The sequence below is a fragment of the Clytia hemisphaerica genome, unplaced genomic scaffold (assembly GCF_902728285.1).
Source record: "Clytia hemisphaerica strain Z4C2 unplaced genomic scaffold, Clytia hemisphaerica genome assembly, whole genome shotgun sequence".
Classification (NCBI taxonomy): domain Eukaryota; kingdom Metazoa; phylum Cnidaria; class Hydrozoa; order Leptothecata; family Clytiidae; genus Clytia; species Clytia hemisphaerica.
The window spans coordinates 1-72,089 of record NW_027104295.1 but is presented as its reverse complement, the minus strand read 5'-3'; the positions used below and the strand labels follow the sequence as shown (position 1 = coordinate 72,089).

The 72,089-nt window shown below is 35.0% G+C and overlaps 4 protein-coding genes across 4 annotated transcripts; 3 read left to right on the top strand and 1 right to left on the bottom strand.

The window, feature by feature from the left end:
- Window positions 1-1,969: 1,969 nt before the first annotated feature.
- Window positions 1,970-3,270, bottom strand: LOC136817186 (uncharacterized). Its single transcript, XM_067073523.1, has 2 exons — window positions 3,095-3,270; window positions 1,970-2,934 (listed from the first exon to the last, which is right to left on the bottom strand). Exons 1-2 carry the CDS (start codon window positions 3,216-3,218, stop codon window positions 2,108-2,110), a joined length of 951 nt encoding a protein of 316 aa, XP_066929624.1. The 5' UTR covers window positions 3,219-3,270; the 3' UTR covers window positions 1,970-2,107.
- Window positions 3,271-4,117: 847 nt separating this feature from the next.
- On the top strand, window positions 4,118-5,924 carry LOC136817185 (uncharacterized). The gene is made up of 2 exons (XM_067073522.1): window positions 4,118-4,641; window positions 4,871-5,924. The coding sequence occupies exons 1-2, from the start codon at window positions 4,148-4,150 to the stop codon at window positions 5,796-5,798; spliced, it is 1,422 nt and encodes a 473-aa protein (XP_066929623.1). The 5' UTR covers window positions 4,118-4,147; the 3' UTR covers window positions 5,799-5,924.
- A 21,289-nt stretch (window positions 5,925-27,213) lies between these two features.
- On the top strand, window positions 27,214-29,618 carry LOC136817188 (integrase/recombinase xerD homolog). Its single transcript, XM_067073524.1, has 2 exons — window positions 27,214-27,817; window positions 28,615-29,618. Exons 1-2 carry the CDS (start codon window positions 27,214-27,216, stop codon window positions 29,616-29,618), a joined length of 1,608 nt encoding a protein of 535 aa, XP_066929625.1.
- An 11,535-nt stretch (window positions 29,619-41,153) lies between these two features.
- Window positions 41,154-53,852, top strand: LOC136817190 (uncharacterized; the record flags this gene model as incomplete). The annotated part of the gene is made up of 6 exons (XM_067073525.1): window positions 41,154-41,251; window positions 42,184-45,024; window positions 45,217-45,333; window positions 46,132-46,507; window positions 50,566-51,678; window positions 53,767-53,852. Coding segments are annotated over exons 1-6 (4,606 nt in total), but the record flags the coding sequence as incomplete, so codon positions are not given.
- Between the last annotated feature and the right edge of the window lie 18,237 nt (window positions 53,853-72,089).

The following is a 72,089-nucleotide window of genomic DNA, read 5'->3' as shown; positions in this document are numbered from 1 at the left end:
CATCCCAGTCATCAATTGTACCCAATGAACCGTCACGTATTCGTCTGTGAAGACCACAAGGAAGATCAGCAAAACAAGGACATCCTCAATCGGTTCAAAGTAAGATGTTTGAGGAGTGCACACCTGTCAGACTTCTCAAAACAGATCAAGCTATCATTCTTCACCAACTCCTACTCATCAAAGACTCTACCTTCCTGTGAAGACTCCGTCCCAGACAAGCTTCAAAAAATGACAGCCAATGGCAATCGAATCAATGCTTTCTTCGACGATGGATGTAGCGATATTATCATTTCAGTCAAAGCAGTCACGTTACTTGGCCTTGCAGCAAAACTCGTCAATCAAGAACAGATCACTGTCGGTGGACTTGGAGAATCCGTCACCAAATTAACACGTGGTACCTACCAAGTCAATCTTCCAATGCGATGGTGAGATCATTTCTTTAATTGGTATCTGCCTCAACAGAATCACCTCTATCTTTCCTTACTATCCATTGATTGACGTTGAGCAAGAGATTCATCAAGACTACAAGAACAACCATCCTCAAGGATCGAGAGAGTTGCCAAATCTCCCTCCTGCAGTTGGTGGCGACACACATCTCATGTTTGGCATCGAGTACCTTCGTACTTTCAAAAGCTCATTTTTCAGATGGAATCAATGTTATCGTTGTTCGAATCACCCTTCCTCAATTCAGATGGTGGTGGACGGGGAGTAGTTGGTGGTCCACACAAGGTCTTCACCCAAATCTATGATGGATACTTCACAACTCAATCATTCTTTATCAATCATATCAACAACGACGTTGTTGGCACTACAGCGACTTTTCTCAATCAATCGACTCCATCAACACTCAAGCTCATCTGACATCACGCCACCGTCTCTTCGAGCTAGCATAGACAACCTGCAGTGAAATCACCTACCGTTGCCCAGTCTGCAGAACCTCCTACCAATGCAAGAACCACGATGAATACGAAACAATCAGCTTGAGAGAAAAAGTTGAACAACACATCATTGATTTGTCAATCACTCAATGACGACGAGATGGATGACCGCAATTCTACCGTTCATATTAGATCCAAAGAGACTTGCAAACAAGTAAATCAAAGTAATAAAAGTCCACAACCAACAGCTACTAAAGCTAAATCCAGTCAATGTTAAGGACAAACATGATATCTTGGATTCTGAGTCTAGACTCCAAAGACTTGGGTATGTCGATTACCTAAGGAATCTTCAAAGGGCCGGCGATTTACACAAAAACTTCGGCGCTGCGCATAGGCTTCGCAAGGCAACATTTAAATCTTATTCAAGTTCTTACTTTCGCAGCTTCGGCGCAGCGGCGAAAATCGTCGCGCAGCGCAACCTTTCGCAAGAAAATATTTAATCTTATTTAAGTTTTTTACCTTCGCAGCTTCGGCGCAGCGGCGAAAATCGTCGCGCAGCGCAACCTTTCGCAAGAAAATATTTAATCTTATTTAAGTTTTTTACCTTCGCGGCTTCGACGCAGCGGCGAAAATCGTCGCGCAGCGCAACCTTTCGCAAGAAAATATTTAATCTTATTTAAGTTTTTACCTTCGCGGCTTCGACGCAGCGGCGAAAATCGTCGCGCAGCGCAACCTTTCGCAAGAAAATATTTAATCTTATTTAAGTTTTTACCTTCGCGGCTTCGACGCAGCAGCGAAAATCGTCGCGCAGCGCAACCTTTCGCAAGAAAATATTTAATCTTATTTAAGTTTTTACCTTCGCGGCTTCGACGCAGCAGCGAAAATCGTCGCGCAGTGCAACCTTTTGTGAAATATTGACATATCTAATTTTTTATTCACAGATTAGAAACAATTTTTTCAAATTTATTGAGACCTTTAATATTTACCACGATTAATGAGTAAAAACATTTATCTTAAATTTTTATATACATCCCTATTCATAAATTTAAAAATATAGTTATAAATATCCCAATATTGTAATTTTTAACTCTTACAACATCTTCATTAATTCTTTATACCAAAAAAATTAAACAATTTATAATTAAAACACACCTGCAACTAAAAGTGAACGAAACACTCGTGAAAATTTTGAATTATACAGCTTTAATTTAACATCTTTTTTAACCATCTCAATAACTTAACTTTTTAGAAAGCCTGGTGTTATAATTGTCATCCAGTAATTTCAATAAACATAACCTCTTTGCATATGTCATATTCCTTGTGATGTTTTTGTAACAATTCAGTACATGAAATGTTTGCTCACAGACTTCCGTATTCATCTTACGCACATCCTTAAATTTAGGAAGATCGGGATGGTATTTACAGTCGTCACTACTGAGCACGCATTTCGACTGCGTGTGTTTCTCAGCATGAAAAACGTCCACAATAAACATTAATTCTTCAATTTCCTTGGCAAAAACATTCCCTTCCCTTGCTAATCTACAGACGTACGGGTGTAGATCACAGGATCTATCATAAACTATACCTTTCAAGTTTCCATTAAGATTTCCTTGAAATATATCAATTAACCCTGTAAACACCATTGATAGACTTTCAGCAGTATACATTTCAAAATGGGACAATCGAATGCCGCATGATCTAAAAACATACAACATACCAGCAGTCCGTGTCTCGTACTTGTTGCAATTCTCTTCTTTCTTGCAACCTTCTCCACTTGTAATAACATTCTCCAATAGCTTTACTCTTTGTCTAGTCATAGGATAAAGGTCTAATCTTTCATTTTTGATTTCATTTTTCATCTCTCCTGACTCGTTAGAGTGGATGTGGCATAATTTGGATCCTTTTAAAGATTGATTTCCTCTAACCGGATTATTTATACAACGAACAACTTTGTTAACTTCTCCTATCTCATGAGGCAACTTAGTTATCGGTTTAGCGCAACAATATCGATACAATTTTTCGTTTCCGTCGATTACAACCATCTTATTCTTGCAACCTATAATTTAGAAAAGTCATTATTTTGATTAATTTTGAAAAACCCCACTGGGAAACAATTTAACCGGGATGCTGAGACAGGGGTGTAATAGTCATTTTTTCAATTTAAGCCTACACATATAATGATAAAATGAATCAAGTTCAAAATGTATCCGAATTACCTGTCTCGTTACATTCGTGTGAAAACCATTTTTGATCGATTACTTTTTTCAAGGTTGGATACACATCTTCACATATCTTTTCAATATCGAAATGTTTATTGTGGTCCTTTCTGTGCCATAACATTGTGGGGCAAATGCTTATTAGTCGTTTTATGAGCCAATGATTTTCGATGACTTCGGCAATCAGCTTTCTTTGTAGAGTCATCAATTCCAAATTCAACATTGTACATTTCGGAAATCTTATCAAAACTTGTAGCACCAATACAAATCTGTAGAGAAATCCTCTCTAGATATCGTGTCGTAAAAGCTATGGATGACGTGATCATAAAGTAGTCATCTCCATCTGTTAGATACGTTCGATATCCATCTTTATTTTCTGTCCAGTGTCTGTAAAACTTCGTCTTACACGTCTTACACAAACCATGGTAATTCAATCCATCAATAATGCCATTTTCAGTGTAAATCCTTACTTGGGATGCTCTAGGGTTAATCCTGATCTTCTTCGAGCAACAAGTAGTGGTAATTGGGATAAATGCTGGCTGCTCCATGTATTCGCTGTTCCCTGTTTTATACCTAACCATACAGGTGCTGCAGTGTAGGATATGACTTTCGATTGGACGAAAATAAACTTCACCATTTGGTAGGTCAAGGTCTACTAATACCTGTAGATTACTGTCACTTAATGTGGTTACATACGATTGCAAAGTCTTCGTTATGTATTCGATTCGGTGTGGAGTGCGTAATGAAACATTACTAAGTAAATTCTGTAACACTTTCAATACATCAATCCGAATAATCATCTTCGCGCCTCTTAACTTTTCTCCGTATCTGCTTCCAGAAGGTTTGTACTCAAACAAATTTTTTCTTTTGTACATAATTTGTTTCATAAAAAACTGACGTTACAATAAATTTTTCAAGAAGACAATGCAATGGCTTTTTTTAGTTGTGACGTCGGATTTTGATTTTGGGAGAACATTGCATTGCCATCTTTAAAAATTAGAAACTTAACGGTCATAAATTCATTTCACCTCAATCAACACTCGAGGAACAATCATGTCGAAACCTTTGAAAGAAATCTCAGACGATGTTTACCGGCGCGCACTGGAAAAATGTTGGGCGGTAAAGTTGGACACACAGAAAACCTTCCCTACACTAATCGATGAATGGATAACAGTGGAGATGAAAAAACTTGGAGTTCCGTATTCTTACCTTGCATACCCACTTCTAACGAGTATATCATACTGTCTCGGTGTGAGCAGAGTAAAACTGGCTGAATCGTACCAAGAACCCGTCATCCTTTACTCGTTGGTATCAGGCAGAAGTGGTACAAATAAATCAAGCTGTGTATCACTTTTCCGAAATATCATCAACAAGATTGAAACAAATGAGCGAGATGATAAACAGCACATCTTTGACAGTGGCACTATCGAGGGTCTCATGACCACACTTCATGAGAACAACGGCTCCGTTTTATGCGCTGTAGACGAGTTTTCCACATTCTTAGATGCAATGGATAAAAACTCAAATGGAAATGTCGAACGCTCAAGGTAACTTTTTACTTAGTTTTGTAATTTTAAGATCCCATATACCTCACCGTCAAATATAGGTAATACGCACTCCAATGGAGAACCTAAAATCTTAATTGTGTTCGCACGGGTTTTCGCATAATCTCAGTTAGTATTAGACCTGACATCCGTATGTTCAATTTTAACGTTTATCTTTTGAAAATAGCTCTTCATGTAATGGTATATGAACATAAGATACTTTTATCTTTAGATATCTATCTCTTTGGTCCGGTTCATCATGGTCAAAAAAGACAAAGCACGGCGGAAAGGTGGAAATTGAAGACCCACGATTCAGTTTTTATGGGTTTAACCAAAACTACTTTCTTATTAACATGATCGTTAACAGCAATCATTTTGATGGATTCCTGCCAAGATTTTTGGTCGCTACTTCTGAAGAGGAGTATGTTCCAATAACGGAAAAAATTGCAGCTTCGAAAACAAAAGTTCCACTCTGTATCCAGAATTTGTTTGACAAAATTTTCAAACACTTTTACTATAAAGGTCATGTTTTTGAGCTAGACACTGAAGCATTTACTTTGTTTGCATCATATGATCAAAAAGTTTTGGACTTCAGAAAGGCAGATGTGTTCGAAGACATGAAATCAATGATTATGTCCAAAAGTATCGGTAATGTGCTGAGAGTAGCTGCTCTCCAGTGCGCACTACGCGTTGTTACCTCAAACCTCGATGCCGATGACTTATCAAATCTGGATTTCACAATTGGGATGGTCGACATGGAACGAGCCATCACGTTGGTAACGTATTCGGTTAACTGTTTAATTGCATTGATAGACAGCACGAAAAATACTTCACGAAATGGAAGGAAACGACATAGCGAAATGCCTTTACCTGAAGTAATGGATGAGGAGTTTCTATTGGTCCACAAGGCGAAAATCAAAAAGATCTTCACGCAAAATTCAAAGATCGTACCGGTTTCATCCATCACAAGAAATCACATGTGTCCTCAAATAGGTGGGAAAAATGGTTCAGAAGAAGCTAAACGTTTTCTAAAGGGGTTAGAGTTGAATGGTCTTGGTAAGCTGTCAGTGGAGAATGATAAATCAGTATTTATTGTAACCGATAAAGAAAACATTGAAAATCAGATAGTCTCAGATTTGATGACTAAACTCGATCTTTGAGTCTTATACATTATCACACTTAATATTTATGGTTTGAATAATTAAATTTTTACGTGTTTGGATGATTTTTAAATTTGGCAGTTAATGATGTTTTAAACATTATCTTGTATTCTGCCTTAATTTCAAATTTTGGGTTTTAAGGTTAAGGTTAGGTTGACCAGATGGAAAATTTCAGTTTTTTCTCCACACATTTATTTTCCATTTCAACATCATAATTTATTCAATTATCAAAATCAAATATATATTTATTTATTCTTCAGATGTTGAATTCTAATTATTATTTGTATATTTTCCAATAACTTATTAATCACATCCTTACTTTTTTCAACGAATTACTCTATCCACCATTTAAAAAAACTCATATAAACCGTTTTTTTGGGTCACATCTATATATCATTTGATTTTAAGTTTTGATTTGACTTTAAAATTACAAGAACAAGTAGGTTTTATTGACTTAACCTTTACCTAACACATGTATTATTGACACCACCAGGCCATTTCAGACTTTATAGTATAATAGCTCCTATCACACGCGAAAGGCTTAAGCAGTGCAAACACTGACCTTTATATACCCTGGACCAAGCTTCTCAATCCTGGCCAAGCAAAGTCTTTGATCGGAGTTTTTTGAAAATTGATACCCTAATGGCGGCACTACTCGATAGCGGTGTAAATGCATCGAGAGCGCTAGGTCTACTTTTCCTCGAATTTATTTTATGATGTAGCGGCGTTAGATGTTAATTTTTAACATTGCAATGGCTTTTCCTCGGGTACCAATTCCAAAAAAACTCCAATCAAAGATGGCAGATATTTTTTTTTTCGGTCAAAAAATCAAAGATGGCAGATATTGCTTGGTCCAGGGTTATATAAAGGTCAGTGAGTGCAACATTCTTTACCGCTACGCCGAAGTCGCGAAGGCCATTTCAGACTTATAATAGCTCTTATCACACGCGAAAGGCTTGCGCAGCGCAACGTTCTTCGCCGCTACGCCGAAGCCGGGAAGGCCATTTCAGACTTATAAAACCTCCCATCACACGCGAAAGGCTTGCGCAGCACAGCATCCTTCGCCGCTACGCCGAAGTCGCGAAGGCCATTTCAGACTTATAAAAGCTCCCATCACACGCGAAAGGCTTGCGCAGCGCAACGTTCTTCGCCGCTACGCCGAAGTTGCGAAGGCCATTTCAGACTTATAAAAGCTCCCATCACACGCGAAAGGCTTGCGCAGCGCAACGTTCTTCGCCGCTACGCCGAAGTCGCGAAGGCCATTTCAGACTTATAATAGCTCCTATTACACGCGAAAGGCTTGCGCAGCGCAACGTTCTTCGCCGCTACGCCGAAGTCGCGAAGGCCATTTCAGACTTATAAAAGCTCCTATCACACGCGAAAGGCTTGCGCAGCGCAACGTTCTTCGCCGCTACGCCGAAGTCGCGAAGGCCATTTCAGACTTATAAAAAAGCTCCCATCACACGCGAAAGGCTTGCGCAGCGCAACGGTTTTCGCCGCTACGCCGAAGTCGCGAAGGCCATTTCAGACTTATAAAAGCTCCCATCACACGCGAAAGGCTTGCGCAGCGCAACGGTTTTCGCCGCTACGCCGAAGTCGCGAAGGCCATTTCAGACTTATAAAAGCTCCTATCACACGCGAAAGGCTTGCGCACGTCAAATACGTGCGCTAACTGCGTATACCACGCGCAGCGCCGAAGTAAGTGTGCAAATCGTCGCCCCACTCGGAATCTTCCTGAAGCAACACAACAATATCTTCGTGACCATACCACTCATTACTACATCCCTTTTCGTGCCGTATGGAAAGGGAACTCGTTGAGCACACCGTGCAGGGTGGTGTTTGATGCATCTCAACCCACGTCATTAGGATACAGCTTAAATGATCTCCTCGCCAAAGGACGAAATAATCTCAACAAATTGCAAGAAGTAGTAGTTATTCGCTGGTTCACACCTCAAGTTGCAATACACACCGACATCAGTAAGATGTACAATACCATCAAACTCGACGAATCAAATTGGTGTTTCCAAAGATACATCTGGGAACCTAACCTTGACCCAACAAAGCTTCCAGAAGAGAAGATAATCAAAACCCTGATTATGGAGTTCGTTCGTCAGGGAATCAAGCTGAACATGCACTTCGCAAGATCGCCGACCTGTCAAAGGAGGATTATCCAAAAGTTAATGATGTTGTTCATAATGACGTGTACGTAGACGATTGCCTGTCTGGGGAGACGGGACGCACTCCAGCTCATTCACTTGCTGACAATATCGAAGTCGTTCTCAGCAAAGGAAACTTTCGACTCAAAGGTGTTTCATTTTCTGGAGAAGAACCAAACGAAAGCTTTACTGACGATTGAGAGACGATCCATATAGCAGGTATGAAGTGGTTAACAAAGGAGGACACAATGTCACTCAACCTTGGAGAATTAAATTTCACCAAGAAAACTCGTGGAAAGAAACCCACCAATACAGAAAAAAATCATACCATCAAGACTAACCAGACGTCATTGCTGCTCAAAAGTTGGCGAAATCTTCCACTTGACGGGCAAAATCACACCAATCGTCGCCTCAATGAAGATCGACACATCCAAGATCTCACATTCAGAAAGTTGGATTGGGACTACAAAATTCCAGACGAGCTACGACCACTATGGGAGTCTAATTTCGAGATGATCAAAGAACTTGGAAACTTACGTTACAATCTTTCTATCATTCCCATCGATGCAACCAGCATATTCAAACACTTGACTATGGAGATGCAAGCAAACGAATGATCTGTGTTTGTATCTACGTTCGTTTCAAACGTCGAAAAGGAACATACTCCTGCCTACTGGTTGTGGGAAGATCAAAAGTAGTTCCAAAAGAAATGACATTACCTAGAGCTGAACTCTTCACTTCATTGACCAGCACATACACAGGAGAAATCGTCCGTCGCTCGTTCAAGAATCTCAACATTCAACAGAAATTTAAATTCACCGACAGTCAAATCTCTCTCTTCTGGATAACCAATCCAGAAAAATCACTTACTTAATGGGTAAGAAATCGTGTGATCGAAATCCTGAGGTTAACAAAGATCGAAGAATGGTTCGTTGTTGAAAGTCATGACATGGTTGCTGACCAGTCATACAGATTCAGCTGTGATCAAGAAAGAAATGGACGTCTTCTACGTGGGAAGAACGTCTCAAGCATCATCACAAATCAAGGATCATTATGCTTCCTCGTCATACCTAATCGATCCAAACCGATTCTGGTTCACCACGGTCGTTCGAATCCTGGCGTATGTTCATCGATTTTTAAAAATCATTCGTGCCAGAAGGGACCTCCGAAAATCCTTGGAAGCTACTAATCAAGATGTCAGTGTCCATCTACTTATGCAATCCGCTAAAATCATAAGTTTCAACGTTATTCCAATCCTCACTGAAGACGAGATAATCAATTCAGAATCGTACTTCTACAGAATTGCCACAAAAGAAGTCTATCAGTTGGCAAAGCCAAAAAAGTACGAAGAGTTCTCCAAATCGACCGATGATATTTTAATTTATACTGGACGAATCCTACCATCTGATCAAATCAGCATAGTTGGGAAGTTCACTTCAACCATGAAAGACCTCGCCCAAGATACATTTTGTATGCCAGTTGTTACCAAGGATAAAATTGGAATACACATTGGAATCATCCTTCATGTCGTCATTCTGGTGTCGAGACTACACTCAGGCACACTTGAAAAAGGTATACATCATTGAGGGTCGTTCATTGGTGAAACACATCAGGAAGAATTGTCAACGGTGCAGATATCTACGAAGAAGGAAATCCAAGTTGTAATGGGACCAATGTCAACAGCAAACCTCACAATCTCCTCTCAACACAGACTTATCTGGACCTTATTTGTCTTTCTCACCTCAAAACAAAAGAAAGACATCAGCAGTTTCAATCAAGGTCATGGATAACTGCTCCACCGATGCATTCCTAAAGTCATTCATTCGTTTTGCATCCAATAATGGTTATCCAAAAAAGTTGTTCTGTGACAGAGTTAGCCAAATCGTCAGTGGTTGTGAGAATATGAAATTGGACTTCCAAGATCTTCAATCCAAGATTCATCGTCAAGCCAAGGTTGAGTTTTCGATTTGTCCTGTCGGAGGACACAACGGACATGGAAAAGTAGAAAGGAAAATCAAAGAAATCAACCGATCAATCGAAAAGAATGTACATTAAGAAAAATTATCATTGCTTCAGTGGGAGAAACTCTCTGCAGTCATTGCCCACACCATCAATGATCTACCCATTGGAGTCAACAACAAAGTCGAAAATGACATTCTCGTTCTCATCACTCCCAATCGTCTGCTACTTGGAAGAAATAATGATCGTAGTCCTGTCGGAGATATGATGGTAATTACAAAACCTGCAAGAATGATTCAAGGAAACCAACAAATCTACGATGCATGGTTCGAATCGTGGCTCTTTAATCATGTACCGAACCTCATGGACCAGCAGAAGTGGTTTACCATTGACCATAAAATTCAAATAGGATATATCGTGCTATTTAAAAAGTGGGATTCGTCTATCTCAAATACGTACCAATACGGTACAATCGCGAGCATCCAACCCGGAAAAGATGGTATAATTCGGAAAGTCTCAGTTTGTTACTGCAATGCCCGTGAGAATACAAGTCGTGAAACGTTTCGTTCCATTCGAGATCTCGTTTTGATCAAGTCTATCGACGAAAGTGATGTCTTCGAGGTATTGTCTGGAATGATGTGATTCTTTATGTTTGTCGTTTATTGGTATTGTTCTTGAAATTTTATATCCCTCCTGGGGGGAGTGTAATCTTACGAACTGTTCTTATAACGGACAATATAAAATTCCCATCTGCTTCTTAATTTGACGCTCCTTCGTATATTAATTTTCTTTGTTTGTATATATAGCATATTCCCAAATGACATTTTCTCTACGTTTTCTTTATACTAAGATAATTAATTTTAATTATTAGACAAATTCAGTAGAAATTTATCGTTTTCGTTATGGCAAAGCACCTTCGTATCCAGTTTCTTGTTGTAGTGATTATTCACCTTTAGTAGTATTCACTACCTTTCTGGTCAGCATCAAACACAAATATTTATGAATTTTTCGTTTTTCTTTCTTCATTCAGTTTGAATATATCTATTCTCGCATTCGATCCTCTTGCGTCAAAAGATTATTTCGGACACACCCCAGGTGCGATGCACTAGGCCCACAACAGCAGACCTTGAAAATTTCTGAAGGGGCCAAAAATCTACCAAATTCCGAAAATTTTACTTAACAGGATAGACATTTGGTCATTCATCACTTTCAAGCATGGTTTTTAGAAAAATAACAGATTTATAATTTTAGGATCCAATTTCTTCTTTCAGGGTCGAATCTTTGACTGACAAGGTAGACAATTTTGTCGGTCGCCAAGGTAAGTTACCCCCTTCTGTTCACTTCATTATATTCTTGTCGTAATTAAGATGCGTCTAAGGCATTACTGCCCCAAATGCAGGGATACCCAAGTTCGAAATTCCCGCTCTTTCAAATGATCCGTCCAGTTCATAGATGTCCGAGCCGGCTGGTTGTGGACTTCGTGAAAACAATCGAAAAACTTCCTAGATTGCTGGGTTATCTATATCAGCTGGAGCACTTAATGCAGAGTTAAAACCTTCGTTTTCCTGCTTACAAGTTTTCTTCTTTCCGGTAGAATAGAACAAATAGGAAAAGAGATATAATCTCCTTCAACCAATAAGCAAGGAAGAAAAAACAAAAATACCCTGGGCCTAGTTTAAGCTGAAATGCGTGGTCAAAAATTACAGGCTAAAGGTTTTTGTCATTACGTAAGACCATGGAGGTATAAAGAAAGACAGGAGAAGTATGCTATTGTAACCAAGCTCGCCCTACGATTAAAAAAGTTACGATGTATGCATGCTCATAATCTCATATATCGTGCATTTTTAATGAGCTCTTTTATCCATAGGTTAAATCTTATTGGCTCATTTAAGCTTTAGAAATTAGATGAGACGAGATTCGTTGTTTCTGACATCAGTGTAAGAAAATATTTGGACTAAAAAAAGGCCTGTAAACTTGGCAATCCTTCATCAAATGATAAGATTTTTCGATCAATGTTTTCTTTCAGGTGAACTCTATTGCTTGATACTTTCCTCCAAAATTCTCCAGCGACTTATGTCTACAAATTGAGTCTGAAATCGTGTGTGCTTATAAAGAACTTTTCATTTCTGGCTTGAGAAAATATCTTTTCAAAACAAAATTGAACGGATAGCGAAATGGAACATAAATTTGTTTCGTGGACGAAGTTTTATCTAATTTTCGTATATTAAAAGGCTAGAATCTTCAATACTGATTATTAGAATGTTCAGAGCAAACTTGAGTTCTACTAAAAAGTCTTATTTCATCGGGCGAGCTTAGAATTTCTTTTGATACATTTTATAAAAGAAATCAAAAGACTTTAACGACCAATTACCGACACATTCAACTCCTGTTTTCTTTATACCTCTATGGTAAGACAGGCACTTTTCTTCTCTGGAAAGAGGAGAAATTTTGGTTAAATTAACAACACAATATCACTAATTACTGTTTTCAATTTCGGCTGAATCACTTTGATTATTGGTAAAAAATTATGGGCGCGTTCACACTGGAAAGTTTACCTAATTAAATCTATCAAAGTTAAACAAAGAGATTTATGATGGATGAATACACTGGTTTATTACAGCTCTTTATAGGTTCACGAGATCTATTATAACACGGTAATTGATTTTGCTTAAGGCTTCTCATTGGTTGATTTTTTATTGAGAGTTTCGATTTCACCTGTGATTGGTTGATATTGGTATCCATACATCACTTGAAATCCGCAAACATATTTGTTCTCATGGTTTTACTCATTAACTGCATTCATCTTACACATCAACAACACCGTTTGCACTATTTCTATTTTTTTCCTCAGTTCATTCGTTTTTGAAATCGTAAAACGTTTTGCTCACTGCACAGCATTCTTTGTTTATGCTTCCTTAATAAAATCTTTTGTTTTAAGGGAAGCCTCTACCCTACCCTTAAGACAATAGAGCTTACGACTGTTAATTAAGGAAGATCGATTAAAAATTACAATACTACGCGTTCGACTCTTTGTTAAATGCACGTTCTGTATTGTAGTCAACAAAAGATTCTCCTAACTACATTTTTATTAAGGAAGGTATGTAGTGTGAACACGACCTATGTTTAGTTAGGCTAGTTTTGCAATGGCAGGTTATAATGTTGAATCCTTTATAAGACTGGCTTGGTACGTTTTTTAGATGTCTTAAGGATGTCAGGAAAGGCGAAGACTAAATAGCTAATGATCTTTAATAAAAGCTAATGAAAAGAAAATTGATTTGTGTACGGTATAAAATTTAGGGTTATGTAAGGCAGCATATCCGGCTATTATAGTTTCAACGAAAATTTTGGACAAGAAATCGCTTGATACCTTGTAAAAAAGCTATAGTGTGGAGGGTCTGAGCACCCATTTCTATTCACCAGTTTTTCCAAATTTGCACTTCTCCTTTGAGAGCTTACTGAATGACTGGGAGTTTTACTTTGGATCCCCTATACCTTATCATATAATGCCGATTCTATTTCTGAGTTCAAGGAAAAAAACAAGGAGAAAATCTTAACTGATCTTCTTAAAGATTATTTTGAAGGATTTTGTAACTTTATATGTGGTCCAGTGGGTCGAAACATACCTGCAAAATCGACAGGCGGTTTTTAGTTGAAGCGTCTTACATCGATTTTATATTTTTGGTTTAATTTTTATGACTATTTTCTGTGGTGTACTGTTATTAATGAGATGAAATCGGTTCATTAATTAGAATTGCTTTTTGATAGCTCGTCTGTTGAATTTCAGTTTTTACACAAACCATACTCTCTATGGTACACGAATCATAGATTTCTTGTTTGAATATTATCTTGTACACCCGCTTCTCATACAAACCAACCATCATCAATATCAATATCAGTAATTGATTGATCAAATGTTAAATTGGTGTTTATTAAATCACATTACTTTCAAATTTAATGTTACAAACTAGAATTGACTGGTTAAAGATACACGCTTTTTTTTCATAAGAATGGTGTAAATCCATTTCATCATGGATATTCTTAACTTTTTTGGGAGAATTATCCTAAAATATTCTTACAGCATTCTTTAGGTTATTAATTTAGACTAGATTTAACATTAAGTAAGAAAAGTGAGCCCACCTTTTGACCGTAGTCGCGCGGGCATTTTTAGTCCGCTTTATCACACTAAAACCATCTCAATCCTTTTTTGAAGCATTTTTCTATTGTCTATTGGTGCGAAAAAAGGACTGGGACGGTTTCAGTGGGATAAAGTAAACAAAAAAAGTCCCGCACGACTACGGTCGAAAAGGAGTATAATTTCTAAACGCGACAATTTATCCCACGCAACGACAAATTCTTTACATTCATTCAAAATTCAGTATTGGTCTCTGTGTTTCAAAATTGAATTGAAAGAACGCTATTTATTATAATTGAAAATTGTTTTTTTATTGGTCAATTTTTGTGGTTCTAGAAACTCATTTTATGGAAATTAACTTTTTTTTGCATAACTTGAGGTAATAGTGGACTTTTTACAAGGTTCTCTAAAAAACAATTACAGTCTAGTCTTCATATCTTGAACGCCAGTAATCAGTTGATAGGAAGATATAGATTTATAGAAATGCAAAATACTGTTGTGGAAGATATTTGGGACTTGAAAACCTTTCAAACATTTCATTTATGTAGGTTCAAGGATTCGACCCCCGGTGTGGACTGGTTGACGACCGACTGGGAAGTGCCACTGGAGTTAGAAAAGTAATGGCCTGTCAAAAATAAATTTTTGGTAAATTTGGGACCCTTTCAGAACAAAAAATCGTTTTCCCATTTTGACCCTGAAAAGTGGCAAAAATGACCTAAAGTAGACGAAAAATTCAAATATTTTTTATTTCCGGCCTGAAAATTGTCATAAAAAATCGACCCTGTCAGGTCCACATCTTGAAAATTAGTAAATTTGGGACCCTGTCAGATATCTCTAGAGTCTGAAAAAGGGACCCTGATCAGTGGCACGTCTCTTTACCTAATCCCCCCGGGAATCCACTTGAATTCAAATAAAGAAGTGAGCAGTGAATTTGACATGAAAATAAGTTGAGGCTTGTGCACGGATTTTATAATATGTTTAGGAATTGAAATGCGGTACGAGTTTTGACCATGTTACATCTACTTTTAAAACGAAAACGTTCATCTAACGTTATATCTAACGGATGTTCTGAACGTTAGATAAACGTCAAAAAAATGTTGTGTGCCAGCTGGGTTGTTTTTCGAATCAAAACAGTAATTTTACTTTCTAAGGAAGAACTAGAGTTATATGTAGAATTTCGTTCGTTAAGTTTATTAGGGCCGTAGCTTATCATGGTAATTGCAACCATCGCATCTCATAGTTCCGGATACCTATTACAGTACGTGTGCCGCCTTAAACACTGGCAGGATGTCAACAGTTTAAAAGGACAAGCCCCATCCATGGGCACGCTCCGTGTTGTCAACATGATAGAATATTAAGTAATTTGTAAACAGGATATCGCATTAGAGGATATCAAAATCATGAAATTAATAATAATGATATTAGTAATGGTTGTATTTTGCCTCTGCAAATGATATAAAAGTAGGTTTTAATTTGAATGCCATCATCAATGCGCACACGAGGCAAGCTTATTTTTTCTCTAGAGCTTATTTTTTAAATCGATATTCTAGATATGTAATCTTTATTTTACCGGTAGCCCTAGGCTGCTTGCATCCTCCAACGAATTCGTGCTTCTTTTATTCGTGCTTTTATGCTACCTGCGGTTTTGTAGAGGTCTGCGATTCAGACTACGGTATCTCTTGCTAAGTTGAAGGGTATTTAAATAAATAGTCTCCGGGGGATGCTTGGGCAAAAGAGGTACGGGGAAGTGTCGCTGGTTAGGGTACCTTTTTCACTTTTATGAGTCCCAGGTAGGGTAGCTAAAACATAAGAATAGAAAATCAGTCCCTCATTTTGAGGTTTAATTGTGCCTACCTACTGAGGGTAGCGTATGATTTTGTAGGCTCAGTAAAATATATCCCAAGTTAGAGCCGTTGACAGTACTTGGAAAATCTTATGTCACCTCCTGGCTAGAATAATATGAGATTTGTTGGAGAACAGCTTGTGATCATTTGTGAATTCTTTCTTTAGTTTTACAATGTATAGCAATGTGCCCTCCCGGTTATTACCATAATGGCTTTATGGCAACTCCTGAACTTGGGCACAGGATGTACGTTTTCTTTAGTTTTAGTGTCTTTTTAACCTAGCTGAGGTTAATAGCCTTTTATCGTCAACTTGAAAACATAAAGAAGGTTATTATATACTTTAAAAACTATTTAGTTGTTTGAATTGTTTTCTGTGGTGTTGGCTTTTACTGTTGATTTTACAATTTTTGATTTTGAGAAACTTTAACCCTTTTTTTGAGAGACCTATCATTAGGGAAGTCAATTGGCTATATTTTTTTTTGCAGTTCATTATTTCTTTGTTTTTGTGAGAGGTCACTTCTAGAAAAAATTACTTTAGGGCTAATAATACACTCCTTTTGAAAGCAAATTCAACACTATGTGTTCGCTCTGTTGCGGTGGCACTTTTAACGGCAGTTATGGCTAGTTAAGTAATATCTGTTATTTTGAATTTCTAATTTTGGTAAAGACAACCTCTTTTTCGTAGGTCATCCTTGCTGACTAACGGAATTTAGTTTTCTTTCTATTGACAACCCTTTGTCAAAAATGCACCTTGCTACAATCAGGGACAAAATACTTGGCACAAAAGGGAAATTCACCGGGGTGTTTTGAAACCACAATCGATTTGTAAGTGCTCTAAATTAGGTTCGAAGGGTAGAATTTTAATTCTGAGTTTTATCGCTAGACTTAAGACTTAGGACCTTAGGATCTGAGGATCCAAAAGTTTAAAAATGGTCCAGTAGGGCTTGAAATATAGCCTAGAAACCAACAAATCCCTCTCAGATCGAAATAATCGATGAAATCAGGTTTAGGGACTTCAATTTTCGAAAAATGGTAAATTAGCCAAAAGTGCAAATATATTATGGCGCGGATTGTAGTATTCTGGCCAACTTTTATTGGTGGAGAAACGTCTCTTCAGATTATGTCTCTTTTTCATGCCGCAAAGCATTACTACAAAGCATTTCTCAAACAATTATCATCCCAGCTGGCACACAACGTTGTTTCAACGTTAATCTAACGTTAAATGGACTTTATGGACGTTAGATAAACGTTGAAACAACATTGTGTGCCAGCTGGGATAAAAATTTCACGTCGAATGTGTCTAATGTGTTTTCTCGGAAAAAGAAAACTTGAATTCCGTCATTTATGAGGTTTCTTACTTAAATCAAAACCAAAGACCATTCTTATATCGCGATTTTATTTTTTCCTTATCTATACTGTTTTTCAAACTTATAAACGTGAAGAAACCACTTCACCGTATGTCGGAAAAATGTAGTAAGTTCTTGATAAGTTCTATCGATTTACTAAAAATCGATTCACTCGAAAAGTGCAGGAAATTCAAAGGGAAAATTTTTTTTGTCAATTCTACACCCTATTAGGAACATAATATCAAAAATTTGCCCTGATCTAAGGGGTGCCCTACGAAAACCTGTTTTAAGGCGTTTTCTGAATCTCGGACGCTGGTCGGAAAAGTTGACTACCCGAAGGCTTCAAAAATTTTCAATGTCCTTATAAAAGAAATGTTTATGAACAGTAAAAAAGACGTTTATCAAAGTACGTGATGATACCCTGAAATTGTTTATTCAAAGAATTTTTATTATCTACAACTTGTCCTTTAATTTCATGAGCTGGAGACATAGTAGCTCGTTCTGTTGAAAAATTGTAAACATTACTGTTGACAAAAGATAGGATGTTGAAGAATCTGAAAAATTTGAAAATGAGTTTCAGTTAGTTTTTTTCGAACAGGAAAAAATTATTCTTTGTTATATATCACATAAGATTTTATTGACGTATGTTTACCGAAAATTGAGGACAAATATGTTGTTTTTAGGCTGAGCTGTGCATCTTTTTTTATTTTCGTGCAAAAGTTATCATGACATCATAAGGAATAAACTCTGACGCTGGTAGCCATTTCATTTGTTTATCGAAAACACCTTTGTAAAAAAGGCCCTGGAAAATGATTAGTCTGATCTAAGTTTTACTTATAATTTATAATAGCCTTTTGCCACTTAGTCCTTCTTAGTCTTATTTTGCTTATTTTGTACCAATTTGGTTCAAGGATAATTGTTACCCGGCTTGCATCTACTCCCGGACAATTAGCCAGCGGAAACTTACTACAGAAGCAGCTGGCAGAGAGATTTTTTAGAAATATGTGTTCTTGTCTTCTAGGAGACCAAATGTTATGACCTTTCCAATTTTTTATGCAAATGATGTGTTCTGGTTTCTAGGAAACCTTTATCGCACTATTTGTCTTCCCTAAACTTGTCACTACATCATGGTTTGATGTGTTCTCAAATATAGGAAAAACAGTTGGCAAGATAGATTTGTTTTTTTCCACGAAAGATGTGTTCTGGAAATTTCTAGGGTTACTAGGCAACAAGATTATATCAATTTTCTCTTGATTATACCCCTGTCTCTTTAAAAGATGTGTTCTGAAGCTATAGCACGTTAGATAAATTTGATTATACCCCTGTCTCGTCAGAACACATCCTTTTTTTTAGCTAATTAATTTTCGAATTTCTGATTCAGAACAGATCAAAATTTCTAGCTGAAGTATGCTCTCAGAACACATGGGAAAAAAAGGTCGCCTCGCCGGCTGCTTTCGTTACTACTGGACGCGAGGGGCGTGAATGACTGGACGATGCCCAGCTTGAACCTTTATAATCTCATAAGCATCTTTATAAACTTTATGATCACGTTTTTCGATTCAACTTCGATTTTTAGATTTTACCATTGCCCTTTGGTATTTTGGCAAAAGAAATTCATGAGATTAAATGATGGGGACATCAATCCATTGTAGGTGTTTTTTATTTATTCTCCTCTTTTTGAGTTTTAATTCGAAAAATGTTCTTAAAATGTTCTTGTTTTCGCCATTTTTGGAAGTATTTTTGTTCAATTCCCTAAGAAATTGGGTTTATTAGAGTCAAATGTGCTTACCTTGTTCTTAATATTTTGGCAATTGAAGCCTATGTATGTTCTTATATATTTTGCTCTTATAATTCATTGCATGTGTTAAAGATCCAAACGTGTCCTCTTTGCGTTGTCCATGTCAACATGAAAAATCTTCTGTAAATATGTTTATCTTACAGAAGAGCTTTGTTTGTTTTGCATTAAAATCTTTGTATTGCGAAAGCCCAATTACTTGAATTTTACATCTGTTTGCTTATTAATTGTTGAAAAACAGGGCTTTAAGGTGTGAAAAAGAATACTTTGAAGGAAGAACTCAAGATTTGGAATTCGGATTGGTTTATTGGATTATCCTTAAACGCAAAGTAATTCATCTGGATGTCTTAGATGCTTGAAAGTAATTAGTTATAGCTGAAGTATATAGACATGATCTTTTTCATAGAGGTCAATAGACCTGCGAAATATATTGCTATAAAATAAAATGAATCTATAACCTTTTTCACCAGCCAAGAGAATTTCATGCCTTAAGAACGAGATTAAACTAATGTTTTTTTCGTGGTACATTACCAAAGTCCTGGCAGAAAATGATAATTGTTTGTTTTAATCTACAATCCTGGTCAAAATCTTGAAAGTTTAGCTTATTTCCTCGCTTTTCGAAATTTGGAGTTCGGGTGAGCAAGTCGGTTTTGGGCCATCTCTTAAATTTAATCGAATATTTCAATTTGGCACGAGTTCATAGACTTCCAGACTATATTCTGAGCCTTATTGGACCATTTTTGAACTTTTGGGATTAGCTATAGCTATCATTTGAGTGTAATGAATGGAAACAAAAGGAGAACCAACGTTTTTCATATTTTATACAAATTATATAAATTATTTGATGAAAATAAAACCTAAGTGTTTCTTTGGGCTAATAGCTTAATGTCAAAAAAAATAACCAGAAGCATTTTTGCTTTTTATTAAAAACTATATATTCGACCTTTATACTCACAAGAGGTCATCATCAGAGTAAAAATCTAATACAGAATGGCTGCGTTTAGACCAGCCTGGCATTTGTAATTGCTTTGAATTCTATTTCGTTGGCATTTGAAATGCCATTTTGAGCAAAGGAACCCCCTTTTCTGGCATTTCAAATCAAACAAAGGAACCAAAACAAAGAGAAAGAATGACATTTTTGATTTCTTTAAAGTATCTGCATGTTTTTTATTCAGTTCTTTCTATAGATTGTAAAATTTGCAAGATTTGCCATAGCCTAGCCCTACGGCAAAAAGTTTCAGTCTTAACGACTGCAGTTTTTGAGAAATTCCATGATTTTCATTATTTGATCTGTCAAAGTTAAACTTGAGGGAATCACCTTTTCAGTAATGACTCTATAAAGACGATTCCTTAAATGCCATTACAGAAAATACAATGGAAAGCTATTAAAATCGAATCCCTCATGAGCATGCCAAATTACAAATACCAGTTGGTCTAATCGCAGCCAATGAGGATTCTTAAATCAAAATTTACAGAAATAAGCTAACGAGCTAATTAAAATGTTATAAAAAGTTTCATTTAAAAACAATGGGTGGTTTTTCACTGAGACTGTCTGGCGAAAATCGATTAGCTGAAACAAAGAAAATTGATAGGAAAGCATTACTGACTCCCAAAACAGTTGTCAAAGCGTTTACAACCCTTTGAATTTGAAGAAAATTTTATTAAAAATCATCAACTCGCATATCAAGGGATTTAAAATTACAGCCTTCTAATGAACATTTTCTGTGACAAGATTCCTCGTCTTTTGTATCAAATCAATACATTTGAAAGTTTGCTCTTCACCTCTATCGGGAAAGAAAACACTTTTCCCATATGACCAATTTTTTACAAAAGAATCCCAATGCACATTCTGCTACTTTTATGGAAACCAATTTATTTAAGCTGTCTTTTTCGCTTAATTGGTCATTAAGCAAAGAGAGGTTTACCCCTCTCTTGGAGAACAAAAGGTTTAATGACCAATTTTCGACGTTAAATCTGGAATGCTGATATGAAGCGATCAAAATCTGATGTTAAGCACGAATCTTCATTGTATATTTTTTACAACCCTTAGAAATTTATGAAAAGGACCGTTGATGAGAACCACTTATCTATCTAGCGTAGTGAAAAAGCACTCAATGTGTAAAAATCTAAAATGATACCCATGGGACGCTAAATTGAGAAAACAATGAGACTAAATCGATAGCACAATAAAAGAGAGTAATTATCAAATGAACTATATGTCAATGTCGTAAAAAGTTGTAAATTTTTTAATTGAATTCGCGCGCGGACGATGCACTACTGGAAAATATTTTTATCGTTCAGGTAAGGCTTAACCACCGTTATTGTCTTTTTCTGAATAATTTTTTGCAGAACATTCATCTTTCACGAAGCTAAGAGGCCCCCTCGTGCCGGCAGGCAACAATAGTGAGGTTAAGTAAATGGTAAAATTACGACGACGAACGAAAATTTAACAGGCTAGTGAGTTTCAACCAATCAAATTTCGTATTTTCACTAGCCTATTACATTTTTCGTCCGTCGTCGTGATTATCCTGGTATGCTTAACCTCTCAGTAATGACAGCGTAGACAAGTGGGCGAAAAATTTGTGTAAAGGCCTGTTTCCATCGATCGCGCGAGCGTGCACGCTAGGCCAAAATTCTTAAAATAGATTTGGCCGCACACTCCGCGCGATCAATGTTTGATTTCCATCAAAAACATACTCAATCTGTATGTTTACATTTTTTTGTTTACTCAGCAGTTTTTCTCTTTCTTGATTGGTTGAAAAATTATCAATTGAGATGTGCGCCCCTGTATGCTCCTGTACGCTCAAGAAAGTTGAAAATTTTCAGCGTAGAAAAGAGCACAAAAGCGTACAAGAGCGTACACTTTTCGTGTACAAGAAAATTTAATTCGTGACGTCAATAGGCTATTTTAGGAAATTTTGCCCTAGCGTGCACGCTCGCGCGATCGATGGAAACAGGCCTTAAGAGAGCAGGTTTTTATGACACGGTAATTATCTTTTTACATTATGAATAGATAATTACTGTGTCATGAAAACCTGCGCTCCAATACGCTACTAATATCTAACATAAAAAACTTTTTGTGAAGGAAAGTAAAGGAGAAATTCCAAAAACCATCTACCAAGAATAAACTAAAAAGTCATAAAAAAAATTATTGGAGTGACAAAAGGGATTCAAAAGTATACACGCAGTTGAAATTCTGCATTTTAGAGTTGAAAATGTTGATAAAATATGTTACAAACTTGTGAAAAAAATTGAAAATAATTTTTTTGTGCATTAGGAGTAATGTTCAAGCTCTATCAATCTTTTACCTAAATAATTCAAAGAAATAAAATTATGACGGAATATTGTCGGATTTTTCATACCAATTTTGAAATACAGGCGGCAACGAAGCTCGCTTCAAAGAGACAATAAAAGGTAGATGTCCAGTCGTTTATATGTTCATGTTTCTATACAGTACTTGACTTTTACTTCATCCTCCCAACGTCAAAATCGCATAATAACACAGAGTTAGCAATTAACTACTTAATTAGTATGGGATGAGTTTGATTTGATAAGGAATTCAATTTGTTGATGAGGAATGTTTTTTAAATGTATGCTATCATTTGAATTATGGAAGTAGGGTGAGCTTTCGATTGGTATTACTAAATTGGCAGGCAATGTGTTCGATTGAATAGTTGGAAAATTAAAATTTTATGCGATGGTATTAGTCTGGGAGCTGTGGGAGGTCAACTATGACAGTCGTAGAGGCACGTGCAAACATATATCATCATGTAGCACTATGTCTTCTCTAAGTTTCCGAATTTACTTGTTTGCTGTCCGAAATTTTCTTGTAGGTGTCTATTTTACGGACCAGAATGCAAAAAAAGTGATATTTTTTGACGTCAATTGTGTTTACTAAATTATATTTAACTTCTAAACAGTTTATGGAATTCAAACGAAATTTTCCCAATCTGTTACTGATAAATAGGGCTAACTTTCAATAGCAAAAATATTGCTGTGTCCCTACCAGTTTTCATTTCCTGGTGATTGTGCAAAAGGTTCACCTTTTTTTTCCACTCCTACCGGCAAACGTTTTCAAAAAGACATGTTTTAAACTAAATTTTTTGACGTATTTTTCCATTGAATTGATCCTTAGCATATAAGTAAACGTTGAAAGTTTTGTTTCAAAAACTTAAATGAAACTCAAGATATTCAATTTTAAAGACAACCATGTATAATCTAGCTTATACTAGACGTCACCTGCGTTTTTTTTACGCCATTAACGTCTATTCCACTTTGCGACTTTTTCGAATGTTTTGAGCCCGGGTTTCCGGGCTCTAAACATTCGATTTTTTGACGTCACTTTTAATTTTCGAAGCTCATGCAGTAGCAAAACAATCGAAATTGCGTCAAAACACTGGAAAGGCTTCTATTTTTCGAAAATCGTCAAAGTGGAACTCGCTAAGAAACGTGATGAAAAATCCCGGTTTTTAGTGAGGTGCTCGCTATGTATAATCAAAAACATAACAAAATGATAAAACTGACGTCGAAAAACGAAAATTAAAAAATACAGACCTAGACGTCCAACTTGTTCAAAAATAGTTCAACAAACCATATTCAGCTTTCGTTTTTTATATTCTAGTATTTGGAGGATACCAAAACGCCGTACAATGTAATGCATTACTAAACAATTATCCCCCAAATATGCTTTTTCACATTAATAAGACAACTTTAGGGAAATTGGGCTATGGATTGAAAGTCTAGTGGTAAGAAATTTTCTAGGAGTAGAAAATCTGCATGAGGTGCAAAAAAGACGTTCAACGTTCAACGCCGTCAAGAGGAGGCTTTGTAGAGCTTTGTTAGATTTTCGAAAACGGTTTACAGAACGTTTTAGCGTATTGATATAGATTAGAGAGACAATTTTAAAGTGAAAGTTTAAAAGGCCCTCTTGCCATAACCTTGAATAAAAAAACTAAATTTACGCATGCCACAGTTGGCTTGCTGGTTCAAAAGAATGTACATTCTTCATAAAGATCAGAGTTCAAACCAGAACAAAGTATAATATATGTTTTGAAAGTTATAATAAGAATTCTTCGAAAGCAAAAATTATATTTGGGAAGAAGGTTAATTTTAACCCATCCAGCTCAAATGTTCCTGTATAGAAATAGTGACTTGGCGTCTCAAAGCTCGTCTAATGGTAGGAGATCTGCATGAGGTGCAAAAAGACGATGGTTCAACGCTGTGAAGGGGAGGCTTTGTAGAGCTTTGTTAGATTTTCGAAAACTGTTTACAGAACGTTGTAAACACACGCGTTTTAGCGTAAAATTTGCTCCTGTTGTATGGTAATTCTGCAACGGAAAAATATGTTGACAGTGCCAACCTTGCTGGGCCTTTACACCGCTTAGGCTTTCTTGTTCTTATTATTAAAAAAGTCTTCATCTAATTGAGGAAAAAGTGCAATAATCTATTGGCATTCCCATGTAATATCCACGAGTTACACGTTTTTTTTATATAAGGAAGACGTTTATAAGGAACTCGAGGCTGAAAATGGTCCAAAAAATAAGGAATTGTTAAGGAACTGCTCGGGCTGAGAATAAGAAAATAAGTTTTAAGGAACAGTAAGAGATGGTTATCCAAACTTAGCAGCTATGTAAATAAGGAACTCGATAAGGAACTTTGAGGCTGAAATTCTCGGTAAAAATAAGGAGCTCCAGGCTCAGAGCAAAGTTAAGGCTCCTTATAAAAAAAAACAACGTGTAATCCAAGAAGAAGAAAAAATAGAGAAGAAAATTCTCTTCAGCTTTTTCAATCATTTTTAATAGTTATTTTTATTCCTCACTTCTGGAGACTTTTAATTGAACATTTAAAAGGATTACTTGCAATTAAGATATATCCAGCCTTGTAGAAGTAGAAGCTAGCTTGATCATATGCGGAATTTCCGGCGGTTTGAAAAATAGCCGGAAAAGTAGATTCTTTTCGGCTCCGGCAGTTTGTTGCGCAATGCATGACGGGTTCAGAAGCGTACAAAAATGGTAGCTCGTAGCTAGCTGTTCCTCTCTCTTGTCAACAAACAGGTTAGGATACTTAACCACAGCTTTTATAACCTGAGAAATTCAAATCACAACATACAGCATGGATGAAAGACAAGTGACAAATCTTTTGAACAAAGTCAAGACTGACATAACAAACACTCTAAAGAATGAGATGAGTGGCCTCAAGTCCACTCTGCAAGAGACAGAAACTAAACTGCAAAGAACAACAGAGAAGCTCTCGAAGAAAAGGAAAGCTGATCAAATGTCTTTTAATAAAAAAGGACATAAAGACCAATTCCTTCATGAAACACAAATAGAAGACTTAATTGACGATTCCTTACACCACCTCCAAAACAACAACATTCCAGCAGCACGAGACAGCCTCAATCAAGGTAAGAAGTTAATTAAAGACAGGATTAAATGTATTTGTATTGCGGACCGAGATGGGTGGTTGACCGTACAACAGTTTAAATCAGATGAACTAGCCTCTGATGACGAGGAGGAGAAAAAGTTAAAAAAGGCCATCAAAGCTGCCTCCACCATCAGAGATAAACTCAAGAAATCAAAATTTGATTCAAAAGGAGACTCTCCTTCATCTTCGTATTCTACCTCGTCGACACATAGACCTAAGACCTATGATGGCACAAAGACCTTCAAAAACAAAATGGACGACATTGTTTGCTACAATTGCAAGATCACTGGTCATTACATTCAACATTGCCCCTTTGAGAGAGAATTTACCACCAAGGAGCTCCCAAAAATACCCCAACTTCAATTAGACAATAAGAAAGCATCTGGCGCAAAAGAAACAGGAAAATAATGAAAGGACAATTATTCTATCTTACTAACTTTTACAGTAACCTTTTCGTGTTTACATTTTGTCATAGTAACATAGACATAATTTGAGTTGAAGCTTAAGCCAAAGGATTTTGAATTTTGTTTTTATTGTTTTTGTGTTATTTTTTCCATATACGAGAAATTGATTTGTTTTTGAACACCTCAGGGGGTTTTCCCCGGAGTGCAGCCACATATTCTCAGTTTTAGAGCTAGCTTTGTTCTTGTTTACTTTCATTTGTTCAGGATACAATCTCAGAGACTGGGAGTCCCAAGAAGGCCAACAAGCCTTTGCAGCCGGTGGGATTAGACACCATGCAGATTTTTGGAAACATGATCTTAAGTCCCCGCCTCATGTTGTAGACATAGTGACAAATGGTTACAAACTTCCTTTTAAAGCCTACCCCCCTCGATTCTATGCTCCTAACAACAGATCGAGCCTCGTACATGATGACTTTGTGACAACCAGCATTGCAGAACTGCTCAAGAACAATTGCATTGAGGAAACCCAGTCAGTCCCTTTCTGTGTGAATCCACTAACAGTAGCAGAAAAACCAAAACTAAGGCTTTGCATTGATCTCAGACACGTAAATCGGTTCATCGATTTGAACAAGTTTAAATATGACAATCTTAGCACTGTAGCAGAGTTTTTAGAGGAAAAAGATTTTTTCATAACTTTTGACTTAAAAAGTGGTTATCATCACGTCCCAATACATGCAGACTTCAAAAAATACTTAGGTTTCTCATGGATCATTGAAGGTCAGATGAAATTTTTCCAGTTCTCTGTCCTCCCCTTTGGGCTCAGCAGTGCTTGTTTCATTTTCACAAAGTTGATGAAACAACTAATCAAGAAGTGGCGTTCAGAAGGGAAAAAATGTGCCATGTATCTTGATGACGGCATCTGTGGAGGGTCTTCCTTCGATGAAACAGTTATCCTTTGCAACGCCATTACAAGAGACTTGTCAGAAGCAGGATTAACAATCAACCTCAAAAAAATCTCAACTAACGCCTACTCGTGAAGGCATTTGGATTGGCTTCATTATAGACACCAACAACATGATGTTTCGAGTTCCTCAAGAAAAAGTAAGTAAGCTGTTACTCAACATCAATCATGTTCTACAACACTCCCATGCAACACCAAGGGCTATATCAAGGATTGCAGGCCACATAGCATCAATGTCTTTAGCCATTGGCCCCCTGACTAGACTCTTCACAAAACAGATGCACATTTTCATTGAGTCCAGGTATTCATGGGACACTCCAAAAATCCTATCTTTTGAGCTCATCAATGAATTGAAATTCTGGCTGTCTAACCTTGAAGACTCGAATGGTCTAAAAATGAGATACACACCTCAGGTAACAAAAATTGTGTATTCTGACGCCAGCAACAGCAGCTATGGAGGATTCCTGATTCAAGAATTAGGCCAAGTCATAGCAAGAGGTGACTTCCACGACCATGAAGTAGAAACAAGCTCTACCAGCAGAGAGTTGTTAGCAGTCAAGTATGTTCTTCAGTCATTTGCTCACCATCTCCAATCTCAATGCGTGCAGTGGCTCACAGATAATAACAACGTTCCCAGAATAATATCAACAGGATCCAGACGACATCATCTTCAAGAATTAGCCCTTGCCATCTACAACTTGTGTATCAGGAACAACATTATTCTCTACCCTATTTGGGTACCACGAGAAGAAAACAAGATCGCCGACGCCATCTCAAAAGAAAAAGACACAGACAACTGGAGTATTGATGATGAGACATTTGAATACATCCAATCGGTTTATGGTCCCTTCACTGTGGACAGATTTGCTGATAACATCAATAGGAAAGTGAGCAACTTCAACTCAAAATACCATTGCCCCGGATCAAATCAGGTCAATGCTTTTTCTATCACTTGGAAAGACGATTTCAACTGGTTGTGCCCACCAATCCGACTTATCGGTAGATCTATCAGATTCCTAAAAATGTGCAGAGGAAAAGGAGTGCTTTTCGTTCCCATGTGGCAGTCATCATATTTTTGGCCACTCCTGACAAGTGATGGCAGATATTTCAAGACTTTTATAAAACACTATCTCGTTTTAGATCCTTACTTCTGGAATTTTGCCAGACTATCTGATTCTGTGTTTGACGGTTTCGCCAAATTTCATTCTCTTGCATTACTGATAGACTTCTCCGGGGAAACCCCATAACAACCTTTCACTATTTATTGTTTATTGTTACTTGTAACTGACTAGTCTTGTAAACATTTTAAACATATAAGAAAAAACAACAGTATGTTGATCTGTCTCAATATTTCTCACCAAGGTTCACTTTACATCACTCTAATTTGCCTGTACCTATTCCAGTGCGTAGTTTTGAAACCTATTAGTGTTCAACCTCATTTTACATTATCTCAAACTGACACACTATAATGTTTTTCTATTCTTTCTTTCATGTGAACATTACATAAATGGAAAAATGATTACAATACATTCGAATGGCGAAGATGTAATTGGACAGAGTATCCTTGCCTAGTTGCAAAATACTCTACCCTTGTTGGTACACCCTCGTTGGTACACCCTCGTTGGTACACGATTATCCTTGCCTGGTTGCAAGACGCTCTACCCTTGTTGGTACACCCTCGTTGGTCTCATTAACGACATGATTATTTGCTCATCCCTCGTTGGTTCGAATTCTGGATCACAAATCACGTTCACTTTCAGGTATTCAAAATCTTTTTATTTATTTTTTCCATTTAGGAGCTGTTGACAATAGCATCTTTGGAGTAACCTCGAGTGATTTCACAGACCCTGAACTAAGGAACCTAGCTTCTACACTACCTGATCTGATTGAGAATGCCTATGCTAAGTCGACACTGAAGAAATATAAGCCAGCTTGGAACAAATGGATCAATTTCACAAACAGTTTTCAGGAGATTAACGCTTGTCCAGCCGACCCCCTTCATGTTGCTTTATATTTAAATCATTTAACTATTCGCAGAGAGAAAGTAGGCGCAGTAACATCAGCTTTTTTAGCAATCCGTTGGGGTCACATCAAGTCTGGGCTCATCCCTCCTACTGACCACCCTTTTGTTCAACTAGCTTTGGAAGGCGCGAAAAGAACTCTTGCCCCTTTTACTGTCAAGAATCGCAAAGACATTTTAGAGAACGAAACCTTAATAGCCATTGCCACGAAGTATTCACAATCTCACAACCTCTTAGAAGTCAGAGCCGTAGTAATGTTTTTGTTGGGTTTTTCGGGATTCATGAGGATCAAAGAATTGTTACCCCTGCAGCTCAAGCATCTTTCTTTCACCCAAGAGGGCATGAAGATCTTCCTAGAGATGTCCAAAACTGATCAGCTTAGGGAAGGGGAAACCATATTCATTAGCGAAACAAAGTCGATTGCCTGTCCGGTCGCTTGGACAAAGAAGTACATAGCTTTGGCGAACATAACAAAAGAGGATTTTGTAATTTGCAGGCTCGCCAAGTGCAAGATAGGCCATAAAGCCTTGGGGAAGTACAGCATAAGTTACTCAAGTGCTCTCGAAAACATCAGAATCCATCTTCCAGAAAACATTGACCCAAAAACGATAGGGACGCATTCCTTGAGGGCAGGCGGCGCTTCTTCTGCCGCAAACGCTGGAGTATCCGATAGAATGATTTCCAAACATGGTCGATGGTCCCTCGGCAATAGTCGAGACAGATACATCAAGGACAGTCACACAAAGCGATTCTCTGTCTCTAGAAAGTTGGGACTATAAACACCAAGGATTTTGGTTTACTGTATTTCGTTTCGATTTCGTGTTTGTCTTTGGTTCCTGCTTTACTTTTTTTGTTACCTCAGCAGACAAAAAGAGATGTTTCATAAGCTCCACATATTTTGTTTCCAATCATTATTTTCCCCCTTTTTATGTGTACAGAGGAATAGATAAGAAGCGGAATTTCCGGCGGTTTGAAAAATAGCCGGAAAAGTAGATTCTTTTCGGCTCCGGCAGTTTGTTGCGCAATGCATGACGGGTTCAGAAGCGTACAAAAATGGTAGCTCGTAGCTAGCTGTTCCTCTCTCTTGTCAACAAACAGGTTAGGATACTTAACCTAATCTTTTCTTTGTTTCTATTTCTTTCATGTCATTGATGCGGAACAATTGTATTAACGTACATGTACATACGCAAATACACACGGAATTGTCGATCAATCATAAACGAACGCACACAGAATTGTCGATCAATCATAAACGAACGTACGCGGAATTCGATCACACGATTAACCTATAGACTTACCTGATGAGACAATTTTCATATATTGAACAATTTTATGACAGACATTTATTCGGTAACTATCAGTCAGTCACACGCAGGACTAAAAACTTCCATGAAAATTTGCGAATTAGCGATACAGTGCCGGAAAAGATGATTCGAGAGGCAATACAGAACTGAACATGGCAGCTTCATTTTTGATTTATATTTTACTTAACGACCCATGGTTTTTTGTCCTGTCAAAAGATCGGTCAGATTGGCACAAAGAACCGACCCCTATTAGCTCGAGGGAGACAGCGTTTTTAGTCCAGGGAAGAGGCTCATTAGCTCAGGAGTCTCTTAAGCTTTATCGTATAATTATATAATTTAATTAAAAGCTGATCCATCTAACGACACCTCTCAGTACACACTACGATGCAAAATATTGATTTCCAACTGACGAAAAGAATTTAATTATTCTATTTGATGTAACTAATATATATTTGTTCTTCTTGTACTAGCAATTTTCACCTAACCTCAGCAGACAAAAAGAGATGTTTCATAAGCTCCACATATTTTGTTTCCAATCATTATTTTCCCCCTTTTTATGTGTACAGAGGAATAGATAAGAATTCCTTAATCCATTCAAGTCTGATTTTCAGAGGATTTTTCATATGCGAGTTACGAGTTACAAGTTACGAGTTACGAGTTGCATTTAGAACCACGAGTTGCGAGTTACTTTTTACAAGTTACGAGTTACGAGTTGCATTTTAACAAAATAAAATCGCGAGTTGCGAGTTACGAATTACATTTTAGCACACAAAATACACTCTTCTCGAGATGCATAAATTTATTGTTGTCCTCGTTTTCAAACAGATTTCATTGCTATGAAATTATACATTTAAACCAATTTAAATTCCCAAAAGGCAAACATTAACTCTAATACAAAAGTACTTGAAATTCAAAATGTCTCATGAGGTGTAAACAACACAATTATCATTGTGAATATGTGATTTTACAGCAATGAAATCTGTTTGAAAACGAGGACAACAATGAATTTATGCATCTCGAGAAGAGTGTATTCGCGAGCTGCAAATTAAAAGTACGAGCTGCAAATTGAAGGTGCAAGTTGCATATTAAAAGTGCCAGTTGAATATTAAAAATGCGAGTTGCAAATCTAAAAGTGTGATTTGCAAATTAAAAGTGCGAGTTGAAAATTAAAATCAAGTCTGAGACTGTTATCTTAAATAATAACAGCACAAAATAAAGCTTAACCTTTAGAAGCCGGAACACGTATACATACGGTTCGCGTATAGCCAGAATACGTATATATACGTTTTTGAACAATATACAATGTGACCCTGTTTCACTGGCACTGGCGAGCCGTATAAGCCGTAAAAATTGAGTCTCCCACACGGCAGTTTCAAAACTCGCATGGAGCGAATCTTTAGAATTTCGCACGTATTTCAAAATGTAAACAACAATGCAATGACTTCATTCGAAAACCGGCGGCTGTCACGCCAATTTACCCTCTACTTTGGTAGAAAAAAGACTATAAATCAAACCAAAATGCAAATCTTTTTGTTTATTTTCATAACTAAAGCCCTTAGCCATGATAATATGCAAAAAAATCTGGAAATTTCCTATTTTCTCCTTTAGAAATTGAGTATTTCCTAACAAGTGACGTAAATGGACGCTAAGCCGATTTTCATCATTTTTCCTGACCGACTAAGAAAAAAGCGAATTTTCCTGGGAAAAGTGTTGACTGTTCCTGAAAGACCATCCTTTTAGCTACATTTTTCAAAAAGAAATAGGGTTGTATCATTTTTTTTCCAAAAGTTATCTCGAAAGTTCTAGACCAACCCAGCCAATTCGATTGACTTCAAAATATGCCATTTTTGCCCTGATTGCCAATTATTTTGCATTCGATTGACAAAAATTTGGCAAATGTGGCAAAATTTGAGTGCCATAAATGCCAAATAAAAAAGATGTGGTGAATCCGGCATTCTTGGCATTTTTGGAACTTACCTCCATACGTCTCCATACAAAACACTGTTCCCACGAGACCTGTGTTCTTTTCGCTCCAATTTTGCCACTTTTGCCAAAGGTTCTGAAAAATAGAAGACCTTCCAATGCTAAAGCAAAACAATGCCGATCAGCAATTTGATAGTAGTTAAATATGGATGGTTCTAATTCATGGGATGGTTCTAATTCAATGCCGAAAGTGAGTGACACTACAGAAGGTGAGTGACACTACAGAAAGTGAGTGACACTCCAGAACGTGAGTGACTCTACGTCATTTTTCCTATCGGAAACACCCGTAAACACCGGAATTTGACCAATGAATGTTACTAAAATTGCAACACATGAGTCAAATTCAACACCTCCAGCACTACCTAAAGTGAGTGACACTACAGAATAAGTTCTAAGTGGTAAATAATTTTCTATAAAGGCCTTTTTAGTCTAATCATTCATAAGTCATAAAAACTGAGTACATTGTTGACAATAACACCATGTAAAGGATTTGATATATAGGTAATTTTATCAGCAACAAGAAACATGTGCAAAATAGCAACAATTCTAATTAAAAAAATAACCTTAATAAGTCTTATTTTTAGTTGTAAAAGATAATTGGAAACGTCTTCAAGGCATTTGATTGAAAATTCTTTAAGCGTTTATTAAGCTTGGACATTTTTTGAGGTAAGCAACACTGCTGCAAGTGTAAAAATCGAGTCAGGTATAAACAACTCGAGGTGTTAAAATAAAATTGCCTGATTTCTAAGCAAATCAAAATGAAATTCTCAAAATGGAAGAACAAACGAACATTAAATTCTGATGTTGAAAACGTTACTTTGATAAAGACAAGGAAGAATTTTTTATCATAACTCAACAACCCAGTGGACAACATTTGAAGTCCAAAGAAAATTCGTGAAGGAGGCTTGGAGGAGTACCCAGTGTCAATTATATTACTATTGTCCTAGCCACTGGAAACGAAGTGTTCGTAGAAGATGGTTTTTCGAACTTCATGAAAGTTGTTAAAGAAAGGGAATAAAAGATATGTAAATATTCAGGATTTTAGAATTGTTTAAATGAATGTAAAGATGCTCATTATTATACAAACGAATGTTTTAAGTTAATTTCTCAATAAATGAAAGAGTAAATGAGAAGAATCTTATTGCGAGACTGTATGTTTTATGCTAGAACTAGTTGAAACTCAAAACTATAATCCAAAAACCCTATGTGACACTACTTTGAGCTAAATTCGTAGAGGCAATAAAAAAGAAATAAGAAAACAAAAATATTTATTGCTCGATGGTAATATATTTCTAGCTTACAAAAACAATGTTATCATTTACAAGGATCAAATCTCATTCTTTCATTGCATCATTTGGAATTTGTCGATTAATTTAATTAGAAAGCGGCGTTTTTCAACAGCGAAATCCAATGCTTCTTCAAAGTCCATATCTTCCTCATCTCTAACCCTTTCCAAAGTTTCCATCACAGATTTATGTGTTTTATCCTTTTTCATTGCTCGAAGAAAAAGGATCTTGCATTTATAAATCTCATGAATTGATAAGTCAGTTTCTTGACATTCGTTCAACATGCTCTCCCAAATATTAAATGTTTCTTCATCACCTTGAGATTCTTCACTATCACTGGGCATGGGACTCGCTGTCTGTAAAGTCCTCATCAGACTCTTCTTCTTCTTCTTCTTCTTCTTCTTCTTCTTCTTCTTCTTCTTCTTCTTCTTCTTCTTCTTCTTCAGATTCTTCAGGGTGGGTCTTTGCAACATGTCGATTGTAATTGCTTTTATTGGAAAAGGTCTTTTCGCAATCGTCACATTCATACATCGTGTTTCTCCCGTTGATTTTAAACTCATTTAAAGAAGTAGCGCCTTTGCTTACGAATTTATATGCAAAACACAAGACTAATCCGATATCGGGTTTCTCTTTAGGATCCTGGTTTCTCTCTAAGATCTTTGTTTCTTCAAGGTTACCTAGACTTTATTGGTCCACGTTCGTTACTTGGTCCGGGACTAGCTTGAGAAATCTAGTCTTACTTGATCCTCTTTTGGGACTCAGTAGTCCTATACCTAGTGTCCTAGTCCTTGTTAGTCCCTTTTTTAGACCAACCAATTCTTATTGGTGCCTGCAAAGTAATCCCTTTTTGTGTTCACATATAGTCCCTTTTAGACTTCTATTGCGACTACTTTAATGGGATAAATTTTAGCGGGGATTAATTTTCGCGGATTTCGCGGATTTGGGTGTCTTCCGCGAAAATAAATCCCATTGGAAATTTGAAAAAGGCCCATCCGCGAAAATTAGTTTCCGCGAAAAATTTGAATTTTTTTGCAATCCGCGAAATTTCTATTTTTATCGTTTTTATTTCAAAAACAGTTTTGACATGAGAAACTAAAACTAAAACTTCAATTTAATTTTCTTATCCCGAATGTCTCTTCCGCTTTTTTACCAAATAGGCTATGAAGATTTAGCTCCGCACCATGGAAGTTCAAATTCAATTTTTGATAGTTGTAATACATATCTCCTCGCCCTATTCCAAAACACCCTCTTTTTTTCCTCTTAACAATTAGCGGGGGGGGCGTCTATTCGGGAGACAGTAACAAGTATATTAAAAGTCGACAAATTCCAAATGATGCATGCAATGAAAGAATGAGATTTGATCCTTGTAAATGATAACATTGTTTTTGTAAGCTAGAAGTATATTACCATCGAGCAATAAATATTTTTGTTTTCTTATTTCTTTTTTATTGCCTCTACGAATTTAGCTCAAAGTAGTGTCACATAGGGTTTTTGGATTATAGTTTTGAGTTTCAACTAGTTCTAGCATAAAACATACAGTCTCGCAATAAGATTCTTCTCATTTACTCTTTCATTTATTGAGAAATTAACTTAAAACATTCGTTTGTATAATAATGAGCATCTTTACATTCATTTAAAAACAATTCTAAATCCTGAATATTACATATCTTTTATTCCCTTTCTTTAACAACTTTCATGAAGTTCGAAAAACCATCTTCTACGAACACTTCGTTTCCAGTGGCTAGGACAATAGTAATATAATTGACACTGGGTACTCCTCCAAGCCTCCTTCACGAATTTTCTTTGGACTTCAAATGTTGTCCACTGGGTTGTTGAGTTATGATAAAAAATTCTTCCTTGTCTTTATCAAAGTAACGTTTTCAACATCAGAATTTAATGTTCGTTTGTTCTTCCATTTTGAGAATTTCATTTTGATTTGCTTAGAAATCAGGCAATTTTATTTTAACACCTCGAGTTGTTTATACCTGACTCGATTTTTACACTTGCAGCAGTGTTGCTTACCTCAAAAAATGTCCAAGCTTAATAAACGCTTAAAGAATTTTCAATCAAATGCCTTGAAGACGTTTCCAAATTCATCTTTTACAATTAAAAATAAGATATATTAAGGTTATTTCTTTAATTAGAATTGTTGCTATTTCGCACATGTTTCTTGTTGCTGATAAAATTACCTATGTATCAAATCCTTTACATGGTGTTATTGTCAACAATGTACTCGCAGTTTTTATGACTTATGAATGATTAGACTAAAAAGGCCTTCATAGAAAATTATTTACCACTTAGAACTTATTCTGTAGTGTCACTCACTTTTGGTAGTGCTGGAGGTGTTGAATTTGACTCATGTGTTGCAATTTTAGTAACATTCATTGGTCAAATTCCGGTGTTTTCGGGTGTTTCCGATAGGAAAAATGACGTAGAGTCACTCACGTTCTGGAGTGTCACTCACTTTCTGTAGTGTCACTCACCTTCTGTAGTGTCACTCACTTTCGGCATTGAATTAGAACCATCCCATGAATTAGAACCATCCATATTTAACTACTTTTGATTGGTTAAAAAATCGTTTGCCTTACAAACGCCGACAGAAAACTGCTGACTAAGCATCACAAAACGGAAATCATAATGGCGGCGTAGCGATGTACAAATTTGCCATGAAGCTGTGATCTTTTGACATTGAAATTGTAGTTTTGGCAAAGTTGGTGAGTATGGCAAATTTGGAAGTCAATCGAATTGGCTGACCATTTCAATAAAAACACGAAAGTTTTGCCAGAAGATTCCACTGTTTATCGCCTTATTTGTTTACATGTAGCATTGCAACGGCTTCTTTGATCCACAACCCGCTCAAATCGCGTTGAAATAGCATTATTCTTTGGTTTAGTCCCCACTATTTATCACAATGACCTATAAGATGAGCTAAAAACTGCTACTTTTGCCCTCAAAATATGAATGTGGAACTTTTAAGGCCTTTTAAGTAGCAGCCAAGGAAGAGCAAATCAGTGAGGGGGGGTTGAGAAACACCTGAAAAAAAAGGTTTACAAGGGAACAATGCACAGATTCATATTTTCAATTACCTACAATCTGGGCCAAAATATATTGAGAATTTAGCTTATTTCCTCGTTTTTCAAAATTTGGAATTCGGGCGAGAAAGTCGTTTTTGGGCTAATTGATAAATCTGATTGAAAAGGGTCTACAGGCGATAACATTTTCAAAAAGGGCAGCATTATCTCAAACTTCTATAGTGAGCCAACCAAACCATGATTTTTTATGAAACTTAAACAATGGACACAGTGGCCTTAATATTCTGTTTCTGGATTAATAATAGGTAAATCTGATTTGTTAGAAAATGAGAAGGTTTTTTTAAATTTGACAAAAGATAAGAATTATCATTTGAACTTTTATATATCCAAAAATATCAGGAAAGTAGACGAATGCAGTAGGGCGTTTGTGGTAAAAGAAAGAAATCAATTTGAGGGTAAGAAGGCAAGTACTGTGACACATAAACAGGACATTATTTTTTCTTCATAAAATTGATACTTCAAATTAGATATATACAGAAAGAACAATAACATGAATAAAAGTTTCGTCAAGATTCAAGTCTGTTTATTGGTCAGCCTAAGCTGAGCATTCAAATAGGTAAAATTTTCTTCCACTTCCAGTTCCATAAGACGGCAAAAAAAAAATCCGATTTCCCAATCTCACTTTGATTTCTAAACTTTCTTCCGATATCGGCTTAACTTTTTGGGTACTTTTAGCGTGCGTTGTTTTTACAGATCATAATGTGGTGTTTCAAGATGGCGGCTCAAGCGATAAGTCAGATGTGATAAGTCAGTGTTGTGCCAAAGTATTTCCAGTGTAAATCTGTTGCAAGCTTCAATTTCTGTCATTTATTTTTTTAACTCGGCAAATCAAACACATGATTTTCATCAAAGGGATTCTTTTTCTACATCTTTTGAAGGTTTAAAGCCTTTTGCTCAAGTTTTTGTTTATGTTGAATTTTCTGATACTTTTTATTGCTGCTTTTTATTAGTTTTTGCAATAATAACATATTTTTCTTGTTTGCCTCTAGGTGGGATTGATGGTGTATAATGACGTTGTATAATGTTATTGGAATTTGATAAAGTTTACAAAAGTACAGCTACTGTCTAAGTTTGATAAAGACTGGATGCAATCGTGCTTTTTTAAACTTGGTTTGGACGTGTTTGATAAGGCGAATCGCAAAAAATTGTTTGGTTCCCGTCATTTCTACTTTAAAAGGTGGGGGTCATTCGGTCGGTCGGTCGAAAATATTTTTCTTTTAAGAAGCAGCTACATCTTGTTGAAAGGGAATCCGTGTGGACTGATCCGAATTAAGAAATTGAGAAACCATGGATAAACTGGTTTTCGGTTTACTCTCCATTAGCATGCGGCTCGCTACTTCGATTTGAAAACTTGTAAACACAGATCGTGCAGAGGTCGACAGTGGAAATCCAGCAAAGCAGCGGAAAAGCTTTCCGACTCTCCAACTCTACCTGCTGACCGTAAATCAGGGTCGGTCAGATGACGGGAACCAAATGATGACATCACATCTCCTATTATTCGACTTGCAAAATTATGACAAATGGTCTTTGGAATTTGATCAATTATATTAATATTAATATATACAGTTCTTGTTGAAATTGATCAAACTATTTTTCACGCAGTTCCGGACGCAGATAGTGTTTTTTTAACCTTTTCTAACCTTGGCGCACGTTTTGACTGAATGATGGAATGGAATAAATGGCGATAACAGTTTATACATATCTCTTATCAGACTTGCAGAAAGCAGACTGCAGAAAGTTATGAAAAATGGTTTCTAGAATTTAATGAATTATACCGTCCAGTTACACAACATGCAAACTCTCATCACAACTTGCACAGCCATAACAAATAGATCCATCTGGTCTTCATTTAACATTGTTTTAAAGTTTGTGGTGGTGTGTGCATGTTGTGTAACTTGACGGTACTATACAAAGTTTATTTATGAAGACTGGATGTAAATCATGTTTTTCTGACCTTGCCAAATTTTGGCTTTGGACTGAATAGCAGTCAGTTTTTACGTACCTCATTGGCCTTGCAGACAACTGACAAATGGTTTCTGTAATTTGACCAAGTCTACCAAAATACAGTTCCTGTTGAAATGTTATAAATATGAACTACGTTTTGCAAAGATTTTGATGCAAATTGTGTTTTTCCGGAGTTTGCGCTTTGTGACTTAAAGTTTGTAGCTTGTTAGTTTAAAGTGTTATTGGAGTTTTATCAAGTAAAACAAAAAGTACAGTTTCTATGTATATGTGATGGATATCTTTATTTTGGTTCTGACGATTTGGCAATTTTCTTATTTTTTTCTAGATAACGCTTTGGTCAGCAGATATGGATATTGTCTACATCCAACAGAAAAAATGTATCATAACTGACTGGAATGAAATTAACAAAAAGTTTAATTACACTGTGTTTATCTTTTATTTTATAGTAATGAATTATAGCTTAATTGTTTGATGTCATAGAAACAGTGCTACAATGCTAAAGAAAAGTATACTTTGATGTTCTCGTGGGGGGGGGGTTGGAGGAGCTCTCAGGCTTGTTTTAAATAATTTCAAATCAAGTTATCAAATGTTTCACATTTTGTACATTATTCAAGTCTACTCTGTTTCAGTACATCTCTTACATCTGTTAACCCACTTATTAAAGCTATCTAGCTAAGCTCTATTGGCTGACCTTCCAGCCTCGGCTGGTTTATTACTATTGCATTCAATTTACAATCGTCGATTAGTTACTTACTACAAACTCCTCTACTGCAGCCCATCCTCTGGGGTTAGATTAATAAATCGACAACATGCTAAGATCCAAAACATTTACAGTAGTCAATTTCTTTTTTGAATGTGCAAAAAGATTCTCTGCGGGAAAACTTGTTACAGAAAAAAAAATTTCAAGGGTGCAATCATGGAAATCCGAAGTGCTAGATAGGAATCTTCAACCTTTACCAAGGGAGAAAAACTTGCCGTGAATATCACGGTGCATGAATTTTACACTGTGATGACAGATCGCCATTATATCGCCATTAGATCACCTTAAGATCTACGCTGTAGTTTGTCGGGATCAACCCAGCCTTTGTCTGAAATCCACGCGGGTTACGCGCTTTAGATTTGAAATTTGTAGCTTCATTTTCCCACCTAAGAGATTTCTTTTTCGCCCTTCCGGTCCTCAAATTCAAGTAAATTAAAGTAATCTTAATTTAGAGCCATTTTCAGCACTTATTAACGACAGACGTTGGTACAATCGTGAGCGCTATCAGAATCACAAAAAGGCAAGCTAAAGGAAATGGCTTCGAGTCTGATATTTCAATTTTGAAGTCAAATTTTTAGCTGGGCTTACGGTAACTTGTAGGTAAATTATTGTGCACATCATAATAAAACGTTTCATTTTACGACTAAGATTTACAGATACCTAAATGATAAGAAGCTCTCACGATCCTAACCCGTGAAATTTTGAAACTTAAAATTTATGATCTGTTCCGTAATCCGTATCTAAAGATGCAAACAAGCTGTTCTTTATAGTCAAAGATTTCAGGAGAATGGAAAAGATGAAATACTGTAAGTAAAAGTAAGAAAAACTTAAAAGAGTCCCCATTTTGGCTATTTTGAGCAACTGATGATGTCATTACAACACAATGACGTCATCAAATAATGACATAGATTTCCCACAAAGTGTAATTGGATGTTATGGACACACTTGGGAATGAAAAAGTGGTATCTGTTATGAAAAAATTAGTAAAAAGTAATATGAACTTAAAATGAGTCCCCTTTGGCCATTTTGAACAACTAATGAGCAGATGATGACACAACGACCTTTTTGACAGTTTAGTAATGCATTGCATCGTACCGCGTTTTGGTATCCTCCAAATACAAGAATATAAAAAACGAAAGCTGGATATGGTTTGTTAAAAAATTGTTGAACAATTTGGACGTCTAGGTCTGTATTCTTTACTTTTCGTTTTTCGACGTCAGTTTTATCATTTTGTTATGTTTTTGATTAAACATGGTTGTCTTTAAAATTGATTATCTTGAGCTTCATTTAGTTTTTTGAAACAAAACTTTCAACAGCGCTTACTTATATACTAAGGAATAATTCGATGCAAAAATGCGTCAAAAAATTAGGTTTAAAACATGTCTTTTTGAAAACGTTTGTCGGTAGGAGTGGAAAAAAAGGTGAAACTTTTGCACAATCACCAGGAAATGAAAAAACTGATAGGGACACAGCAATGTTTTTGCTATTGAAATCTAGCCTATTAATGAGTAACAGACTGGCTAACCTAAATCATAACAAGAAGAAAAAAGTATTTGCCGTCAACATAGATAACGGAGTGTTTTAGTGTGTTCTTATTTTTTACGTAGCATATTTTTGGTGGTTTCATTCCCCATTAATACTCCCAGAGATTCATCTCTAGCTCCTTCGGGGTTATAGGTTCAATGGTAATAACTTTTTCTTGAAGTGAGATTTGGAAATTATGCCGTGTTGGAAACCATACCATAATTCAACCTCCGTTTATTTAGTCTGTTTGACAAATGGCCTTAAAATGTCAGATGAATAATTTGTAAAGTTTATTTTCCGTATTTTTTCAATTAAAATTTGTTCTAAATTGCTCGAATCCGGTCAATGTTCTAGTGACATCACCAATTAATTGTATTTCTATATACCTTTATTCAACTATAGATATATAATATAAAACAAAAACAATGGCTTGTTTTATACTACACTTATTGTTGTTGTTTATGTTAAAAATACCACATCAATTTTCTTTGACAACTGGTAAGTTTCGAACAAAATGTTCAAATTCTTAGGTTCATAGATTGTCTAGATCAGGGTTGATTACTTTATTGTGATAAACATGATATAAAAACCAGCATAAATCGCTTAACTCTCGACATTTTAAAATGCTGATAACTTCTGAAATAATTATCCAATCATATTCCAATTTTGACCAGTGATAAGTATTGACAATAAGAATTTGAAAGTTAAAAAAGAAATTGTTGAAATAAAGACGTCATCAAATATTCAAAATATTACTCATCTTCAGCATGGATCTTAAACAAAAAACCCTCAAAGAAAACACAAAACTGGCAATTATGTTAGAGAGCTGTCTTTTATCTTTCAGAATCTTCAAACAGAATCTTCACACCCGGGGGGGGGGGCACTTTGGCAAAATTGGGCACGGGGACGTGCCGCTGGTCAGGTCCTTTTTTAGGCTCTGAAAATATCTGACTGTGTCCAAAATTTACTACTTTTCAAGATGTGTATCTGAAAGTCGACTTTGGGTAACTTTCGACGATTTTCTGGGTAGAAATTAGTTTTTTCAATTTTTCGTCTACTTTTATTCATTTTGGTCAATATTTTTGAATTTATTTTCTGACAGGGTCCCAAATTTACCAAATTTTCATATCTAACAAGATCCATTATTTAAACTCCAGCAGCACTTTTGTGATGACGTAATCAATTTTGGATGGACCTTATCGATTTTTCTTCCTTCTTGAAATTCGTGTCATGATAGAGAACATCTGTACCAAATTTAATGTCAATAGCTCTTCTAGATCGATAATGAGGATAGTAGATTCTAACCCAGCTGGGGGCTACAAAAATCGAAAAAAACTTGGGGTTGGTACGGTTAAGTGAAAAAAGAACATTATGAATTTCTTTCGATTGACATTCGGATGATCTAAAGTCAATTTATCCTTCTTTTACAGACACGTTCACAAGCTCAACAACAGTGCAAGTTTCACCCAAAGGGAGAGATGAAGAAAATTGCGGCTTGATTCACAAAAAATGTCAAACAATTGATCATGTATTGAAAGAATCTAAAAGTAGCAATTTGAAGTTGGTTTTAGAGAACTCTCAGACTCAAAGTATTGTTTATCACACTCAAGGAATGTTACGTCCTGACAGTGATTATTTTCAGTTACGAATTACAAAAGAAAGCCAAAATGGAACAAACCCGACTATATATGGAAATGGATTACCCTTCATTCAACCCAAAGGTGCTTTCAGTCTATCTATTGATCAGGTCGACCTTCAGAGTCTCGTAATTGTTAACTCTATGAATCAAAACGCAAACATGGCCATATCGTTTCGAAACTTGAATATTAGAACAGAGATAATAGGAGATTTCATATCCACCACCAACACAAATAGCAATCTTAACATCACTGTACAATCTTGTGTTTTGATATCACCGACCAGGAATGCGTGGTTGAATATATCAATGAAAAAAGCGACTTCGTTTAAATCAATCATCAAATTAACCAACAACACCATTCGAGGAGGGCGTTTTGTCATAATAAACGTTGAAGTCATTGATTTTTCACAAACAAAAATACATAATATGGTCACTGATATCTTAAAGGAAAACACTTCTCAATTCTCGTCTTTCATAATATATTTAAAACATATCAAAAAAGCAGTTTTCAGTGGCAAAACTACAATAAAGAATTCAACATTGGAAAATTTCATATATGTATATGATTCGTTTATACAGATGCAAAACTTTAACTTTCATGAAACAAACCTTAAATATGTAATTATTAGTAAAGACTCGTCTTTAACAATTCAAAGATTTGAATTGCAGAATACAACAATAAACAAAGATGTATTCTTAGTAATGAATAGCAATTACAGTATAAATGAAACTCGAGTCGTGGACTGTGTTCTAAAGTCGGGTCTTTTACATGCTCGAACTTCTGTTATTAATACAATTCAAAAGGTTGGATTCCAGAATACAACAATTAACGGAGCTACATTTAACGTAGCAAGAAGTACTTTTAAGTCAATTGAAATTCGGGTTGTTGACTGTGATGTAAAGAGCCAGTTTTTTAAAATTCAAAGCTCGAGCAATATCACAGTTCGAAAGATTGAATTACAGAACACAGCAATTCATGGATCGACATTCCTTGTTTTGAGAAGCATCTTTAACGCAAATGATATCCGAGTCGTTGACTGTATTATGAAGACCCGTCTCATCAATGTTAAAGATTCGAATAATGTTACAATTCAAAGCATTGAATTACAGAATACAACAGTTTATGGATATCTCGTCAATGTTATAGATTCGAATAATGTGACAATTCAAAGCATTGAATTACAGAATACAACAGTTTATGGAGAGGTGGCATTCTACGTATCGAGAAGCATCTTCAAGGCAAATGAAATCCGAATTAGTGACTGTGTTATGAAGGACCGTCTCGTCAATATTCAACACTCGAATAACGTTACAATTCAAAGCATTGAATTACAGAATACAACAGTTCATGGATTGGCATTCTCCGTATGGAGAACCATCTTCAACGCAAATGAAATCCGAGTTGTTGACTGTGTTATAAAGAGCCGTCTCGTCAATGTTCAAGACTCGAATAAAGTAACAATTCAAAGTATTGAATTACAAAATACAACAGTTAATGGATTGGCATTCTTCGTATGGAGAAGCATCTTAAACGCAAAGGAAATCCGAATTGTTGACTGTGTTATGAAGGAGCGTCTTGTCAGTGTTCAAGATTCGAGTAAAGTAACAATTCAAAGCATTGAATTACAGAATACAACAGTTTATGGATTTCCATTCTTCGTATGGAGAAGCATCTTAAACGCAAATGAAATTCGAGTTGTTGACTGTGTTATGAAGGACCGTCTCATCAATGTTAAAGATTCAAATAATGTAACAATTCAAAGCATTGAATTACAGAATACAACAGTTTATGGAGAGGTGGCATTCTTCGTATGGAGAAGCATCTTAAACGCAAGGGAAATCCGAATTGTTGACTGTGTTATGAAGAGCCGTCTCGTCAATGTTCAAGACTCGAATAACGTAACAATTCAAAGCATTGAATTACAGAATACAACAGTTTATGGATTTCCATTCTTCGTATCGAGAGGCATTTTCAACGCAAATGAAATCCGAGTGGTTGACTGTGTTATGAAGACCCGTCTTGTCAATGTTGAAGGTTCGAGTAATGTGACAATTCAAAGCATTGAATTACAGAATACAACAGTTTATGGATTTGCATTCTACGTTTTGAGAAGCATCTTCAACGCAAAGGAAATCCGAATTGTTGACTGTGCTATGAAGGACCGTCTCGTCAATGTTCAAGACTCGAATAAAGTAACAATTCAAAGCATTGAATTACAGAATACAACAGTTTATGGAGACGTGGCATTCTCCGTATGGAGAACCATCTTCAAGGCAAATGAAGTCCGAGTTGTTGACTGTGTTATGAAGAGCCGTCTCATTAATGTTGAAGATATGAATAGTGTAGCAATTGAAAGTATTGAATTACAGAATACAACAGTTTATGAAATAGCATTCTACATATCGACAAGCATATTCAACGCAAATAAAATCCGAGTTGTTGACTGTGTTATGAAATACCCTCTTGTCAATGTTCAAGATTCCAAAAATATGACAATTCAAAGCATTGAATTACAAAATACAACAGTTTATGAAGTGGGATTCTACATATCGAGAAGCACCTTCAATGCAAATGAAATCCGAATTGCTGACTCTACATTCAATAAAGATTTGGCCTATTTAACACGTAAAAGTAATATCACCATAAAATATATATCCGTGAACAAGACCGAAATGGCAGTATTTTTCCTTTTATATGGATTGAGTAAATCCACAATTACAAATGTAACGATTTACGAAAGCAGGATTACAGATACAATGTTTGGCCTTGCTGAAAAAAGTAATCTTATACTTAAAAATGCAACAATATTTCACACTGAAATAGGTCAAGATATTTTTTACATCTATGAAAGCACGCTAACACTAGAGCAATTCATTATTATACGTTGCAATATTTATGACGCTTTCAAAGCAATTGAGAGTGTCAAAGAATTAGGAGGAGGTATTAAGTCGGAGTTTCTCAAAAGTAACCTCACTGTTTTGGATTTCAGGCTTTATGATAGCCATCTGAAGAAAAATGTCTTCAATCTAAAAAATGCATATATTTCTTTGGAAGGGATTGAAATTAAAAACAGTTATATAGATAAAAGCATACTGGATGTTGAAAAATCTACTGTTAAACTTCGAGGATTTAGTTTAATAAACAATACCACTCCAAACTATGCTATTCAAATGAATAGAGTCGAAACTGCTACTTGCGAACATTTCATCACACATGGAAACACTTTTTTAACTTTGATGAGAATTCAATCATCATATTTCAAAATCTCGAACTTCAAATCAGTTCATGATAATACTGAAGGAAAAATAGCTATCTTCGACGTTGAATTTTCAAATTTATTTTTGACGAACAGTATGTATACATTAAATTCCATTGATAAAGGTAGCCAAATAATGAATTCAAAGCGTAGCACCATTTATTTTACAAAAGTTGACATCGTGCTACCGAAATCATTGTCTGAGGAAGTCAAAGTTTGGAAAATGTTTGGAAAACATCGCGGGCAAATCAAAAACTTTTCAACCGTATGCGGAAATCATTTCATCCCTCAAATAAAAATTTTGAAATCATCGACAGAAATTGTTTGCAACAGATGTCCATCAACTCAATACTCACTGTCAAATGGAAGTTTTCTTATAACTTTTTTGGAAAGTATGATAAAATTGGCAAGTAAAAAAAAGGCCATTAAACTCAGCAAAATTGCACAAATCAAAAAAGCAACATGTAAAATCTGCCCAACAGGTTCTCGCTGTCCAGATAACGATTTAATAGCACGTGACAATTTCCATGGCTTCTATGAAAATAAAACAGCGGATTACCAATTCCTTTTATGTCCCGAAAGATACTGTTGTTCATCAACTACAAAACATTGCAAATCTCCAACAACTTGCAATCTACATCGAAAAGGAAGACTTTGTGGCAGATGTGAAGAAGGTTACTTCATCAGTTTCTTCAATAATAAATGTATCAACATTTCTGAATGTACCAATGGAAGCAAACATTCTTTCTGGACGCTATTTTTCATTTCTTTCATCACTTTGGCTGTGCTGTTAACATTTCTTAAAGATCTCATCACTGCTATCAAATGTGCTGGGCCGATCATAATGGCATGTTTAAGGTAAGAAAGGATTAAAAATTTGCGTTCAGTAGAGTTCGAAGGACACGTTAATCACAATATTCCAGCAATTTTGTAATATTTGCGGAGTGTTATGATTTTCCAGTTGCACAGTTTTGCGATCAACAGATTACACACTTTTGTGATTTAAAAAGTGTTTGATCAATTATTACCTTGAGATATTGGATGAAATCAAAAAACAATCAAATTAAATTTTTAGCATTGCGAATGTACATAGCTGAAAAAAATAATTACTTTATTTATCAGCTCACTAACGTAACGATGGAAAGAGACCTCTTTTTTCGTTAATCCAATCTTTATTAAGTATCATGATAAGATATTATCACTCCCGATAATATTAAGAATTTCGAAAAATTAAGCCAGCTCTTTGCAAAGTATGCTTGTTTTGTAACAAATTAGAATAAATTTGCACAGAATTATGTAAGAATAAAGAGTTCCAAGTCAGCATTTCGATTTTTGGTTTTAAAAATATTTGAATTGGATAATTCGGGTAAATTTCGGATTAACTCACAATATTGCGAGCTACTTCATAGGAACATTTCTAGTTATTAAAAAAGGCCAATGAAAAACGTTGGTTGTTCATAAAGAAACATCAAAATCTACTACTGTATTTATTTGGAAAATCTCGGAACAGGTGGCTTTAATACAGCTTGTTTGTAGTCTTATGAACTTGTAAGATAAATCAAACTATATAAGGTCAAATTAAATTATTAATTTCGCCTAGCGAAAGTATTACGATAGCCTTTCGTGTTGGTGTCCTTGGAAAAAAAAATTGAAAACGAAAATACTCGATACGGTGGACAAACCCACTAAATTTAATTTGTTTTTTTACCTTTCCTCGGTCACACTCACCATGCATAAATATTGTGGTCGTTTTTTTCAAAAAGAAAAATAATAAATATAAAACGTACAATTTTGAAACAATTCAAATACCATTAATATCATTTGCTCATCTTCATTGTACTTGAAACAAACACTTTATTCTTTTAATATTTTTCTTATGAATGCTCTACTTGACATGCGTAAATGAAAAACAGAGAGTGGTTATTATGCGTTCAAAATAAAGAGGATTTGGTTGAGAAGCGTGGTCATATGATAAGAACAATATACCTTTTAGATATTAGTTCCTACAGAGTAAACAAAGGGTGGCATTACATCTTATTTATCATCTACCTTATAAGAATCTAATCGATAACTTTTGAAACACGGTGATATACTTTTCGGTAATTAGTTCTTACAAAGTAAACAAGGGACAGTGCACAATATGAGAATGTTTATTTTTCTTATAAGCATTTACTTTATAAGAATCTAATAAATAACTCTTGAAACACGGTGATATACCCTTCGGTAATTAGTTTTTACAAGGTAGACAGGGGACTACTGGTTGCAGCAGTTTTAATATGGCTCAGCCTCGCTTATTCATCATAAAAAATGACCGTGTCCGAATCATTTCTCATGACTCGACCTAAACCTTTTTTTTCTAATCCACCTCGTAATTTTCTTAACAGCTTTTTCAGAGCCAGCATTATAGCATACTTTTTGCAAATATTTGGCGAAATTTTCGACTTCAAGTCGTCTTGTTCTTGTTATAAACCCTTATCAAGAACTCACATTTCCAAAAAAATTAAATTTACAGGTTGTGCGACAAAAAAAAATGTTTTTCATTTAAAAGTACACGTTTTCTTTATTATAACCCAGTTTATAAGAACATTGACGCTGAAATTCGTCGAAAAATTAAGTTATTCTATTATTATTAAGTTATATAATTAAGAACATTGCAAGAACATGCCCAGCCTCAGTTTGAAAAAAATGACAAGAAACTACAATTTTTTCCTCTTTTCAAGCAGTTTTAACCGAACTTAGGGATGGATTTTCTAAAATCGAGATTCAAATGTTGTCCAAATTTTACCAATTTTAGGTGCTCTTTACTTTGTATGATATTTTCGATTTAAAATAGTCTGAAAAATAAAGAACGCATTTAAGAATATTTTAGGCTGAAAATTTCAAAAAAAAAGAAGCACATCCGCAGGCTCAGACAAATTTTAATGAGAAAAACAACGTGTAGCTTTTCTCGAGCTCTATGGCTTTTAACAAACTGAATCCTTCTCTAACGGAAAGAAAAACTTCAACTTGAATTAGTCATTTATTAAACTTGGTCCTTTTTTCGTATCTGTTCGAGTTGTTAGGTATTTATATATTTTATACACAAGCATATATTAAACAATTTGGTCTTTTAAGTTAATCCTTCCTCTTTTGAACGCATTACAGTTTACTCTTCAAGTGTTCGAAACAATTAGGTCAAACTTTTTTGTGGCCCACCCGGTATTGGACAAAAAGTGCTTTAATTATTCCAAAAAATTGCAAAAGTACACAATTCAAGGATTCAATTACTAAAGTACGCATAAGAGAATTACATATTCTATCTTAAGGGCTTTGACTATATGTAGTGAATTTTTCATAATTGCCGTGTTTAAAATGTGTTTTGTGACTGATGTAACCAACAAAACTACAGTATGGCATGTTATACATTTTCTGTTAGACAAACTATTCCTGAATCTGAAAATTCAAAAATTGCATTGAAAAAATTTGATGAAGAAGAAAATGAAGACTTTTGCGAGGAAGAGTATTTCAACTTTGAAGAGCTTAGTTTCGGCGAAGAAAAAACATTTTGAAAACATGTTCGTAGTAAATGGTGTATCTTTTACCGAACAATAAAAGCTTTTGCGGAAATTTTTTGTAAATGCTTCTTTGTCTCGAAATCTTCAAAATAGTGGTTTTTCATCAATTTTTCATCGGGATTTTGCTTAAAAAAAACAGTTATAACTTTTGACACATCTTTTTAGAAAAATTTTCCGCAAAATTTAAAATAATTCAATTTTTTGCAGACAGTTTGAAAAAAGTTCGAAACAAAAAGGTTAATTACCCATTAAAACTTAGCACTTTTTATAGAAGAGTGATGCAACATATTATTAACGTCTTTTTAAAGTTCATAACGTCATTTTTGCAATTAAGTTCTTAATTACTCTTAAGGGGTTTGACTAAAGAGCAATTTATAAAGACAATTCTTTGTTAAAAGTGTTAAAGAATCTAAAACATAACTTTTATGTTCAGATACTAAAATCAATTTTCTGACTATGGTCAGAGCCCTTAACCTTTCAAAGCCGCTAACCTTTTTGAAAAAGGCCGAAAAGTTCATCATTTTTTTCTGGAAATTTATTCTTTCAAAGGTAATTTCTCGGCCAGGACAAACGATTCAGGTATCAACTTTGGTATCATTGGAAAGCTCTTTCTCTCAGCTACAAAAAATAGCGCATTTTTTTCTCTGAATCTCAAGTGGTCAGGAGTTATGACCAAAAGACTGTGTATCGGTAAAATGACCTTTTCAAAACGTATATATACGTCTTTCGCCTCCTAAGGGTATTACATATACATATATAGCAATATATTGCTTAGACGATGTTATCGTCCGTTACAGTGATAGTAAAGGCAGGAGAATATTATACTTTATGGCGATATACGAAAAAAAATCGGCTGTAGAGTTTTGAAGAAAGATTGACAAACTTTACTAGCTGTAAACTCTTTTCGGCAAAAAGTCCGTTTTCGAATTTTCTTTGGCTTTTTAAAGGGACATAAAAGTAGTAAATTGTTAAAATTGCGCGAACCACGTGTCATTAAAGAGAACAATTAAATTCACGTGTCCAAAACAAACTTATAAAACAATCAAAATTAGCCATATTTGGTTTGATTTTTTATTTTGACATGTGACATTTGTTTTGATTTTGTATCCGCTGCATACAGTTTGTTTACAAATTTCGCAAGTAGTGTTATGTTCCTTTAAATAGTGATTTGTCATATATTATAATATAGGTCTATATATTGCGATGACCATGACCTCTATGAAACTTAAGTGCGCGCTAGAAAATTACAAAACTGCGTAGAAATTACAAAAGTCGCACATAGCAGTACCCCTAAACCAAAAGACAATTTCATTCGTGGGACAAAAGCTCTCTAAATATATATTCTTGTGAATTCTATTTTAGGAAAACTTGCACAAAGAAAAGAAAAGAAAATGCAAACGAGGTCGATGAAATGGAAGAACTACAAGCAGGAGACAACCGAAGAAAACGTAAAGAGATTTCCGCTTCATCAATCTTTAATATTTTGGTCTCTTTCTATCAGTTGAAAGCTTTGATAACAGTTCAGAGCAATGAAAAAACGTTAATCGATAAACTTATGAACATGGATATTATGGTTAAAAGCAGTGAAGCTTTAGATGCACTTTGTCCTTTCAGAGGGTTTAATGTTGTATGGCGAGAGGTTTTAAACGGATATACGATCCCATTTTTATTGTTAATGACTATTGCAACTTTACACTTGATTGTAAGATTCGTGAAACACTTTCGACCATCAAGTTTAAGATTAACATGGTTGATAACGAGATTTTGTGTTGGTTATTATATCATCATCGCTTTTTGCTACAAGAATATCTGCAGAACAGTCTTTCAGCTTTTGAACTGCAAAACAATGAATGAAGTAACATTCTTATACATTGACGGTAGTGTTGAATGTTTTTCTATGTGGCAGGTGGCAAATATGTTATTCTTGGTATTTTGGGTTGTTCCTTTCCCATTTGCAGTCGTTTTGGGCTACTACCTGTTTAAAAACAAAAAGATTTCTGTGACCACGTATCTCATATTTTTGATATTCCCAATGTTTTATATTTTGAGAACTTGTTTCTCAAGATGGAAAAGAACTGGCAAGACTAACAGGAGCGATTTCATTGGTAACAGATTCGCAGAAATATTCGAAGAGCCCTACAGAGACAAATTCTTTTGGTGGGAATCTTGGCGACTTATCGAACGTTTTATTGTTTCTGGCATAGCAGTATTTCTGACGAACCCTATCTATCGCATCTTATACCTGACCCCCGTCTTTGCTTCCTTATCGTATTTCCACTTTCGAATGAATCCATATAAACGTTCGATGTATATTCTAAAACGATTAGATACGGTTTCCTGGTTTTGTTTATCCATTCATTTGTTCATCAACGGAATGCGAGCTGTTGTTTACATTTATGATGTACCTAATATCGACTTTATAAGCCATGCACTAGAAGCTGCTAAGATATTGGAGAATTTATTTTCTCCACTCTGGTATCTTATTATTTCATTCATTCTTAAAAAGTTGTACGAAAAATTTTTAAATTTTTAAATATTATATAATGGAAACTTTCTCAGCAGTGCTAGCCTTTAGGTATTTTTAAGACAAATACTGACAAGAGCCTACTCTAAGGTGACTAATAAACGCCCCCCCGCTGGTTTATATTTCGATTTCTTTTCCAACCCGGACCTTATTAGGACCCCTTGTTTATTAGTTTTGAAGATATTCTCAGCTGTCAAAAAAGAGTCCCTCAATTGCTTTTGTTAGCGTAAGTTTAAAATTACCTTATTCAAAGGGGGTATTTAAAAGTATAATTTCCAACCCCCAGTAATTATGTCCCCTGTTTATTAACAAATAAATTTTATACCCCCCTCTTTTTATTCTTCCCCCCTCTATTAAGCACCTGAGAGAACTGACTAATGGGAAAAATGCAGTGACATGTTTTTGTAAGTGTTTTTGTTTTCTAGACTAGGTCTTATACATACAATCATATACACGCTTTCTTTTAAATAAACCAGAGGATTTTGGCTCAAGCTGGGCTATTGTTGATTTCTTCAAAATTCTCAGGGTCAAATGTTCTTAAAATATTCTTATTTTAATAAAATGTTTCAATAATTGTGAGCCTGCATATGTTCTTAACTTTCATTTTGAGCTTCACAATCGATTAAACGATTTTCTGGAAGAATTATACTCTGGTTAGCAGTGTTTACTTCTCTATACTCTTGATTCAGTCTAGGTCTCATTTAGTTGGTTCTCATATATTTATTAGATCTAAGTGTTAGTTTGTTCTTATAAAACTGTTCTCATAAAAAAGTTTGTATTATACCAGGTTTTATATTAGTTCATATATATTTTTTTACCTTAGTATTACTTTTTTTGACATTGTTTTTCTGAAGCTTCTCTCAAGTGTTCTCGAAGATTCTTTTCAATTTGCCATGTTTTGATATTAAAATCTAATAGCTTCGTTTTTTTTGCGTCACCAGGCCTAATGTTAAAGTATGTATATCTTACTCGTTTTTTAAAAAACTGTTTGATAATGTATAGTCTTATTATATGTTAAAATGACTTTTACTTTTAGATATTTTCAAATTAATTCATTGATCTACGCGACCGGCCGACCCTGTCAGAATCGAAAAAATAACAATACTGAATTTTTAAAGCTGGAGGACGGACTTAACCCTATTAGCCCCAAGCTTTTTTGACTTTTGTATCCCCAGGGGGGGGGGGTAGAATCTACCACCCTCGATTATTTTCGATCTAGAAGAGCTATGGCCATGAAATTTGGTACAGATGTTCTCCATCATGATACAATTTTCCAGGAAGAAAAGAAAAATTGATGACGTCATTCAAAAACTGGACAGGACATTTTGATTCCAACCCCCCCCCCCCCCTTGCTTATTAAGTTTTGAGATTTTTTCCAACCCCCCCCAGCTTATTCCAAACCCCCCGGCTATCAGGTACCCAAGAGTATTAAAAAAATTGGTTCATTTAAGTTAATCCTTCCTCTTTTGAACGCATTAGAGTTTACTCTTTAAGTGTTCGAAAAAATGAGGTTAAACCTTTTTGTGGCACACCCGGTAATGGACAAAAAGTGCTTTACTAATTTTGAAAAATTGCAAAAGAACACAAGGACGCAAGGGTTCAATTACTAAAGTACGAATAAGAGAATTACTTATTCTATTTTAATACATATATTTCATAGCAATATATTGTTTAGACGATGTTATCCCTCGTTACATTGATAGTAAAGGCAGGAGAATACTATACATTATGGCGGTATACGGAAAAAAAATCGGTTCGAGAGTTTCGAAGAAACATTGACAAACTGTAAACTCTTTTCGGCAAAAAGCTCTTTTTCGAATTTTCTTTGGCTTTTTTAATTAGTGATTTGTCATAGATTATAATATAGTCTATATATTTTGTTGACCATGACCTCTATGAAACAAGAGTGCGCATTAAAAAATTACAAAACTGCGTAGAAATTAAAAAAGTCGCACATAGCAGTACCCCTAAACCAAAAGACAATTTCATTCATCGGACAAAAGTTCTCTAAATATATATTCTTGTGAATTCCATTTTAGGAAAACTTGCACTAAGAAAAGAGAAGAAGATGCCAACGAGATCGATGAAATGGAAGAACTACAAGCAGGAGACAACCGAAGAAAACGTAAAGAGATTTCAACTTCATCAATCTTCAATATTTTGGTCTCTTTTTTTCAGTTGAAAGCTTTGATAACAGTTCAGAGCAATGAGAAAACGTTAGTCGATAAACTTATGAAAATGGATATTATGGTTAAAAGCAGTGAAGCTTTAGATGCACTTTGTCCTTTCAGGGGGTTTAATGTTGTATGGCGAGAGGTTTTAAACGGATATACGGTCCCATTTTTATTGTTAATGACTATTGCAACTTTACACTTGATTGTAAAACTCTTGAAACACTTTCGACCATCAAGTTTAAGATTAACATGGTTGATAACGAGATTTTGTGTTGGGTATTATATCATCATCGCTTTTTGCTACAAGAATACCTGCAGAACAGTCTTTCAGCTTTTGAACTGCAAAACAATGAATGAAGTAACATTCTTATACATTGACGGTACTGTTGAATGTTTTTCTTTGTGGCAGGTGGCAAATATGTTATTCTTGGTATTTTGGGTTGTTCCTTTCCCATTGGCAGTCGTTTTGGGCTACTACCTGTTTAAAAACAAAAAGATTTCTGTGACCACGTATCTCATATTTTTGATATTCCCAATGTTTTGTATTTTGAGAACTTGTTTCTCAAGATGGAAAAGAACTGGCGAGACTGACAGGAGCGATTTCATTGGCAACAGATTCGCAGAAATATTCGAACAGCCCTACAGAGAAAAATTCTTTTGGTGGGAATCTTGGCGACTTATCGAACGTTTTATTGTTTCTGGCATAGCAGTATTTCTGACGAACCCTATCTATCGCATCTTATACCTGACCCCCGTCTTTGCTTCCTTATCGTATTTCCACTTTCGAATGAATCCATATAAACGTTCGATGTATATTCTAAAACGATTAGATACGGTTTCCTGGTTTTTTTTATCCATTCATTTGTTCATCAACGGAATGCGAGCTGTTGTTTACATTTATGATGTACCTAATATCGACTTTATAAGCCATGCACTAGAAGCTGCTAAGATATTGGAGAATTTATTTTCTCCACTCTGGTATCTTATTATTTCATTCATTCTTAAAAAGTTGTACGAAAAATTTTTAAATTTTTAAATATTATATAATGGAAACTTTCTCAGCAGTGCTAGCCTTTAGGTATTTTTAAGACAAATACTGACAAGAGCCTACTCTAAGGTGACTAATAAACGCCCCCCCGCTGGTTTATATTTCGATTTCTTTTCCAACCCGGACCTTATTAGGACCCCTTGTTTATTAGTTTTGAAGATATTCTCAGCTGTCAAAAAAGAGTCCCTCAATTGCTTTTGTTAGCGTAAGTTTAAAATTACCTTATTCAAAGGGGGTATTTAAAAGTATAATTTCCAACCCCCAGTAATTATGTCCCCTGTTTATTAACAAATAAATTTTATACCCCCCTCTTTTTATTCTTCCCCCCTCTATTAAGCACCTGAGAGAACTGACTAATGGGAAAAATGCAGTGACATGTTTTTGTAAGTGTTTTTGTTTTCTAGACTAGGTCTTATCAAAGATTTATTATACGCTGGATAAACGACTCATAAAACGATGGAGAGCGATCATTGTATTTTCATTGTTTCAGAAAACAATTGATGTTCTAGCTTTGTCCGCAAAGGATAACTGTCATGGCGGCTCGAAGATGTCTGATTTTTGAAAATGTTTATCAGTCTTATTTTTAAAAAGTTCTCTAGCTCTTTCTTTTTGTACATTTGGAGAAAAAAAGTTTGAAAGTAAGGCTAGCATTCCGAGCTGGATACATTTGTGAAATATAATGTGAGAAAAACATCACTAAACAAGAAATTCAGACAAAATGCTTATAGTGACACGAAATTTTCAATTGGAAATATCTTTCCAAGACTGTCCCCAGATGATCTGAAATTAACAAACATAAGACTTGAGTGTCTTGGCTCCACTGTGGTATAAAAATCCTTTGGAGGCATGTGGTGGCAAAGTGGTTTTTTTTAGGTTGAAGTTTGAAAATTTCCGGTGTCAACATTAAATTTCTTATACACAACACGTCTTTTGCATCTTTCTCACAGCTTGAAACGTCATAACGACTTATAATTAGCAATTAAGTGGAAGAATCTGACTCTCACAGGAAAGTTTTAAGTCTCTTTTGGGAATTGGATGAGTGATTTTTAATAAGAAATGCAATAAAAATTCTTCGAAAAATCATTTAATGAGGGAAGGAGAGTGAACAATAATATCATTACTGCGGACATAGCTAGTACACAAGAAATCGGCAAAAATCTGTTACTTGTATATCCAGCGTATAATAAATCCTTGGTCTTATACATACAATCATATACACGCTTTCTTTTAAATAAACCAGAGGATTTTGGCTCAAGCTGGGCTATTGTTGATTTCTTCAAAATTCTCAGGGTCAAATGTTCTTAAAATATTCTTATTTTAATAAAATGTTTCAATAATTGTGAGCCTGCATATGTTCTTAACTTTCATTTTGAGCTTCACAATCGATTAAACGATTTTCTGGAAGAATTATACTCTGGTTAGCAGTGTTTACTTCTCTATACTCTTGATTCAGTCTAGGTCTCATTTAGTTGGTTCTCATATATTTATTAGATCTAAGTGTCAGTTTGTTCTTATAAAACTGTTCTCATAAAAAAGTTTGTATTATACCAGGTTTTATATTAGTTCATATATATTTTTTTACCTTAGTATTACTTTTTTTGACATTGTTTTTCTGAAGCTTCTCTCAAGTGTTCTCGAAGATTCTTTTCAATTTGCCATGTTTTGATATTAAAATCTAATAGCTTCGTTTTTTTTGCGTCACCAAGCCTAATGTTAAAGTATGTATATCTTACTCGTTTTTTAAAAAACTGTTTGATAATGTATAGTCTTATTATATGTTAAAATGACTTTTACTTTTAGATATTTTCAAATTAATTCATTGATCTACGCGACCGACCGACCCTGTCAGAATCGAAAAAATAACAATACTGAATTTTTAAAGCTGGAGGACGGACTTAACCCTATTAGCCCCAAGCTTTTTTGACTTTTGTATCCCCAGGGGGGGGGGGTAGAATCTACCACCCTCGATTATTTTCGATCTAGAAGAGCTATGGCCATGAAATTTGGTACAGATGTTCTCCATCATGATACAATTTTCCAGGAAGAAAAGAAAAATTGATGACGTCATTCAAAAACTGATGACGTCATCACAAAATTTCCACCTGTCGGAAAAAAGCCCAAATATATGGTTTACAAAAATGTCTATTACAGTCGAACCAATAAAGATATTTCAATTCTGTTTGAAGATTCTGAAAGATAAAAGACTGTTCTTTAACGTAATTGCCGGTTTTGCAATTTCCTTGAAGATTTTTTCTTAAAATCTATGCAGAAGATGAGTAAAATTTTCAAAATTTGATGACGTCATAAATGATGACGTCATTATTTTCAAAAATTTTCTTTAGATTGTTTAAATTTGTATTATCAATGCCTATCACGTGTCAAAATTTGAAAATTATTGAATAAATAGTTTAGAAGTTATCAGCACTTTAAAATTTTGAGTTTTAAGGAGTTTAGCTGGGTTTTATGTCATGTTTCACAATAAAGTCATAAAACCTGATCTGGACAACCTATGACCCTAACATTTTGTACAAGTACTCTTAATAAGATTTTATTAAAAGTCAGAAAGTTTCAAGTCGTTTGAAAAATTTTTCTCCGAGATATAAACAAAAGAACTCCAGCGTGGTAGATTCTACCCCCCCTGGGGCTAATAGGGTTAATGAGATTTTAATGAGATATTCTCAACTGGAAAAGTTACAAAAGGTTAAATTCATCCTGTATGTTAAGCAACGGATTTCCAATTCTTTATTGTCTTGTTCTTGGTTTAATTCATTTAAAGTAAAACTGGCCAAATAGTTTTGCAAAGTAATAGTTGAAAATTCATTTACGTTCTGGCATTATTTTATTGATTTTTGAGAAATTATAAGAAAAGTTTTCAAAATAAAAAAAAAGTATTTGTACTAGTAATAACTTTGTCCAATGAAACAAGAGGCTATAATTCCCAAAATCACCTTCCAAACCAAGTTATTCCTCTGTAATTATTATAGATGATTTAAAATTCATCCTTCTTATTTTTGTCACTTAATAGAAGTTCCAATGACAACTAACTAATCAAAATATACAAATTGCACAATTATGAAATCGGTTTGTTTTTGAAAAAAGTTGCAGTGCTTTTCTATGAAGATTTCCGATTGGTCTTTTCGCGGGAGTGATTACAACAAGGCTTCTACGGATTAATCATCCTGCTCCTCCCTTACATTTCCAAGTTAAATGTAATTTACTGTAATACTTGAAATAACTATGCATCAATGTGTCATTGTTTTAATGCTGAAAATTTGAATTACACAGCATAACATTCTAACTAGTAAAAGGTATACCTAATTTAAACGCCGGCCTCTTTTACGCCGACCCTTATTATGCCACAGCCTGTTTTTGGGTATACGCCAATTATGGCCATAAATAACGCCAGATCTTTTTCGAATGGCTATTTATGCTTCAATTTACATTAAAATATCATTTCTAGTAGTAAACTGTTGAAATTCCATTGAAAATCACTGATTTTTGCGAAGTTTCAGATATGAAAATAATTAATAATTTTCATCTTCGAATCATACCCAAAACCCTTTAATTAGAAAAAAATAGTAAAAAATTGATGCCACTTTTAAGTAAAATTTGCAAAATTGTGGCTCTTTTTACACCGGCTCTTTTAACGTCTGCCCTTTTTACGCCAAGAGCCTAAATATAACGCCAATGAGGGCCGGCGTAAAAAGAGCCGATAAGGTATTCTTTTTTGCTTGCCATTTTTTAACAAATCCTTCTTAATTTAGCAATTGTAAATGAAAAGGAATTTGGGTTATTGTTTAAAAAAGCGTGTATTGATTTGATTGTAAAAAACTAAGTATTTCAAGACTGTTTCTAGTGAAATAGATCCTTTGCAAACTTTAAGCTTTAAAAACATAAAAAAATAAGCAGATCACAAGTTTATGAAACGTCGTTTCCGGCCCTTAAAAATAGTATTTTTAAAACTTAATTTGCGAAATAAAGTTTGGGATTATATGAACATTGGGTTTTTTATTTCACATTGAAGTTTTCTTTTCCCAAGGTCATCGTGAATTTGATTTTCACAATGATAAAATTAATTTTCACAATGTCTAGAAGAAATAGCTCATAAAATTTCATTTCAAAAGTTTTTGATTGTATTTATCATAGCTTGGGATATTGAAAAATCACAATGAAAAATTGCATAAGAAATCACTATTCTGATTCCACGTTTGGGAAAATCAATTTCCAGCCCCAAAAACATTTTCTTTGGTCTGATTTGGGATTTGTTTTATTCTATGTAATGGCAAATTTGTGAATTTGGTCTTTGCAATGTAAAAATAGTTTTCACAAGTTTCAAAAATAAGCTTGTTAAATTCCATTTTATCACAAGGTTAAAGGGACATAACAGTACTTGCGAAATTTGTAAACAAACTTTATGCAGCGGATACAAAATCAAAACAAATGTCACATGTCAAAATAAAAAATCAAACCAAATATGGCTCATTTTCATTGTTCAATTGTTTTACAAGTTTGTTTTGGCCACGTGATTTTAATTGTTCTCTTTAATGACACGTGGTTCGCGCAATGTTTACATTTTACCACTTTTATGTCCCTTTAAGTTATGTGTTTATTATAGATTGGGATATTGAAAAGGACGATACAAACCAACACAGATTCACTAATTAGACACAAAAAACTCATTTGCGTATCTCTCCTATAGTCTAATTTGGAAATTTGTGAATCTCGAATGTTTTATGATCTAAAAATACCTTTTAGAATCGGCTAGTTTGAAACGCAGGTCACAGGTCATAACACAGGTCACAGGTCATACTACAAGAACGCTATTTAAATCAACCCGAAATATTGACAAAGTAATAAAAATAATGACTTACAAAATATAAGGTGTGTACACCAATTTATAACAAAATAATTTTTCATCCTCAATAGGATGCTGACGGTGCAAGTAGATATAGATGGGCATGTTTTGGAAACAATACGTGCTCCAAGAAAGCTGTTTTAGAGATAGATGGTATAGTGACGTCGTTTTCTCAAAAATAAAAAGAAGGGGATGTGATAGTCAAATATTTATGAAATGTATTCCTTTTGGTACTATTTTTATCAATTCGAGTTATCATACCCAAGGTGATGCAAGGGATATAATGGGATATGATGGAAAAGTGCGCATCAAGTGAGAACGACTGCAAGGGGAAAGCAAAAAGGGTGCATAGGGGGTATAGAGTGAAAAGTGCTCAACAAGTGAGAACGTCTGGAAGGGGAAATTTAAAGGGTGTACATAGGATATGCATTAAAAATAAAATTAAACTGTATTTAAAGTTGAATTCACGCATATCAGCTTTTTTCTTTACGCGCTTTTTCCAAAAGAATTGCACTCGCTTGCTAAGCTCGCTCGAGCGTAATTAAGTTTTGATTTAAATAGCTCTGTAGATAAGAATCGAACTGTTCGTAGATGGAAAGTGCGTGGAACCATTATCACATTTCAAAAGATCTTCAAATGATGAGTTGTAGTCTGAGTAAACGATTCTCAAGCATCTTTTATGAAGATTGTCGATTTTATCCTCTAGAGCCCTGCTATTGAACATCCATATGCGAGGACAGTAATAGTGCACCACGCTGAATCTAAAAATATATTTAATTTTTGACATAATCATACTGTCGGGTTTTTTTTCCACTAACGGCTTAAGCTAACATGATTAAAGATAGTTATAGCACTTTTCTACAAGATCTTCATTTTTTTCTTCTTCATTTTCATCTTCATTTTTAGAATTTTTTTGAAGATTTTTTTATTTTAAATTGTTCCAGTCACTAATATCTTTCCAATGATACCAAATTTATAAAGATTGAAGAATTCCTTCAAAAGTTTATCGGTAAATGAAAAAAGAGTGCACACTTATCGTGAATAGACTTTAGTCCGGGAGCTGGGGGAGGTCAACTATGACAGTCGTAGAGGCACGTGCAAACATATATCATCATGTAGCACTATGTCTGAAGTTTCCGAATTTACTTGTTTGCTGTCCGAAATTTTCTTGCATATAGATGTCTATTTTACGGACCAGAATGCAAAAAAAGCAATATTTTTTTACGTCAATTGTGTTTACTAAATTGTATCTAACTTCTAAACGGTTTATGGAATTAAAACGAAACTTTCCCAATCTGTTTCTGATAAATAGGGCTAACTTTCAATAACAAAACTTTGCTGTGTCCCTGCCATTTTTTTTCATTTCATAGTGATTGTGCAAAAGTTTCACCTTTTTTTCCACTCCTACCGACAAACATTAAAAAAAAAACATGTTTTAAACTAAATTTTTTGACGTATTTTTTCCATTGAATTGATCCTTAGCATATAAGTAAACGTTGAAAGTTTTGTTTCAAAAACTTAAATGAAACTCAAGATATTCAATTTTAAAGACAACCATGTATAATCAAAAACATAACAAAATGATAAAACTGACGTCGAAAAACGAAAAGTAAAAAATACAGACCTAGACGTCAAAATTGTTCAACAACTTTTCAACAAACCATATCCAGCTTTCGTTTTTTATATTCTAGTATTTGGAGGATACCAAAACGCCGTACAATGTAATGCATTACTAAACAATTATCCCCCAAATATGCTTTTGCACATTAATATAAGACAACTTTAGGGAAATTGGGCTATGGATTGAAAGTCTAGTGGTAAGAAATTTTCTAGGGGTAGAAAATCTGCATGAGGTGCAAAAAGACGTTCAACGTTCAACGCCGTCAAGAGGAGGCTTTTTAGAGCTTTGTTAGATTTTCGAAAACTGTTTACAGAACGTTTTAGCGTATTGATATAGATTAGAGAGACAATTTTAAAGTGAAAGTTTAAAAGGCCCTCTTGCCATAACTTTGAATAAAAAAACTAAATTTACGCATGCCACAGTTGGCTTGCTGGTTCAAAAGAATGTACATTCTTCATAGAGATCAGAGTTCAAACCAGGACAAAGTAGAATATAAAGAAGTTTTGAAAGTTATAATAAGAATTCTTCGAAAGCAAAGATTATATTTGGGAAGAAGGTTAATTTTAACCCATCCAGCTCAAATGTTCCTGTATAGAAACAGTGACTTGGCGTCTCAAAGTTCGTCTAGTGGTAGGAGATCTGCATGGGGTGCAAAAAGACGATGGTTTAACCAAGGACACTTGTATAGCGAAGCTGGACTGAGTACAACGGCTATTTCTCTTTCTCTTTTTAACACATGTCTGTCGGAGCGAATCCGCGAACCCCGGTGTGCATAGCACTACTTCGTCACATATCCTTACTTCGTCTCCTATTATTATTTTCTTTTCTACGTCATAATTTATTCTTAAAAATTAAACAGCTAAATATACATGGTTTCTCCTAGATTATTGTTAATCAATTAAACATGACGTAACATATGCTATTATGTAAGCTAAGAAGTTGATTGACAGATATCTTTGAATAAAATATGGCAAATTGATTGACAGATATATTTTTCTAGGATACATAAAATAATTACCGTTAGTTGTGAAAATGATGGGCGCAGAGGTAAAGAAAAAAAATATTTTGACATTTTACATTTCTTTAACTGACCAATCAAATCACTACTATCCATGTAATATTTTGAAGAGTGAGTGCACGATGAACAGTCGTCATTGAAACTCTAAAGCGCAATGCTGATGTGTGGTCAAAAAAAAATTATCCTTACTTGGTCACGGGGCATTGTAGGATCGTTCTTTAAAAATTTTGCAAAAATTTATTATCCTTACTTGGTCACGATGCATTGCGTAAGAGTTCTTTAAAGATTTCGCAAAAATTTATATTCACACTACACGGTCAAGTGATTTAAAAGTTAGATTTTACAGATAAGTCAAAACAATTTTCATTACACGGTCACATGACTTGAAAGTTAGATTTTGCAGATCAGTCAAAAAAATTCATCCTCACTTGGTCACATGACTTAAAAGTTAGATTTTGCAGATCAGTCAAAAAAGATTATCCTTACTTGATCACATGACTTGAAAGTTAGATTTCGCAGATCAGGCAAAAAATTTCATCCTTACTTGGTCACGATGCATTGCGTAAGAGTTCTTTGAAATATTGCAAAAATTTATATTTCCACTACACGGTCACGTGATTTAAAAATTAGATTTTACAGATTAATTCAAAAATTTATCACTACTTGGTCAGATGACTTGAAAGTTAGATTTCGCAGATCAGGCAAAAACATTTATCCTTACTTGGTCACGATGCATTGTGTAAGAGTTTTTTAAAAATTTTGCAAAAATTTATATTCCCGCTACACGGTCACGGGATTTAAAACTTAGGTTTTGCAGATTAATTCAATAAATTTATCATTACTTGGTCACATGACTTGAAAGTTAGATTTTGCAGATCAGTCAAAAAAAATTATCCTTACTTGGTCACATGACTTGAAAATTAGATTTCGCAGATCAGGCAAAAATTTTATCCTTACTTGGTCACGATGCATTGCGTAAGAGTTCTTTAAAAATATTGCAAAAATTTATTTTCCCACTACACGGTCACGTGATTTAAAAATTAGATTTTACAGACTAATTCAAAAATTTATCACTACTTGGTCACGCATCATTGCGTAAGAGTTCTTTAAAAATTTCGCAAAAATTTATACTCCCACTACACGGACACGGGATTTAAAAGTTAGATAGTACAGATTAGTCAAAAATATTTTCATTACATGGTCACATGACTTGAAAGTTAGATAGTACAGATTAGTCAAAAATATTTTCATTACATGGTCACATGACTTGAAAGTTAGATTTTGCAGATCAGTCCAAAAAATCTATCCTTACTTGGTCACATGAATTGAAAGTTAGATTTGCAGATCAGTCTAAAAAATTTATCCTTACTTGGTCACATGAATTGAAAGTTAGATTTGCAGATCAGTCTAAAAAATTTATCCTTACTTGGTCACATGAATTGAAAGTTAGATTTTGCAGATCAGTCAAAAAGATTTATCCTTACTTGGTCACATGACTTGAAAGTTAGATTTTTGCAGATCAGGCAAACAAATTTATCCTTACTTGGTCACGATGCATTGCGTAAGAGTTCTTTAAAAATTTCGCATCAATTTATATTCCCACTACACGGTCACGTGATTTAAAAGTTAGGTTTTGCAGATTAATTCAAAAATTTATCACTACTTGAAAGTTAGACTTCTTACTCATTAGAAATATTCAGAAATTCGACCAAAAACACGAAGGATTATTTGGTCACGCCTTTTTACTCATGAAAATTTTTCATAGTTTTGTCCAAAAACACCAAACACTACTTGGTCACGCCTTTTTCCTTATTAGAAATGTTAATAGTTTGGATCAAAAACATCAAATACTACTTGGTGACGTCTTTTTAGTCATTAAAAATGTTTATAATTTCGACCAAAAACACAAAACACTACTTGGTCACGCCTTTTTACTCATTAGTAATGATCATACTTTCACACAAAAACAGCAAACACTACTTGGTCACAATTTGCTCTTCATTAGGAAGGCTCATAATTCGGACTAAAAACACCAAATACTAATTGGTCACGCCACTTCACTCATAAGAAATGTTTATAATTCGGACCAAAACACCAAACACTACTTGGTCACGCCTTTTTACTCACAAGAAATATTTCTAAGTTGCACCCAAAACATCAAACACTACTTGCTTACGCCTTTTTACTCATTAACATGTTCATAATTTGGACCAAAACACCAAACACTACTTGGTCACGCCTTTTTACTCATTAAAAATGATCATACTTTCACACAAAAACACCAAACACTACTTGGTCACGCCTTTTTACTCACAAGAAATATTCTAATTTGCACCCAAACATCAAACACTACTTGGTCACTCTGTTTTTATACTTAAAGATGCTCATAGTTTGCACCAAAACACCAACCACTACTTGGTCACGCCTTTTTACTCACAAGAAATATTCCTAATTTGCACCCAAACATCAAACACTACTTGGTCACTCTTTTTTTATTCTTAAAGATGCTCATAGTTTGCACCAAAGCACCAAACACTACTTGGTCACGCCTTTTTAATAATTAGAAATGTTCATGGTTTGGATAAAAAACAATAAACACTACTTGGTCACGCCTTTTTACTCATAAGAAATATTCCTAATTTGGACCAAAAACACCGCATACTACTTGGTCACGCCTCTTTACTCGTAAGAAATGTTCCTAATTTGGACTTGAAACACCTAACAATACTTGGTCACACCATTTTTTTCATTAGGAAATTTCATGATTTAGACCAAACACTACTTGGTCGCTACTTTTTACTCATTAAAAATATTCCTAATTTGGACCATAAACACTAAGCACTACTTGATCACGCCTCTTTACTCGTAAGAATTGTTCCTAATTTGGACCTAAAACACCTAACACTACTTGGTCACGCCTTTTTACCCATAAAAAATGTTCATAGTTTGGTCCAAAAACACCAAACACTACTTGGTTGCGCCTTTTTACCCATAAAAATGTTCATAGTTTGGTCCAAAGACATCAAACACTACTTGGTCACGCCTTTTTCTCATTAGAAATGTTCATAGTTTGGTTCAAAAACACCAAACACTACTTGGTCGCGACTCTTTACTCCTTAAACATTCAGTTATTTTTCACATAAAACCCCACCAAATGTTATTTAATCATATCTTTCATTAAAAGCTCTCCCCACTTCCATTATTCGTCCAAAAATTTCTTACATATTTAAAGAATTTTACGATATATTGAAAGTTCAGGTGAAAAGGAGTTGCTTCCTTGCACTTTTATTTTGACTTGTTATAAGGAGACTTTATCATTACTTTAGAGATACGAAAGAAACTTCCACATATAGATCACTGTGAAAACTAATTTATCTAAAATTATTTAAAAAATAATATCAAATTCGATTCCATTATTTCATTAGTTTTCTTGTGCCGCTTCTTAGAAGCCGTATAGGGGCGGGTTTGTAGGGGTTCGAAATACCGTTTTCCCGTCAAAATTTTTGCTGAATCCCGGAATCCCGAAAATTGAAAAAAATAATAACACCGTCACACCGGTTTGTACAGGTTCAAATACCACAAAAAATAAGGCCAAATACCGTCGCCGTCTGATTTTAAAATACCGTTTTCGCGTCTTTTTTTTCGTCAAATCCCGTAATACCGTACTAAAAAAGGGCCAATCCCGTCACACCGTAAAAGTATACCCCCCCCGTATACAGTATGTTCTTTATATAGTTTTTGATAAAAAAAGGGTTCAGGCATTATGAGATTTCAACCTTTTGTATTACTCTTTGCTAGACGGAACAAGAAAGCAATCATCCATTCAGTTTGTTTGTTAACACCTTTAAAAAAAGAGAGATCAACCATAGACTATTTCTTGTTTCATTTGTTTAGTAACACCTTCACATGAAAGAACAATCTTTTTGTTTAATTTCAACAGCTATAAAGGTGTTACAGAAATATACAATAAAAAAAAAGCAAGTAGAAACCACCTCTAATTTCAAGATCAATCGGAAATAATTTATGCGGTTATTCATGCATATATTATGACGTAAAAGAGAAAATAACAATAGAAGACGAATTAGTCATATCCCAGACAACACACAACGTCAAAACAACGTCCATGTGACATTCATAACGTCCAAATAACGTTATTTGAACGTTGAAACAACGTTGTGTGCCAGCTTGGATGTGACGAAGTAGTGCTATGCACAAGGAGGGGCATATGTTTTAGAATTTTTGACCAACTTGGTTTCATGAAAATTTAACTCGTCAATTTAAGGTGCACCATAGATGAACGAGTTAATTAACTCGTAAGTTTAAGGTGCACCATAAATTGACGAGTTAAATTATCTACTTGTGACGTCATAATTTCCTATTGATGACGTCACAGTTAATGTAACTCGTGTTTTTTGTAGCTCGTGTTTTTTAACTCATGTTTTTTAACTCGTGTTTTCCGAGCCTCCACTTGCAGTATGATCAATATTTTTTGGGAAATTTATACAATCATTGTATTTAAAGATTTTGTCAATATTTTTTTTAAGAACGCGTCATGTTGTCAGCATTATGACAATGACATAACAGTATTAAGTATTTGGCTTTGCTAGCCAGCACGTTACCACTTTCATGATCTTAAAGTAAATAATATGTTTGGTACTGGCTAATGTGAAATTTGTACTTTTGGGCTACATTAGTTTAAATTAGAAAATTTTCGGTCACCGTAAAGTTTTACGAACTCCCCAACTCGAAACTAGCAACTCCCCAACTCCCCAATTCACCAACTAGAACATTACCTAGACTCGTTTTATGTCATCAACACTTGTTTGACGCGAACAAACACTTAAGTGTTCTTTTCACATTCTTGGAATTTTTCTCATTAAAAAGCTTATCCAATTAAGTAAATTTATACTGGCTTTTATCAAGTCAAGGTATCTTTTTCCACTGACGTCGGACTGCTAAATGCTCAATCCTTTTCTTGAAGAACTCAATTTACGATTTTCGAGAAATTGTTTGTTTCTATCTGAAATAATCTTATTTGTTTTCCTGTTTCTTTGGATTATGTTCTGTAAATTTTCATAACGATTTCGAGACCGAAAGAAAATTGTATCTGCTCTCTCCACCGTAGAGAATGTTTAAATCAAGTCCTCGGAATACTAAAAAGTGACCTTTGAAAGTAACCAGTGACACTATTTGACAAAAACATCAGGGTCATTAAGTATGATGTTTGTAAGCTTTGTTACACCAAATATTTTAATTATACTGAATGAGATACCAGAAGTGTGAATAGATGGAACTTGTCAGTAGGAAAAAATTGGGAAGGCCAGTTTTATGAATCTAATCAATTATTCTATTGTCTTTATGCTGATAAAATGACTAATTTCGACAGAAATAACAATCGGATGATGAAATACAAAGCTTCTCAAACAATTTTCAAAAAATTTTGTGCCACTAATTATTTTGATACTGATGATACCAAAGGATAGAAATTGACACCATGATCAAGCTCCAAGAGCGTTAAAATGGTTGTTTTACGTATTTGGCACGTGGCTTTAAATAGATGAGACAGGGGTGAGCTTACTCTTCAATATGATGTATATTCAAATGATTAGGAGAGACACTCTACGTTGAAGAAAGGGAAAAAACTCGATAACCCAAATTTATCTGGTCGCTGGTCATGGTCGCCGGTCGTGGTCGTGGTCATCATTTCTGGTCGACGTTTAGAAACGCCCGTGATTTTGGCTGACATTAAGGTTTTGTATTGTGGGGGAGATAACTATTAAAAATCAATTGAGTATCTATAAGACTGTAAGGGTTCCAGAATTACAAAAATCAAAAATCCTCCCTCAACGAGTCATAGATTCTTGAAATTTGGACTGAAAATTTAAAACTTTGGCTGAAGTGAAATTTGGAGTAAATAGTCTATCTAAGGGTGGCAAAAATGGACAAAATTTTCGAAAATTTTCTCTCTCTGAGGGTTGATTTTCAAACTTTGACTCGGACATACCCGTTATCTAGCAAACCCCCCGAGCACAAGATGGATAAAAGAATGTTGGCAGTTCTCTACGTTTAACAATTTTCAATGCATCGGTGTTTGTTTTCATATTCTGATGACCGAAAACTTTTTAGAACGCCGAATGACAATGTCAGAATTTCTTCGTTACGAAGCATATGTTTCCAGATATCATCGAGAGGAAGGCTATCGACACCAGGTGCTCTATACACTGTTACACAACTTAGTTATTCAATTACCCCCCCCCCCCGTAAACTTCATCCAATCTTTTTTTACACCTTTTTCTATTGTCTATAGGTGCGAAAAATAAAAGACTGGGACGGTTTTAGGGTGGTAAAACGGACAAAAAATTGCCCGTGCGGCAATTGGTGGCTACGGTCGAAAAGGTGTGTTTGATTACATTTTCTTGATTGCTTATGCATCTGAAAAAGATCGGATCTATACAATGAAAAGATATAAAAAATCAAAAAGGAATACACGTTTTTCTTCAATTAGAACAACTAAAATTTGGTTGAGCCCGGATGTGCTTATTTCCTTAGCTTTTTTCAGTATGAAATGTTTTTTAAATGCGCGTTCTTCATTTTTTAGATTACTCTAAATCGAAAAAATCATGCAAAATGAAATCTGGACAATACAGTATATGACTCTCTATTTTAGAAAATCTATCCCTAAGTTCGGTTAGAACTGCTTGAAAAGAGGAAAAAATTGTAGTTTCTTGTCATTTTCTTCCAAACTGAGGCTGGGTATGTTCTTACAATGTTCTTGATTTTTCGACGAATTTCAGCCTGAATGTTCTTATAAACTGGGTTCTAATAAAAAAACGTGTAACATCCAACTTCCCAGGTGGTGGTACTCATCCGGATCCGCTTCAACGCTTGCGAAGAGCTATATTTACGATTAAAAATTACATATTTTTTCTCTTTGTTTGGAACGCGTTATTTTATCAAAACAATGAGAAACGACAAATTGTCGTGTTTTTAACAGGGAAAGTACTAGAATCGGATCAAATGCGATAAAGTGAGCCGCTTCGAGACGTTTGTATAAGCAGTGTAGTGTCAACTCGATGAACGGAGGTTAGACATCATTTCATGAGCCCCCCCCCCCAACGTGGTCCCAAATCACGTCATCACATCAAAAGAATTTTCTTATTACGTCGTCACGCCAATACCAATCCTCTCATCCCGCGTTACGTCAAAACAAATCACACTCTTATCACGCTATCACACATTTTCGAGACATAAATCACACCCACCACGCAAACCGCTGGTGATGAAGCCTAAATAAACTACACGCTTTTTTTATAAGAGTACACTTCATAAGAATTTCCATGATGAAAATGGCCAAACAATTAAGAATAATGCTAAAAAAATCACCATCATGGAATTTTGCTACTCAAGCTAAGGATACCATTTTTAGAGCATTTTCAATCATAAATTGTCAATTAACCCCAAGTAAGGATCACTTCTCTCACAAAAATGTCATTTATGCTTGAGACGTATGTACTAAATGTTAAATCTAGTCTGAATTAGGATTCTAACCTAAGAATGTTGTAAGAATGTTTTAGGATAAATCTCCCAAGAATGTGAAGAATATCCATGATGAAATGGATTTACACCATTCTTATAAAAAAAAGCGTGTAATCTGCTTTAACAGACTTAACAAACAAATGCAAATGCGCTTATCAGGGTCTATTTGCATGTACTTAAACATCAATTAATACCACGAGGTGGATTGATAGGCCGATTTTCCGGTAGAAAATGTTCAGAAATTTAGCAAGTCGGATTAAATTTTCTACAAGAAGTAAAACAGGAATTATCTGCAAATGTGTGTTATCTAACTATCGTTCAATTTTGTCTTACGATAAAATCATGGGAAAATTGATAGATTTTTTGTACTTTTCTAAGAAAAAAGGGGGAAAATGTCATTTCGCTTTCTTTGTTCTGAGAGGCTTCGTCTTGTGACAGCCAGATGATTTATTTTTCCGCTTTCTATCCATTTCGCAATGACATAAATTTAATGTCAAAAATCTAACCGCAAAGATGATTTGATAGAAAATTTCAATTGAACCATTTGCTTTCAAACCTCTTTTAGGTCCCAAATAGAAGGGGGTCAAAATCATTTCAAAATACAATAAACGGGAGGGGGCTATTTGCCGGGGGTTGGGAATTTTCTAAAAACCCAAGATAATGTAATTATATACTTAAACGAGGCTGTTAAGAGTGATTCAGCTTTTAAAAGCTTAAAGCATTTTCGAGAGTAAATAAACGGGGGGGGGGGGTTTCTAATAAGCAAACAGATGAATCTACCTTTATGCATGGGTCAGAATAATGGGCACTTTCAAAGGGGCGTACCAGTTTGTCGGTGTGTCGGTATTAAGCTGTTTTTGCGTCGGTATTGTGATCAACAAGATATGTGTCGGTATTTCGGTGTTTGAGATGCTTTTCGGTGACGGAAAATGTTAAATTTTCAATCAGTGATACGATAATTTTGCTTAAGTGCTCTGACCATAGTGAATTTTTCATAATTGCCGTGTTTAAAATGTGTTTTCTGACTGATGTAACCAACAAAACTATGGCATGTTATACATTTTCTGTTAGACAAATTATTCCTGAATCTGAAAATTCAAAAATAGCATTGAAAAAATTTGATGAAGAAGAAAATGAAGACTTTTGCGAGGAAGAGTATTTCAACTTTGAAGAGCTTAGTTTCGGCGAAGAAAAAACATTTTGAAAAAATTTTCGCAGTAGATGGTGTATCTTTTACCGAACAATAAAAAATTTTGCGGAAAATTTTTGTAAATGCTTCTTTGTCTCGAAATCTTCAAAAAAGTGGTTTTTCATCAATTTTTCATCTGGATTTTGCTTAAAAAAACAGTAATAACTTTTGACACATCTTTTTAGAAAAATCCGCAAAATTAAAAATAGTTCAATTCTTTGTGGACAGTGTAAAGAAATTTTGAAACAAAAAAGTTAATTACCCATTAAAACTAAGCACTTTTTGTAAAAGAGGGTGATGCAACATATTATTAACATCTTTTTAAAGTTCATAACGTCATTTTTGCAATTAAATTCTTAATTACTCTTAAGGGATTCGATTAAAAAGCAATTAATAAAGGCAATTCTTTGTTAAAAGTGTTAAGGAACCTGAAATATAACTTTTATGTTCAAATACCAAAATCAATTTTTGGACTATGGTCAGAGCCCTTAAAACGTCGGAGAAACGGTGCTAAATAAAAGGGCTATTTCTTAGAAGTGCTAATGAAATACTACCTACTTGGAAATGCCATTCAACTGTCACTAACAGCTTGAACAAAATATCGGTGTCGGTATTTCGTAATAAATGCGTGGGTATTGCGGTGATTTTTTGAAAAACTATCGGTAATTCGGTGCTTGGACCCTCGTACGCCCCTCCCCCACCTAATAAATTGATTTGATATTTATGTATTACTATTTTTAAGCACAGTCTCAAGTAGCAATGAAATCATTACACGTTTCTTTTTTTATAAGAACGTCAAAAATTTTTGAAGCCTTCGGATGTTCTTAGTTTTTTGGATTTGAAGCCTAAAAATGTTCTTAAAATGTTCTTATTTTCAGCATTTTTTGAGTATTTTGATGTAATTTCTTAAGAAAATGCATG

Coding starts and splice junctions, on each gene's coding strand:
- LOC136817186 (XM_067073523.1), bottom strand. CDS start 3,218: ATGTTATGGCACAGAAAGGACCACAATAAACATTTCGATATTGAAAAG. Junction 2,935..3,094: donor ACACGAATGTAACGAGACAG/GTAATTCGGATA, acceptor TCTAAATTATAG/GTTGCAAGAATAAGATGGTT.
- LOC136817185 (XM_067073522.1), top strand. CDS start 4,148: ATGTCGAAACCTTTGAAAGAAATCTCAGACGATGTTTACCGGCGCGCA. Junction 4,642..4,870: donor GGAAATGTCGAACGCTCAAG/GTAACTTTTTAC, acceptor TTTTATCTTTAG/ATATCTATCTCTTTGGTCCG.
- LOC136817188 (XM_067073524.1), top strand. CDS start 27,214: ATGAGATACACACCTCAGGTAACAAAAATTGTGTATTCTGACGCCAGC. Junction 27,818..28,614: donor CCCACCAATCCGACTTATCG/GTAGATCTATCA, acceptor TTTTCCATTTAG/GAGCTGTTGACAATAGCATC.